Here is a 58,370-nt window from a genome sequence, read left to right on the forward strand (position 1 = left end):
CAGGCACGGGGGCTGACACCATCTGAGCTTCCTCAGCCTGGTGCTGAGGGTAAATACAGCATGTGGCCTGAGAAGAGGCTTCCTCTTGTTAACTTGGAAGTTAACTGAACCAGAAACTGTCATCGGTGAGTCTTCACCATGAGGGAGGTATATCCGTGTGTGGATAGTGGCAGGAGGTGAAGCTGGCCCTGGTGTGGCTCTGCATGTGTTCTATGACTCTAGGCTGTCACACCACTGCTATTGCAGAGCTCGGTCCTTCTGCCCCTAACAGCAGGGAGCCCTGAGGAAAGACTCCCTTCTCCTTGCTGGAGATAGAGGTTTGTTTCTTGATGAAGGGTCTCGATGTATTTCTTCTCCCCATCTTCCCGTGGCAAGGGTTTCTGTGTTTCCCCCTTTCAACCCGCTGGCACTCGCACTGACAGAGGTTTCTTCACCATTAAGGAAGGAGGAACAGCATTATTTTCTCAGCACAGCTCCATCCTGGTTGAATTTATGTTTCTGACCTTTTACCCAAAGGCTCTTTACACTTGACTGAAACATAAGGTAAAAGGAAATGTAACTGAAAGAGCCCATTGTGCGTGCAAGTATAAAGGCTTTTGTGTGCAGGAGGCAGCACGCGGAGTTGCCAAGGAGCACCTTGGGTTGTGCTGTTAGTCCTGAGACCCATGGAGGAAGATCCTGGATGGATGGAAACCCAGTGTCTGGTGCAAGCACGGGTTAAATCAGCATTCCTCAACCAGGACCCTCATCACTGACAACTTTCTGCCAAGCTTATTCCAGAAGAGATGCTGCCTGTGGGCTTTTTCTCTGTACTCCTGTGACCAGGAAAGCCACTGCTCAGGGCTGGGACTCCAGTTCTCTATGGAGCCATAAAAGCAGAGACATTAATAAAAACTCAGTGCTTCTTCAGCAGGATTATTATAAGTGGTTTTCCTGAGTGTTGGTTGGAGTAAGGATCACAGAGGGCAGGGATCCATAATCCTAGTTATCTGAAGCCATATAATCTTCCTGAAGCTCTTTAATGGTGCCCAACTCCTTAATGACAGAGCAGCCACATGGGCTGCTGCAGCCAGGCCTACCTGCAAGCCAGCTTTGGAGAGCAAGAGCAGGGGGATATCCATGCAGCTCCCCCTTGGGCATGGAGCCTGCTCTGCTCCAGTTCTGCTCCCTGAGGGAAGCTTACCTGCACAAATACCTCTCCTTTTTGATTCCAAAGGCTCAGCAGCAACACTCTGAACACAGAGTGATGTTTGCATTGCCTTCAATGGACTGCACTCATGGCTGATTATGAGGGAAACGTCTGTTAGAGTCCGCAGCTGAGGAGCAGCTGAGGAAACTGGGGGGCTTAGTCTGGAGAAGAGAAGGCTCAGGGGGAACCTTATTGCTCTCTACAACTGCTTGAAAGGAGGCTGTAGTGAGGTGAGCTCAGTCTCTTCTCCCAAGTAACAAGAAGTCGGACAAGCGGAAACAGCCTCAAGCTGCACCAGGGGAGGTTTAGATTGGATATTAGGAACCATTTCTTCACAGAGAGGGTGCTCAGGCATTGAAACAGGCTGCCCGGGGCGGTGGTGGAGTCACCGTCCTTGCAAGGGTTCACACCCCGCGTAGATGAGGGCCCCAGCGATATCGGTTAGTGGTGCCCTTGGCAGTGCTGGGGAACGGTTGGACTGGATGAGCTTAAAGGTCTTCTCCAGCCCGGCTGATTCCATTATTCCAACCCTATGGATGGGGTCCCCATCAGAGCTGTGGGAGGGTCTGCTCCGTCCATCGCCCTGCCGGGTGTCGGCACCACCCTCGGGCCCTTCGGGAGCCGCGGGCGCCGGGCCCGTGCTCGCCGTCGGTGCGGGAGGATGCCCGGGAGGCGGGCGCGCTGCCTTAAGGGGGTGTCGGCGAGGGAAGTCCCGCCCCGCCGGCTCCCGGTGCGCGGCCGGGGCCGTGCCGCAGCCCGCCCGGCGCTCGGCAGCGGGGCGCTGACAGCTGCTGCCCCGGGCGCTGCGGGCCCCGGTGCGCGGCTCGCTGCCCCTTGGCCCCGCCGCCCCATGGACCGGCGCCGCCGGGGCGCGGGCCGGAGCGTGCGGCCGCAGTGAGCCCGGCGAAGCGCGGCGGGCGGCCGAGCCGCGGGCACCATGGACAGTATCCTGGAGCCCTTCCCCGCCGAGCGGCTCTTCCCCGCCGCCGGCACCGGCTTCCTCGACCTCAGCGACTTCAGCGAGGCGGACTTCCTCAGCAATGTGGTAAGGGCCCGCCGGCAGCCCGGCACCCTCCTGTCCTCCCCGTCCTCCGCAGCGGGGACGGGACACGCCGGGGCTGCGTGCGCCGGGGTCCCGTCCCTGAGCGCGGGGTGCGCGGGGTGCCCGCACCCAGCCGGTATCCCCGGGCGTCCGGCCGCGGAACCGCGGGGTTTTCCTCTTACAACGCGCTCTGCTTGGGCTTGATGGTCTTAAAGGTCTTTTCCGATCTCGTTGGTTCTGTGATTCTATGAGTGACGGCTGGGGGCGAAGCGAGCGGTCCCGAGCGGGGAGGGAACAACCTGCCCGGCTCTGCTCGGAGGCACTGCCGGTGCCGTCGGGAGAGCTCCGGGCTCAGCGCCTCCGCTCCCGTCTGCTTCTAACTTTCCCTCAGAGCGGCGTCTGGAAATGAAGCATCCCCTGCTTGGCGCTGGGGCTGGGCTGATTTACTTTGGAGAGGAGGGTGAGGGGGGAGAGTGACTTCGGAGGAAAATGTGTTGCCAGTCCCGAGGAACCAAAGGGGCATTGTTCACCTCTCGGGAAGCTGCCCAGCCTCTCCGAGGAGTCAGGCGAGTCCCCAGACCAGCAGCTCTCCCCCCCCCGAGAGGCTTTTTGCTGCCCTGCCTGATCTCCCTGTGGGAGGCTGTGCTGCGAATCCTGCAAACCCTCTCCCACAGGACCCAGCCCGGAGGCAGAAGGGGGAACCCGGGCAGCCTCTGAGTAGCCGTAGCCGTGGGACAGTGCCTGCCTTGAACATCGGTTTTAGCCATGGCTTGTTACTCCCCTGTCACAACCCTTCAGCGATCCCACTGTAGTGCTAGGAGTGACTCTGGCCACACAGAAGCAGGAGACAGGGAGAGGAGGGCTGAAGCCATCAAACATCTGATGAACCCATTTCTGCTTTGCTACCCAACAGATATCTAAAGCCTTTTATGCTGCTTCCCTTGTGGAGGAGACAGTGGAGATGCAGAATTTGCATCAAGGTTCAGTGCACCACACTTGGGGTGTGGAGACACAGCGGGTCTGGGAAAGAGATTCTGCAGCCCCATCTCCCAGAAACCTTGCCAGCTCCTTACTTCCAAGATCCCTCCATGCCTCAAGGACTGACTCCGGTTGGGCTGTACGGGCAGAGTCCCTCTGTGTCCTGCCAGGCTTCCAAGGGCATGTCAGCCTGGACTGGGCACTTGAGGCCTTGTCTGCCTATATCTGAGAGACCTGTTGGTAGACTTATGCTTTCCCTACTTCCATATACAGCCAGCTTGGATGAAGCTGTGCTGATACAAAATGCTTTATGCCAGGACCATTTATTCCCTTAGCAAAGTGAAAATCATACATATGGGCACCAACCCTTTTACCTGGGTGCAAGGTGGGCTGCACTCAGAAGCCAGGGAACCCCTAACCGACTACAGGTGGTATCTCTTTATAGCTTCAACACAACTTCTGCCTGCGAGCAGACCCTGTGAAAAGGAGCTTTTGTGTAAGAGTGCCATCTGGTGCCACCTGCCAGGATAGTGTGTTTGAAGCGTGAGGTGGCTCTGTCCTGCCTCATTTAACTGGCCTTTCGCTGCTTCTGGAAGTAGCCTGCCCTTGACTTCATGTTAACTGGGTTGAGTGACTCAGGCACCGTTGTGCTTAGTTTATAAGTACAAAGGATTATTAATTCTTTGTGTGGGTTTTCTCCCAACTGCCAGCCCCACAAACTGCTGCTGGAGTGTGAAAGCCAAGCTGATGCTTTCTCTTCTTGTAGATGATAAAAGGGAAAGGATTCTGTAGCTGCTTCTCGCCTACCAAATCTGTTGGTGATCCAGGAGCCAGAACATAATACATCACCCTCTTTGTTCTCCCTCTGCATGACAACATGGGGGGAAGGAATACACTTACATTTTCTTACTAAACCCAGATCTCCTGGGATCTTGAGATGTGTTGAGAAGTTCTTTTTGCATGGAACTGTGCAAGGCATCACCGTGCACAATAGCTCACAAAGTTGCCAGTGCCTTTGCTTCAAAGATGGGCAAACTTTTCCAGATATTGTTCAAGCATTTTCTTCTTGGAGCAGGCCAGGAATTTTGGTCATAAAATGCCAGTATGAGACTTAGTCTGAGGGTAATCTGTTCAGAAAGGAAGCGGAAAGAAAAGATGGATGGACCTTCGCTGCAGAGGCTGTGCTCCTTTGGGACAAGATTCAATGTCTCTAAACTACTCTCCTTTCCTGAACATTAGCACTTCTAATGAGTCATCTTGGTCTTTAAAAAATGGTTCTTTGTATTGTTCATCTAAATTGTGGCGAATGAAGGCAGGTCTGTAGATGTGTCCTCAAAAAGGTCTGTGTGCTTGACACTGAAACAAATACTCTGAGTAAGTGTGGGGCTCCCATTCAGAGGGAAGGAGGAGGAATGGTTTGACAGAAACCTCATGGAATTCAGCAAGGACAAATACTGACTCCTACCCCTGGGCTGGTTGCACTGAGCCAGTGCATCTGCCCCAGCAGCAAAGGCAGCAGCTTGCAGCAGCAGGGTGGTGGTAGCCAGGCAGCAGGAAGGGATTATCCCTCTTTTCCTGACAACTGTAAAACTGAAATACAAATCTGTGTTCAGCTCTGGACAGAAAGATGTTGGTAAATCTGAGTGCATGGAGGGGTGAGCACTGAGATAGATAGGGCTGAGAGCTTCTCTTCTGAGGGAGGCTGGCTCAGCTGGAGGAGAGGCAGCTCAGGAGGAGCAGGAGCTGCCTGCACTGGTGAGGAAGTTACTGAAGAGATGGAGCCAGGCTCTTTCCATAAGTGCATGGCAGGAGGATGAGTGGTCATGAATTGGAACGGGGAAGGTTTAGACTGGGTGTAAGGAAACTATTTCTCACTGTAAGGAGAATTAGGAGTGGATGAGGCTGCCCACAGACACAGTCCTGGAGGTTTCCAAGACGTATCTGGACAAAGCTCTGAGGCTCTGGTTTTAGGGTTGGCCTTGCTCTGAGCAGGAGGTTGGATTCTTTTACCTCACTTACCTCTGCTAACAGGACTTACATACAGTGATTGCTAACAGCACCCTCAGTCTGCTTTTGCTCAGGAGGCCACACACTGCTCTTGAATTTAGGCAACTTTGCTCTCTTTTTCTGCCAGAAGGACCCACCATAACTGAAGCTGACCCTCCATGCAGTGCCTGCTTATCCATTTCACCTGCTGTCTCCTGCCCAGTCCAGCATTTCTGTTCCTGTGAGCACCCATCTCTTCACTTATGGTCTATTACAGCTGCACTCAGAGCTCTTACTTTCTCTCTCAGCTCTTATCAGTGATGTGAAACTCTTCAAAAGCCTTATCTTTGAGTCATGTTCACCTCTGTGCTTTACTGGTGTCAGAATGAAGCCAGAATAAACCAACCAAACAGGAGCTGTGTTTCTTTTTAACCCAGTACCCCAGTGAGTTTGTTTCTTCACTATATTTCTGTATTTCATAGTAAGAAAAACATCTTCAAAGATTACTTTGGGTGTTCATACAAACACAGCTCTGTTTTGACTCTATGGTTTTCAAAGCATTTTCTTTACCTCCTTCTAAAAGAGAGACATCAAGACAAGAAAATAGCCTACATGCTAGTTGAGGTCTTCACTGTTAGAAGTTGCAAAATGGCAATTTAGGCTGTCTCAGTAGTGCTAACCCAGCTTCCCTGGGGAATGCACAGTGATGTGCTCCCTCACTGTGTGATCCTGTATGCCTGGGCAATGTGACAAGCAGCATCTTCTGGAGCTCATGAGGGGACCGCAGAATGGGAAACTACTTGTCTCTATGGGCTGCTGCTGGAGTGCAAACTGGGTTTAGTGTCTACTGTGTTCTTCCCCTTAATTTGTCCTGGCCAAAAGAAAGGAGGAGACTAGCAGGACTGTGTGTGGTGAGCAGTGCTGGAACAACTCATAAGGAGAGCTTCCCCTGAAGATAGAGAAGCTATTCATTATGGATGACCATCACTCTTGAAAGAAGCCTGTAACACTTCTACTCCTCTTATGCCTACAACGGGACATAAATAGCACTTAAGTGGTGTTTATGTCTTGGACTAACCTTTGGTCTGAGTGAGTTTCATGCTGTGTAAGCTCCTTCTCACCATCTCCACACACAGGGAGGATGAAGAGCTCAGGCAGATGTGGTCATCCACTTCTTATCTCTTCAGCTGCTAGACAGGGGACTTCTCCCATAATGGGAGTCTGAATCCCTGGGACTGACGGTAATCCCCCATGGGGACACATGCAGCATTTTGGGCCTCTGTTCCCATGCCTGGTAAACTTGGTCAGTGACACATCCCTGCTGTCAGCCAGGTACTGGGTAAAGCAAGACCTTTTTCTTTACATTTTACTTGGAGCTTGCCGGTCAGAGTTTCCCATGGGATCTGGAGCACAGACACAGAGAGACCTGGTGCAGCCAAAAATATGAATCCGAAAATAATAGTTCCCAGATTTCCTATTTCATAAGTCTATTGGATCCACCTCACGGTTCCTCCATTTCATATCCATGCTGTTCCTTACTGTCTCAAAGTAGTACTTACACCTGCAGAAATGCTAACAGCCGGATGCAGCCAGAGCTGAACACGCAAGTTCCCTGAACCTACAGCATCATCACTGCAGGGTTATCACCAGAAAGCATGTTTCCACTGTGGTAATGAAGACAGAGAGAGACTTGAACTTCCTTCGGAAAACTCTGGGATAGTACTTCCCCACAGAGGCTGGGGATCATTTGTATGTCCTCCCGTAGCTGCCAAGAAACCGATCAACATTTGGGATACTCTTCCTAAATCAAAACCTTCATCTGTGGGACAGCTGCCTGCATGTGCTGGGGATCCATTGGCCTAAATGCTCATCTTGGCAGACATGGGAGAACCCTTTAACTGCACTGGGAGGCCAGAGCTAGGAGAGAGGTTGCAACTCAGGGCAGGAGGGCAGGAATGCATGTGTCCAAAGCAGGGTTAAACAGTGGAAAGACAGCCATCATCTTGGTGGGGAGAAGCAGGAAAGACTTTGGGGAAGTGCTTGCAGAGTAAATAAAGGGAGGGCTTGGCAGTAGGTGGAAGCACGTCTGTCCGCTCCTGCTGAAGGAGGATGTCACCAGCACCAGATGGGAGATGCTGGAGTCGTGTACAGTATCTGCCAGGTGATCCCCACGCAGTCTGTCATAAGGCAGCCATCCAATGCCATCACTACTTTCTGAGGAGAGGAAACCTGAGGTCTCATTTGTACAGATGAGACTGTAGAAAGCCTCTGAGACTGGCCCATTGAATCTCCTCTTGGTACCAGTATGTTTGCCCAAGCATAGTGTCTGGTGGTTTCTGAATCCCATGACATGTGCTGGGTTCATCAACGCAGTATCTGCTGCCACCAGGAGCCCTTCTAGTGCTGCACTGCTCCCATCCCGTGCTTTGCTGGTCCCATCCATTACTGTGTGATCCCATCCGGCACTGTGCTGGTCCCATCTGGTGCTGTGGTGGTCACGTTGAAGCCTGGAACAGAGCTGTCTGTGCTAGAGAGGGATATTTGGAAAGAAGAGCATTTTCTGCAGCAGTCCCTTAAAGGGAAATTTGGAAATAGGGATTTCATAGCCATGGGTGCAGTCCCGCTGTTCAGAACGTAGCCAGGCTGACACTTCTGCAGCGTACTCCTGTTCTTCCTCTGAGAAAGGTCTACTCCTGTGCTTGCTCCTTCCTGCCTTGTCTCAGCATTTCCCTGTAGGTTTTAAGGCTGTAGCATTTAGATAGCATTTAGTCCATTACTTCTTTACAATTTAAAGAATTCTTAGTGTTAAAGGAAGCGAATGAAAACGCTCAGCTCTCTGGAGCTGTCTTTATGATGGCCACAAGGCACGTCCTCTTCTCATAGCCACAGGTAGGACTGTGCTGGGTTTGAATATTTGATTCTCAAGACTGACGTGTACCTGACTGACTGAGTGCATTTCAAGGAAGGGATGAGTCACCGCACTGAAGCCTGTGTGCTGTGCTTCTGTTGTGGACAGTCCACTGCAGGAAACCAGATGGTTTGCAAAAGCGTGTCCTCGCTGCAGAGTTGCAGGGGAAGGGGTTGGGCACCAAGGATGAAGCAGGTCATTACAGCTCAGCTAAGAAATGGCCAAAACTGTCTCTTAGCCTGACCTGGTTTGGAGATTTCCCAGGTAAATCCCAGGTCTGTGCTGCAAGGTGATGCCATGCTTCACAGGCAGCCTTGCGGCCAGCATTGTTCTTCCTCAGGAGAGGTGGCTCTTGTTGGAGGCAAGGGCATTAGTCCTCACTTCCAGCCAGTCAGGGGTTACTACATCCCACCAACCCCAGCTTTCTGCTGGGGACCCTATTTATCCTCCTTCACACATCTGCACTGCTGGGACTTCGTGTCTCCACATGAGATGAGAAGTGAGAGCAAGGGTGGAACCAAAGCTGTGTTTCTCAGCCATCCCCATGCTGGCACTATGGCTGTCCTGCTGTAGCAGCTGACTTCTGTGCATACAGCTTTAATGTCACTTGGTGTCCCCTGGCTAAGGACCCTGTTTTCAGGCTAGCAATAGGACAGGGTGGGTACTTGTATGGAGCCCTTTTCTTACTCTTTCCTATCTCTGGATCTCGGCTTGTGTTGTGAGTTGTTGGGTGTTTTCCTGGGTTGGTGCCTGCGCGCTTTGCCTCGTCCCTCAGATCAGAAATAGCTGATGGGTTGTGAAGAGCCAAGGTCATGGCTGGGGTGGCAGGGGACTGCAGGTAGCATTCTGCAAGGCAGGCTGTGTCTTGCAACCCAGTTGCTCCCTGCACACCTTCCAGGCAGTGTTTACATCCAACTTATTCCCAGCTATGATTCTGTGATTCTTTCTTGCTTCTGCTTTCCTGTAGGGTCACAGCATTTAAGGTTTTCCTTTCCCATAGTCTCCTGAGCTGACCTGAATGCTCCAGCCTTCCCCTCTCACCCACCCCTTTCTAACTTCTTCACCCGCGTTCTCTTTCTTTGCATCTCTCCTTTTACTCATATTTTCTTACATCCCTCCATGGGTTTCCTGCCTTTGAAATCATGTGGAGCTGCTCTACTCTGGTCAATGTCCAAGTGACACTTGACACTGACCTTGACCCATGTCGTGAAGGCTGGAACCACAGATACCCACACGCTCTTTCACTCCTTTCTTTCTCTTCCTATTTTATCTTCTCACTTTCTAGGATTACAGCAATTCCTCGTTCAGGATGGAAGCAATGTGCATGGCTCCTCTCCCTCAAACTAGTACGTAATTTAAACCAGTGCTGGGGTAATTAGTACCATCTTTAGGGCTCAAAGGTGATGCCTTATGTGAGGTCATTCATTATGATCACTGTCCAGCCCGTTCCAGAGGAAACTCGCCCCTGACTACCTCAGCAAAGTTGCTTTTGGCTTCTTCACACTGTGACTTTGTCTTGATTAGGAAAAAATGTTCATTTAGGGCAGCCTGGCTGACCTCAAGAGCAAAGCTCAAAACTCAGATTTTTCCTTGAATAGATGCAACGTAACATGTTCAGCTTCAGCGATCTGTGTCGGGAGTTCCCCTCCAGCAGGAATGTCAGGGCTCCCTTAGGAAGAACCTGGCAGCCAAGGCTGGAGGAGAAATACAGCTTGGGCCTGACACCAAGCACGTTACACAAGAGGGAGCTGGATGCAGCATTGGTTTTGGACACTCAGAGTGGATTGTCAGCATCCCTCCTGCAGGTGAGCTTCTGCAGACTGATGCCCAAAGAAATTCCCCTGTGCTGGGGGGGCACTGGCTTCTCCTCCCTATGCCATGGTACATCCAGGTGGGTGCTCAAGAATAACCCATCTCCGCTGGCCAAGGGTCTACCTTGCAAACCTGCTCCTCAGTGCAGTATTTGCAGCCCTCCCTCTCATGGGAGGAGAGCTTTTCCATCCAGAAGGGAAAAGGGAGACCGGGATGAAGAAGAGGACGCAGGTCCAGAGCACTGATAGTTAATTGTTACATGTCAGAGCAGCTTGATGTTAAGTGGGTCCGGTAAACTCATGGCAATTGAAGGAAGAAGCTGGGCAGGTGCTTCTGGCTGGACTCAGTGCTGCTGCAGGGGAGGGACTGCAAGCCAGGCAGTCCAGGCAGGAGGAAACCAGCTCTGACATTTGTAAAGGCTGTTGATGGAAGGTTTCTTTCAAAGGCTTTTCAGTCTCTCGATCCGAGAGCTCTTTGCCCAGGGAGTGCTGGAAATCTGGCTCTTCTTTCCAAGCAAATGTGGCAGACTCTGAGAGCTGATGAGGTGCTGTTGAGCCACAGATATTGAATTGCCAACTGAATGATGTGGGGTTTGTTTTTGTTGTGTGTTTTTTTTCCTCTCCTTATGGACAGTGGTGCAGGGAGGATGTTGGGAATGGGAGAACTGTATTTTGGTCCCAGCTCTGCCTGTTCTTTCATGTGTGATCTTCAGGGTGTCACTTGCAGTGACACAGTTTTGCTGCTATAAAATAGTGCACACCCTTATTGTTACTGACATGGGGCTCTGCCATCAATGGGTGAAGCAGATTAATGAAGAGTTAGACTGAAGTGGGGTTTTACTATTAGGTATCTGCTGGGAAAGGTCCATATTGAAGTCTGACTGTCTTTGTGGATGTACATGATATTTGGAACCTTTTCGAATATCAACATCTGAAAAACCACCACCAAGTTTGGTGGGTCCATCCTCCACCGATGTCCCAGCTATCCTTCACCCCTCTCCTGTTCTTTATCCCTAGGGACTGCATGTGTCTGATTCTGACCTCAGATACTTCAGGCTAATCCTGAAGTAATCTTCCTGTGTCAGTCTGAATGGTTAGCAGCAGGGTTTAAAGTACTTGGTCCACACTGTTGTTGGTCTGACTTCTTTGGGCCTTCCTGAAAACCAAACAATTTGTGCTTTATAAATCCAGTGACTGGGCTGTGCTCATACCTCATCCTCCACTGCGCAATCACATCCTGGCCCGGTCACAAACCCCAGCTTCTCCCTGAGAGCACCCCATTACATTTCTGCCCCAAACTGCTCCATGGTCAGGGCTGTACCAAGTTCTGAGGCTCCCAAACTGTGTCTCACCTGGTTTGTACCTGAGACAGATGTCGTAACCTGAAAGCACCAGCATGCCATGGCTTTATCAGTCCCCTAGCAGGGTATTTAAGTTCTGTGTCAGTCCCTCCTGCTGCTCAGTGCACGGTTTTGCACTTCCCCCTTCTCTTTGCAGGTGCTTTTTCCCCAGACTAAGTCTACCTGACCCGTTGTAAAGTCAGTATCACCATCCTCCACTGGGAAGAGTGATGCAAATGTTGCTTTTCCATTCTCTGAAGCTTCTGCTGCTCTTCAGGATTTGTCAGATACAGTTGGCAGCAGCCCAGCAGCTGGATTAGCATCAAATAATGAGTAAAAGGCCTGCAGCCCTTTCTGGCACCCGGCAGAGCACATACACCTTTCATTCTTCTCTTGCATGTCTTTGAGCCCAGTTTTTATCATGTTGAGGGAGAGCTGAGCACCAGATGCTCTGGTCAAGGCTGAGGACAGTACAGAGGGTGCTGCACTCCTTTCTTTGTCATTAATTAGTACCAGGGTGGTAGCTGGAGGCTGCCAGCTGCGAGAGCAAAACTGTTTTCTGCCTCCCTTTGTAACTGCAGCCAGTGGCAGCTGTAAGCAGCTGCGGCGAGCGGCAGCAGAGCAGGAGCAATGCTCATTCCTTAATTTCCCTGAGTGCTTCAGGCTCCAAGGGAGCAGCTTTGGCAACCTCCTCTTTTGCAGCCGGGGGCTGAAGTTCCAGGTGGGATCAAGGCACACATTCCTGTGTCAACCCCAGCAGCTATGGAGTGCCGTGAGGTTGCCCAGCAGCCTTCGTACCTGTGAGTGAGTGTTAGAGACCTGTGCCCTATCCACTGGTCTCGGATGCCTTTGTGATATTCAATGAAATTGGATTATGTAGAGTTGCCAGAGGATTTATTTATTTATATTCTGGGATAGGAAAGAGGGAAGGAGGCCAGGAGGGATGAAGATTAGGGAAAGAAAGAGGGAATAGAAGGCAAAGACAAGAGAGAGGTAGCTATGCAGTTAGCATTCCTGCGCCATCTGGACCTGTTGGCATGGCCCCAGCTGGACGGGCTCACAGGTTTATCCACAGCATGATGTAATCTCCATCGTCCAGCGTTTTTCTCCTTGCTCTGGATGATTTCGTATCTGGTGCATGTCTGGAGCGGGCATTTTGATTTCCTGTTGCTATTTGTGGACTTTTCCTGGCGGATCCTCAAGAGCAGCTCGGGCAGTTTGCATTCCTCAAGCTGCAGAAGCAATGCCACCCTGCCGGCACAAATCCTGCTGTCCAGGGAGGGGGAACTGGCTGTGGTTTGCATGGTGCTGTGCTTGGAGAGAGTGGGACACCTCTACCTGGCGTTGCTGCTGCAGCTCAGCTCAGCAGTCAACTTCAGCACCAACACAGAGTTGTAGGTCCCACTTCCCTGCCCTGGTTGTTCTTGCAGCAGAACAGGAGGAAGGGGAATTTTACTTGGCCCAAGACCTATTCCTCCTTTTGGTAGATGTCAGTAAAAGGCAACTGATGATCTCAGCCCTTCTCCTTTGCTAACGCCAGCACTGGAGAGTGTGAGGACTCTCGGCTACCCTGTGAAGCAGGTGGGAAGGGGAGCTGGGGAGGTCATGGTCTGACACTACCATTGCCAAGGCCTGTGATCTTCTTGCCTCCATCACTCAGTGCTGTTTCCAGAAGGCAGTGCAGGGAAGGATTCAGGCTTGTGTTCCCTCCATCGTCTGTGGGAGACAGCCATGCCTCACCAAGACCAACCATCTCTTTTTCTCTTGGGTCCTTCCCAGCACATGAAATGAAGAGGGTTTGCACATCCACCTCCATAAAAGCACGCTGTTTGAATATATTTAAGTTACAAGATCCACGCAGTAGCAAAGTTGTCTTCTTCACTACATAAATTCAATGTGTGGAGTGGCAAACAGTAGAGCCATAGGTCCCCTTCTGCGTTTAGAAACAGAGCAGCTCTCACCCTCCCACTGTCTGGAAAGGTCTGAGATGTCCAGAGGATGAGGATGGCATTTCTCTGCAGTGTACCACTGCTGCAAGCAAACCTCAAACCCAGTGATCCGAGGGGCCTGCTTCAGAGTACACAGAGTTCTCTGACTCAAGAGATGTGGGTAGCTGTGAAATGAGCCATTAGGCAACAGTACTCCCTCCCTCATAATGCCTCATCCTGCCCGCATGCCTTGCTTCTCTTTGTATCTTTCAGGGGCTTGGGAATGGAGAAGTTGCGTGCAGTGACTCCCTGGGAGAATCCTCCTGCCTGGTGCAGCAGTTGTCCTGGTTGCATCCGCAAGGAGCAGGGCCCTGCTTTCATAGCACCTCAGGGATGGCCTGTCCACCAGGGATGGACTCACTGGAACCACACAGCTGAGCTTTTCCACCCAGCTCGGCTCTGCTGAGCGAGAGTAGCTGAGGAAAATGATGGCCTCTTTATAAACCAACTGGCAAAACTCTTGCATCTCTCCTGGGAGCAGGCCAGGGATTCTGAGTCACCGCTCAAGTGGGTTGCGGCCAAGGTAGTCTTACCCAAGACATTAAGTGAGAGAGGAGAGATCCACCCAGGAGCGCCCGCAGAAAGAGAAACAGCCATGACCATAATTAATAATAATATAATGATGAAAAGATTCAGAAATGCATTGCCCACTCCAAAAATAAAGTTTGAGGGCAATTCAAATGCTATAAAGAAAGAAGAAGAGAGGAAAGAGTTGAGAAAGACCGCCAAAGCCTGCATGTCAGCTGCAATGCGAGGAGTCCCATCCAGCTGGCCTGGGTTCAAAGAGCTCCTATTGTCCAACAGCATTTCCAAGACACCATTCAAAACTTTCAGAAAATGAACCCAAGATGCAGGGTGAGATTTATCACACAATAAAGGCAAGCCAGATGTGTGCACCCTTTCAGAGAGAGGAGACAGGAGAAAGGCGACGGAGGAGAGAAGCAGGGGAGAACCAGGCAGCAGAAGTATGGGGGAAGAGGGTAGCATGAGAAGGTCTGGTGCTGTGAACATCCAGGCAGGAGCAGGGGCTGGGTGTATCGGTTCTGAGACACACCGTAACCACTTGTGAAGGTTTTATGTGCACAAGAACTCCGTACTTCAGAAAACTCACTTGGTGCCGGGATTAAGGGACAGAAAGGAAAGATCTCGCGGATGCTTTTCCTCTTCTGTTGTACATAAACCTAGGATGGATACTAAGAGGTTATTGTTGCTTCTGATCCTGGGTTATACCTGCATAGTAAGGCCATGTAAGAAAGGACACCCAGAAGCCAAAACGCTACAGATTTTATCTTGATTTTCTAAGCTCACACCCTTCATTACTGTTTTGCAGCACTGGCCATCATGGCAGGGCTGTAGCTTTTGCCACAGGAATCACTCACTTCCACCTATGATTTGATTAGGTTAAAATCTGACAATTACAGAGAAAGATAATTTAATCTTTGAATCTGCTGTTAATGTGGAGTTCCATGACTACAGCCTGCCATCATTCAGTAAGGCCTCAAGCTCTCCCTGCCTGCAATGAGACCGTTGTGGTTTCTGTTGCCTGCAGAATAACCCAGGAGGGGGGCCATGCCTTGCCACACTCCTCAGATTAAAAAGTGACTTGGTTTCGTTCTCAGGAAGGTGTCTCATAGTACGGACTTGTTCATCTAAGAGCAAAAAGCCTGAGAAAACACTTTGGAAGTTTAAGCTCAAGAGTCCCTCTTGGCAGTGACTCATGTTTGGTGACTGTAGTTAGCTTCTACAACAGGGTTTATTTTAGAAAGGGGTGGATTTTTCTGAAGCCTTTAAACTGAGATATTTCTTTCTGTGAAGCTCAGTTGCAGCTGACGAAATTGAAGCAGGAGGCATGAATGTAGGTCCTGTACTCAGCTGTGTAAGGAGCCATGTTTGATTACGTCAGTGGTTCCTCCAGGCCCCAAAACCCATGAAGCCATCCACTGCCTCCTTGGGCTGCTCCAGGGATGCCCAGAGAATGGATTTCCAAATCCATTGGTTTCTGCAGACACTCATCCAGTGATGGGGTGCAGATGCCTGCTTGATCTCAGACACAGGAGCTTTCAAGGTTTCCTGTCTTCAAAGAAACATGGGATCTCTTCTTCCCAGAAGCTTCTGACCTTACTTGAGCTTACAGTCCCAGGCCTCCTCATATTTATACTTATTTTTACCAGCTACAGGGTACTTGGCTGCTGGGCCTTGTCATGTAGACATTCAGCTTGGAGAGGGGACAGCTGGAGAGTCAGGCATTTGGAAAGGGTTTTCACAGGCTGCCTTTCTCCTTCAGCCTTGGTTTTCATCCCGTGGTTGAAGTGACTGCATTACCTCTGACCAAGCAGACCTGCATGCACCTTCATCTTTGGAAACACATGACGTTGATTCCTTGTTCACCAACATCACACCTTCATTCCCCCCCCCAGGATGTCAGGATTAACAACAGGATGGTGTTAATCCAGGCTGCCCCAGTAGTGACGAATGGTCTGAGAGGTGTTACTGCCCTTTGCGGGCTAGGAAGGATTTCCCCATTCTCTAGAGACTCTGGTTTCTGCAGCTCCACCACTGAGGTGAAAATGATACCCTCAGCATTGGAGCTGAAGTTTAATTTCCTATCTGCTGCTCAGGGCACAGATTTTCCACTGTGATATTGGCAGCAGGTCAGAAATCTGCATTCCAGGCTGAATTGCTTTGAAAACATTCCTGGTGCGGGTCCGCATTCAGTCTGCTCATTGCAAAACCCAGCTCTTACCCTGTCTGGCCACTGAAAAGAGTCCCAGCTCTTGCTCTTTCAGGATTTTGGGTGAAAATCCCTCACATCTTTGAGTGGCAAATCAGCTGGTCCAGACTTAGTTGTTCTGTAATTGCCCTTTACAAAGTCCCAGGGAATGAGAGCCACCAGTAATGTTTGGTATTAGCTGCATGCCTCAGCTCTGGGACTTAAACAGAGCACAGCTATCTTCCTCTTCCAAGGCCTGATTTTCTTTATGGGTCTCCAGGGACCTGCCAGAGGACAAAATGTGAATTATCTCTGATTTTGCTCTCTGAACACTAAAATGAAACAGTTTCAATGAGACAAATGAAACTGATTGAAAAGATAATACCTCCTCCTCTGGTTACCTCCCAAAGCAGATTTCCTCTGTCTCCCAGGGCACCTTTCGCATTGCTTAGATTGCCTTTCTTGCAAGACACAGAAAAAGGCCTAGAATCGTAGAACGGTTCGGGTTGGAAAGGACCTTAAGATCATTCAGTTCCAACCCCCCTGCCATGGGCAGGGACACCTCACATGAAACCATATCGCCCAAGGCTCTCTCCAACCTGGCCTTGAACACTACCAGGGATGGAGCATTTACTGCTTCTTTGGGCAGCCTGTGCCAGTGCCTCAGGATCCTCACAGTAAAGAACTTCTTCCTTATATCTAACTTGAACTTCTCCCGTTTAAATCCATCACCCCTTGTCCTGTCACTACAGTCCCTGATGAAGAGTCCCTCTCCAGCATCCCTATAGGCCCCCTTCAGATACTGGAAGGCTGCTCTGAGGTCTATGGAGGTGACAAGTTGTGTAAGAGCAAAGATCTGCCAGCTCTGGTGGCTCCAACCCCATATTGGGCAGGGCCAGAAGCTTCCAAGAAAGATGGAAGAAATGGTAGAGTGGTGTTTATCCCGGTTTATACTGGATATTGAATCAACTTCTCCCTCCCACTGGCTGGTGACTGGTTTGAGTTGCACCTCTCTAATTTATTTTCAGTTGTATTGAACGTTCCTGCTGTATTTCATGTCTTTTGGTGATACTGTGACCTGGCTCCCCTGCAGCACAGCAGTACAGTTCACAGAGTCACACAGAGTAAGCCAGTATTTTCTTTCATTTGCCCTGCTTGCTGCCTTTCATCGCACTGTGTGTCCCTCTCCATCAAGCAGAACTTTCCCCTCAGCTGTCCAGGCAGACATACCACACACAATTCAATCCATGTAGGCTTTCTCAGGGTAGATTTGCCTCTAGATTTGCAGGGCTGGGCTGGAGTTGCATCCCTAGGTTGTGCAGGAGTCCTGCACACCAACAGGCATGGCTATGGAAACCCAGCCGTTCTGTGGCTCTGTGGGGATTGAGAAGGGATGGATGTGTTTGGGCTCTGCAAAGGGCACGCCTGGGTGGAGGTGGATCAGGGTAACAGCAGAATGGGCCTTCTTGAAGATGGTGGTTTACATTTTCACACCTAAGGAGGTAAAGTTCACATGAACCTCCTCCTCTTGATGCTACAGCAGCTGAGACTCCTGTCCCCCATCACGGTGTGGAGTCCGGGTGTCACCAGGAGCCTACTGAGGCTGCCAAGTCAACACAAAGAGGTAAAGCACCAATTGACCTGGGGCAGTGACCTGGGGCAGTGATGATGATACAACTTCTCTCAGAGCTGCTGCTTGTGTGAAGTCTCTGCCCAAAGGCTGTAAGTGACCTCAGCTTGGGAAGGAGCAAAGAGGAAGAGGCCCCTGCCAGCTTGGTCAGGGGTACCTGCATTCCCACAGGGAACACTTTCCACAAGATGTGTGTTCAAACGCAGCCCGGTTGCCACCACAATGGCTCAGAAATAAAGGCAGCTTTGTTGTGCAGCACCCAGGTGTCTTCTTCAGTTCTCTGAGCTCAAGAAAGTCCTTGAAGGACAGACTTTTTATTGACCTTTCATGGACTCCTAGAAATAACCCCCAAATCTGCCAAATGATACCTAATGAGCAGCCAATCTGCATGCTTCACCCTGAGAGGGCTGTGTCCACTTCTGCTTATGGTTTAAGTCCTGGTCTAATACTCTTTTTATCAGAGTCAGCTGCAAGGCAAGCTGTAAGCCAAAAGAAATGTGGGACATTCATTGCATATGTAGCATACACGCAGCAAAAAACTTGCTGGAAAGCAGAGGCATTCCTCTTTATCCTCCAGGGTGCTGCTGCTGGGAGGAGAGGTGCTCCTGTCTCTGCAGATTCAGCAAGTCTTGTGCAGCAGGCAAAATGTACTGTAGATGCTTTCCACCCTGGGCTAGCAGAGCCTTGCTTGCCCTAGGGGTGGCTGACATGTTCCTCCTCCTCCCTAGCATGGGCATACCTGCTCTGCACTCTGGCATCTGCAGGCAGCTTGAGGGCACACAGAGAGCCGCACCACTATGGCCACACTGACACATTGAATCACCTTGGCTTGGGTTCTGCCCCGCTCCACAGTCTTCCTCCTCGCAGGGTGCTTCCAGCCTGTCCCACATCACTGCCCATGGTGGATGCTAGTCCCATTTATGCTGAGCACATCGATCCCAGTGGCTACACCAGTGTCCAGACTCCTCTGCCACTGCAGCAGCAAGTGCTGTTGGTGCCTCCTTCTGAGCCACTGGGAAACCCATCCACAGGCTGTCAGATTTCAGCTTTCCATGGACCTTTTTATCTCCTGTTTTCCTTCATGGGCAAACCCATGTAAGTCAAAGACCCACTCCTGAGTGCCTCCTGAGGTTCCTCCCCAGTGAACAGCCAGCTCACAAACAGAGCCACAGAAGTTTGACATGGTCCTCATGGGGTGTGTGCTGTTAACAGCATCACTCATTCTGTCAGCTGATAGGGCAATGGAGCTGGTGAAGGGTCTGGGGCACAAGACCGGTACGGAACGGCTGAAGGACCTGGGGGGGAGGGTCAGTCTCGAGAAGAGAAGGCTCAGGGGAGACCTTATCGCTCTCCACAACTGCCTGAGAGGAGGCTGTAGTGAGGTGGGGTCAGTCTCTTCTCCCAAGTAACAAGTGATGGGACAAGAGGAAACAGCCTTAGGTTGTGCCAGGGGAGGTTTAGACTGGATATTAGGAACCATTTCTTCACAGGGAGCATGGTCAAGCATTGGAACAGGCTGCCCAGGGCAGTGGTGGAGGCACCATCCCTGCAAGTGTTCACACCCCGTGTAGATGAGGCCCTCAGTGCCATGGGTTAGTGGTGCCCTTGGCAGTACTGGGGAACGGTGGGACTGGATGAGCTTAAAGGTCTTTTCCTTGATTGTATGATTCTATTCGATGATCCTCATTATTCCACACACACACGCTGCAGCTGTACGGGAGGAGGGGGGAGAACCTCACAAAACCTTTACGCCTGCCAGAGATCACTGCAAACCGTGGGAGCAGCGTGCACCCGAAGCGGCATCTTCCCAGCGAGGCAATGTCCTCTGAGGCACTCGTTAAGACATCGCAGGGTGAGAAAGACCCACGGAGGGGCAGAGGCGAGGCGTCCCCTCCGGCGCCAAGCTCCCCGCCGAGCAGTGCGGCCGCCGGGCACCGCGGGGAGCCGGGGCCCTGAGGAGCGGGGCCGGTGCCTGAGGGGCCGCGGCCGCTCCGTCCTAACCCTGCACTCCTCCCGCCCGCCTCGCGCGGCCCCGCTGGCAGCCGCCTCCCATTGGCCGCCGCTCGGCGGTGTCGGCCAATGGGCGGCCGCGGCTGCCGGCCGTTGGAAGCGTGCCGCGGCGGCCGTTGAGCGCCTCACGGGGCTGGGGCTGGGGCTGGGGGGGGCAATGGCTGAGGGCAGCTCAGCGGCCCCGCAGTGCTGCTGGCCCCCTTCAGGGCGCCGTGCCCTCAGTCGCCTTCCCCCGGTTGTGTGTCGTCCCTCCTTAGGTCCTGTGGCGCCTGGGGCTGGAAATTGTAAATCCAGGTCCCTGGCGCGGGTGCGCGGTGGAAGGAGGTTTCCACAGCGAGCTGTGCCTCAGCCTTGCTGGGGCTTCGCAAAGCACCGAGGACATGGCGGCCTCTGCCACCGAGGGCTTGTGGCACCTTTGGTCTGAGGAGAGAGAAGTAATGGCACAGCAGGCCTGTGGGGAGCAGGCCACCATGGCCATAACCTCTCCTGCTTCTCGTTCTGCGTTGTTCTACAGACAGCAGTAATCCTGGGCCTGGTTCCAGATCAGGTTCAGTCAAATCCTCCATCACTTGGAGGCTGGGTGTCAGGGGAGCTGACAAATAAAGACGTGACGGGGGCATTGGTGACAATCTCTGAGAAGGACTGGGGGGTGCTGTTGGTCAGGATGCTGCCCCGCTGCTGGAGGGAAATAGTGGGGTTAGCATGGTTTGGGTGCTTCAGCCATGCCATGCAGAAAGCAATGGGGTACCTGGTCAGTGGCGAGCTATCCAGGGAGTAGAATGGCAGCACGGAGCTGTGGTGTTGTGAGGGGAGAGACCAAGAGCAATACGAGTCAGGACAGAGGGGTTTGGGAGAGCCAGGAGCTGGCTGGCTGATCCCTTGTGCCCCTCGGGGGGCACATGCACTGACTAGACTGTGAGAAGCGTGCGCAGCATCTGTCCATCCTGCCTGGATCTTGTTAACGCTGTCAAGATCTTCCCTTTCATAAGGTCTAGAATCCACTGTATTTTAAAGAGAGCAGGAGGACTGTCTGGAGTGTACGGGCTCTTCTTTCCTGGAATGTAAAGGAAACCTCGGCTGTGCAGCTGGAGTGCAGGGGGCTTCATTCCTTAGTGAAAGCAGAGAAGGGAAATGCAGATGTCACAGCTGGGACAGGAGATTTATCTTGGCAAGCAAAGAGGAAAAATACTTTCAAAAAGAAAAGAGAAAACTCAAAAGAATCCCCTCCCCATCTGCACCGCGTGCCAGCACGAGCACAACCTCCAACCTGCAAAGGCCCTTCGTCTCCTGGGCCTGGGCTGCAGCCCAGCTGGATTAGCCCCTCGCCGCGTTCTCTTTGGAGCGAGACCATTGTGGTGGGAGCAGGGAGGCTGTGAGAACCAGGCTGATCCTGACGGGAGATCATCTCCAAACAGCTCAGCTGGAGGTGGGAAGGGGAAAGTCACAGTCCAAGGATGGAAGCGTGAAAGAGAAAAGGAGGGATAGACACAGCCAGGGTGACCACAGAGAAGTGAATCCAGGGAGAGGAAAACGTTCCCTCCTCAGCCATGTGTGGTGCCACTGGGCTACAAAAGTGACACCTTAAGGCCTTCCATGCACAGTGGGGCAGGGGAAAAGGCTTAATGTCTCTTGGGACCCCCAGAGGTATAATGCCAGCTCTGGATAGGGGGGAGATGGAGAGCTTGCATTGGAATATCTGGATGCTTTACATTAGCTCCCAGGATAACTGTTGTACAACAGGAAAGGGTGTTCAAATGAGGAGTGCACGCACGCACATACAGTGTGCTATTTAGACAACCCTAAGCATGAGGTCAGGATGAAAACATGTGGTGGAAATATGTTTGGAAGAGTCAGTGCTTGTGTCGGTCAACCAGGAGTGGGAGGGAGCAAGAGCCAGCAGCTGACAGATTTGCACTCTTTCCCCATGGCTGAGGTGGCCTCAGCCCCAGCAGATTCTCCTGTGGCACCACAGCAACTTAGGGCTCTCTGATGAACCTGGGGATGTGGTGGTCATTGCCTGCCCCCATACCTCTCATGCTGGCTCATTCCATTTGGGTGCTGCCTCCCCATCCTCCCAGAACTGATGTGGGGGGCCGGGCAGCCAGAAGTGGGGCTTGGATCAGGATATCCAGCACATCCTCGCCATTGCGTTTCTGTCCCTTGGCTGCCCCCTTCCTGACCGCTCACTGGTAATACAGCTTTGGAAACACGTGCTATTTCTTGGCTTTGGAGCATAGTTAGAAAGAGAAGGAAGGAGGGTGTGAAAGGGAGGGGGAGATAGCAAGAGCAAATAATGCAAAATGAGACTGTGCTGTGAGCTTCCCATCCCATCTGGAAGCTGTTTTCCCCCAGTACACTTCACACCCACTCCCTCTGGGACAGGATGGTAAAGATCATGTTTCCCAGTTGACTGGTCTCCCTTGCTTAAGCCAGGTCCATGTGTGAAAGCTACTTGAGATATCTTAAAGGAGAATCTCAGTAGAGTTGTAGAGTCCTTCATTGTCACGATTGGAAATTCTTGGCCAGCTCTCTGAGGAGCTGGAGCTGACTGATCTTCTTCTGGCTGGAAGGTGCTTTTGAGAGGCTGTGAGAGGATCACCCTGCTCTGATCATAAATCTTTGTCCATCCCACCTTCATTCATATCTGAATCCTGTGGATTCTTTGTTGGACCAACAAGTGCCACAGCACTGGCAAAAGTCTTCCCAAAGCCCAGCACGGTCTTTTCTGGTAGCACATGAAGGCCTTTAGCTGTGGGGGAGAAGGGAGGGCTAGTGGCTGCCCAGCAGTTCCTTTGGCATGTGAGCTTCCAGCCAGGAGAAAGCTATAGTCCATTTGGTCAGGTGATAAACCTGCTCCTCTTTGTTGCTCAGGAACTTAGAGCACTGACCCTTCCATGATGTGCCACGATCCACACGGGCCTGTGACACCGTACCCTGGGATGTGCAGCTCCCTGGAGCCTTCTCTCTCGCATGCATTAAGGAAGCACAGCTGAAGCCTTCTCTGAGTGTTGCCAGATAGGAGCAGCTCCCCCAACGAGAGTGGGACAGAGTTTGCATATTCTGGGTTAGCAGGCTTGATCTAAACTATTTAGCAGCCGTCTTGATGTCATCTATCCAAAATAAGCTCTGGGCTGCTCCCCACTATGCCCATCACAGTTGGATCTGGACAAGAGAACACATCTTCCTGCTACCATGCGGTTGCATGCATGCACGGCTGTCTTTACTGATCTGAAATCTAAAGTTAATACCTGTTGTCATCAGGAGAGAACAGAGCCAACCCAAGAGACACAGTAGTCTTCATGGGACATGGTGGCTAGCTTCCTGCTTGGCCTGTAGTTTCCATTGTGGATATAGACAGCTACAAAGCCATGTCATGATCTTTGTTTGCTTTATCCTTTCATCGCCTTGCCTCTGCCTCCTGACCTCCAGCTCTGTGACAGCTCTAGGTGCTCTTCCTCTTTGAGTGTGCCTGATGTCTGATGCCCCCTTTGACAGTAACTATAGTTATTCCCAATCCTATAGGCTAGCTTCCTTCTTCCCATCCTCTGTGTCTGGAAATGTTGGAACAGTGTATGTATGATTGGTGAAAGCTGAAGGGCAGCTGCTTCGATGAGAAGGCTTTGCCAGTATTTAGGTGCACTGGAGGATAGGACCCAGGAGCCTAGACTGGGCTACATGCCCCAAAATGTCTGGATTCCCAGGAAATCTTTGCTTATCACCCATGTTTTTCCCAGACTGTGCTGTAGGTCTCCATCTCCTGGGGAAGAACATCTCTGGGAAAACAGTGTTGCCTTCATCCTCACTTCCAGGCAGTGAGGTCCTCCAGGAAGGCTGCTGTGTGGTGGCTTAAAGAAGAATCAAAAATATGCCATTACTCCTGCCAATGCCAATGCTCATGTTAAGGCTCCAATACTCAGCCCCTTGCACTCATTACTAAGCTCTAAGCCCATAGCTGCTGCTGGAGAGATTTTTTAATGTCTCAGAGTAAAACCAGTGACACATCCCTGCCTCTTACCTCCATCCTACAATGGGAAGACAGTTGACTGATCAAGAGGTCCTTGTTCTAAGCATGGGTGGGATACTGCTAAAATATGTGGAACTACTGCGTAAGTGCACCTTCTTGACTCTCTTCACTCCCACTCTGCCTTTGTTAATACACAGCTGTCAAAGAAATGGGAAGCATGTGGCAGTCGCAGCTCTCCCTGCAGCTGTCCATCCAGCTCTGCTCCTCTTCCAGGGTTCCAAGGTGGTTGTAGTTTTGATTAAAACAGTACATCTGATTTGAGTGCCTCTTGTTGGATCCTGGCTCTGCTGTGCTCTCGTGGTGTGCTGGCAGCCAAATCTCTGAATCCCTTCACTTCTGTGGTTGCGTTCTCGCCCTTACCGTAAGGCTGTCATATTTACATCCTGTGTTTGCTTGTGTTGTTTAGAGAAAGCAAGACAAAGAACAGCTGCTACACTAGCGGGCACTCTCGGGGAGTTAATGCTCCAAACTCTTTACTCCTCCTTGCTGAAGGATAGGACAAACCCTGGTTTTCCAGTGCTTTTAAAGATAAATATCTAACCCAGTTCCATCTGCTGACTCAGCTCCCTCTGAAAAACAGTTGTGCTCAGCACAGATGGGAGGTGTTTTCTGTCGCTTGATTCAAGGGCAGAAATGCTTCTAGGCAACTTGGAAATGGCTGGGTAGGTTTTACCAAGCTATCCTGCCAACTCTGCTTCCGGCATGGGAACAAGTGGAGAAAACTTCAGCCCAGACATCCCAGGGAGGGCCTCAACACTGGGATTTAGCATGAGTGTGCCTTCTCCACCTTACCTACACATGTAGTGTCTGCCCTCCCAGCGCTGGCTCACTCCTGGCAATGGGAGGACAGGACAAGTGGGAAGGAAGCAAAGGGAGGGAAACCTTGTGTCAGGGACTCCCCCCACTTCCAGCATGCTCTGTGGGCATCTGAGTTTTTACGTTGAGTGGCTGAGGGGTGAAGTTGGAGGGTGAAGGGCACTGTTTCCCTCCTCTGCTTGGTGGGAAGTGTGGGTCTGTTCAGCTGCTTCACTCCCCAGCCTCACCCCAACACTCTGACAGCCAGCGTAATGTTGACAGAGTGGTACTGTGCTCAGGTAAAACAAATAGGAGCAGGAACCTGCAAGCTCCAGCATCCGGGGTCCTTTGGCCAACTCCTCCCTCAGTTCTAGTGCTGCGCACACCTCATGCTCCTTCCTGAGCTCATCTCTCACACTGGAATTCATTGGCATTTGTATCTCCAGCCTAGGGCCTGTGTGCTCTCTACCCCTCTCTCTCATCCATACCCTGTTGCTCTTGGTATTTCAGTATGCTGCTTTCAATGCCTTTCTGCCCCACCCAGATGCTTTTCCAGGCAGGGGGACCCAGTCTGAGTCTGCCGAGCTCTCTCCAGTTCATTTAAGTTACACAGTTCCGTCTGTGTAATATAGTCACTTGAATGTATCTGTCTTTTCTTTCCTCTCCCTGAGCCAGAAGCCTCAATCTGCCAACAAATGGGATAATTTTTCAGCTGGTGTTTGGCAGCCACCATTTTTCTCCCTGCCCAACCAATGCTTTGTTGTAGCAAATGGAAAAGTTAGTGATTTGACTTCTGAATAGGAGGATATGCCTCAAAGGAAGCAGGTTCCCTGCAGCATCAGGAGCCCAGCTCTGCAGCAGCACTGGCCAGATTTACTGACTGTTACTGGAATGATTAGTGGGATGATTGTTTGTTGTTAACAGCCCATCTGTAGTGTTTAAACTTCATCGGGGAGCTGAATTTCAGAGGCATTATCTGGCTGGAGGACAGCCTCATATGGTCCACAGAGGGGCTGTGAAATCCCAGAGGAAATGAAATACAACAGGGGGTCTTCCTGTTATGTCGATCCAACTGATTTTTTTTTTGCCTCTGATAGAAATCAGCAGCTGGGTTAATGTTCTCTGGGGCATCGGAGTGCCTATTGCTGCTGGCAGAGAGCATGAGAAAGTGTCACCAAGGACAGGTGCTGAAGATGGTGATTTTCTGCCACACTTGCATTTTGTCATCACAGGGATTTCTTGCCTTGCGCTCTATCCTGCTTGTTGTCACAGTGAAGTGATGCTAGGAAGCCAAAGATAGGTACCACAGAGGAAGGGGGAGATGTGAGAATACAGAAGAGTTGCATGAGTGTTTGTGGCATAGATAAACAGGCAGAGAAGACGTCCAGCACCACAGCCCTTTCTATCTTAATTCAAGGTGGTTTTATCAAACTGATGCAGGCAAGGGATAGGAACTGCTTTTTCTCATCCAAAAAGGGCTGTGGCTGAGGTTTGCCTCCCAGTACAGAGGAAGGCTCTCAGATCCCTCTTGGAGTTGACACAAATGCTTTCTCTTTGTCTTCCCCCAGCATTTCTCAGAGAACCTGGATCACTTCGACAACATGGAGGATTTCTCCAACGACCTCTTCAGCAGTTTCTTTGATGACCCAGTACTGGCTGAGAAGAACCCACTGCTGGATATGGACCTGGATCCACCCACTCCAGGCATCCAGGCAGAGCACAGCTACTCCCTCAGTGGAGACTCTGCTCCCCAGAGCCCCCTCGTGCCTGTCAAGACTGAAGATAATGCTAATGGTGAGCATGAGACATGCACACTGCACAGCTTTGGGCACATCTCTTAGCAGAGGCTCCAGCTGCTTCCATGTATAAGGCCAAACTGGCAGTTCCTTGGGCTTGATCCACTGTTGTCAAATACAGCCCACATTTTTTCCTTCAGTTTGTGCTCTCACAGCCACATTGCTCCTTTGCTGGGCAATGATAATTGGCTGTGGTTTGGTGTTCTGCCAGCTTCTGGCAAGCACTAGACAATGTCTCTTAAGGACCCTGCAAACCTGGGTGTGGATGCCCTAGATCCAGGTCTGTTTTGGCATGAAGCAGCAGGGGTTTGGATTGAATATAGGAAGCATGAGTTTCTGGCTGCAACCAGTGCTGGTACATATGGAAAGCTAAGTGGCTTCTTCACCAGCAGATCTTCTAGCAGGAGACAAAGAGGAACAGTCATTTCAAAGCCTATTTTTAAAACAATGTTTCAGGATAATTTATGATGGTTGGATATTTTTAGAGCTGTCCTTGCAGAGAGTCCTGTAATTTGTGGGACTGTGTGGGTGTCCCAACAGCTGATGGGCACCAGGCTGCCTGAAAAAGCAGTGGCACAGGCTCAGTATACACAGAAGAAAGCCATTCCTTTGACTGAGAGTGAGACCTGGGACAGAGGTTTCCCTCTCATGGCCGGGAATGATCCCAGCTCTCTGGTACAAAAGACAAGGCAGAAGGAGAGGAGCCGATCCACTACCTTTGGTCCCTGCAAAGGCGCAGCCATCAGTTAGGGTCCACTCAGGGAGGTGCTGGGAGAGAGGCTTGTGGCAGGCCAAGCAAGCTCTGCCTTGTATCAAAAAGCTTTCCATTTGCATTCCTTTTTCCTTAGGTTTAGTCCCAATATGATCTTGGAGGGCACTCAGCCCAAAGAGGCAGCCGGGCGACTAACAGAAAACAAACCAGCATGAACAAATAAACACATCCTTATTTTGCCCCTGCATCTGAATAGGAGAAGATGAGGCTTGGTAATGGGAGAAGCAAAAAGCATGAGTTTGTAGAAGGCAGTGAAATTAAGTTTGCCCACATGAAGCTACCTCTGGGACTCTCTCTGAGACACTTGTCAACACTTCTGCTCCTCTCCTCTGTGTCTGGACATGCCCCAGCTTCAGCTGCAGTGTCTCCAAAGCAAGACCATGACTCTCTTGAATGGAGTGTGACACTGGTCCTTGGACAGAGGCCATCACAGGGTGTACAGTGCATATCCCAGGAGAGCTTGAGATGGACGTGGCACTTGGTCTCAGAGAGTGCAGATCAGCTCTATACAGGGAGTAAGGCCTAGTATTAATGTGGCAGGTATAGAGGTATCTATGCCCCTATCCCAGTCCTGCAGTGGGATAATTCAACCCATCTTTCCAGGGCTGTCTTGACTCATAATTGGATGTGAGTCATATTCTAGTGTAGCCCTGAGTCAGGTCCAGTATTTGCAACACTGTGCAGTCCTTTTGGCACAGCTCCATCCAGTCTCACTCCTTTTAGACATTCATTTCAAATTAATTACCCAGAAATGGCTTTTCTTTGACATTAAGCAAGCTCTGCTTGGTCTGCAGAGCTCCTCAGGAATGCTTGGGCTCTGTCTAGGCTTGGAGCTGGCTGAGACTTGCTATTTATCAGCTTTCTCCCAGCTTTTCTGCAGAACTCCAAAACACTTCCAAATCCTGCCCCTTCCCACATGGTTCCCACTAACACAGGTCAGCTAGGGCAAGCCATTGGGTGCATCGTGACCCTGCTTATCAGTGGAGTCTGCTCTCCAGATGGTTTGCACATGCAGACTGGCTGCTTTGGTTCTCAGCACCAGCCCTAAGTTCTGCAGGGTGGGATTTGATGCCAGGAGCAGGAGGAGCAAAGACTGTGGGTGCTGGACCAGCCTCAGGCTGCTGCTTGCACCCCTACACAGGTCCTGCTCTGTGCCTCACCTGCTCAACCCAGGGCATCTATGGATGTCTCTCAGCCGTTACTTCTTCCCATTATGCACAGAGTATCTGGAGCAGGGGATGAGCTTCCTGGCATGCCTCACCCACCAACATAGAGTGAAACCTTCAGTGGTTCCAGACTGGCCATACCTCTGAAACATCTTCTCACGCAGTAGAACATAGATGTGTCCACACAAAAATCCTTCTCAGTCCCTCATTGACCCTCTGATGCATTTCTGATTCTGTAACCCAATCACTCCCCAGATAAATCTCCAAGGGTGGGAAAGAGAGCAGGGTCAGAATGTAGACAGGAAATGGGAGGACAGTCCGTATGTATTTGGGTGTCTGCTCCTTTGACTGTCTGGACTGACAGCACTGGGGACTGCTCTCTTGCCGAGTCAAGTCTGCACAGGGAGAGCACTTGGTGGTCTGCTCTCCCTTGTCTAGCAACTTGCTTCAGCAGCAGCCCTCCCAGGCAGAGGATGCCCCAAGCGTCTGAGAAAAAGGGAAATACAGAGCTTTACAACAGAAAGGGAGGATGAGGAAGATGAAGAATAAAATCAAAGTAAGACAACTTCAGATTAGCCAGAAGGCAAAACATTCCTGTGGTGGGCATAGTGAAACTGTAGAAGAGATTTAATGGACGAAGCTGTGTATTCTTCACCACCTTTCAGAAGGGTAAGATCAAGTCAGACGACCATCTGTCAGGATGACAGGTTTAGTTGAACTTGCCTAGACCAGTGGGATAAATGGGAAGGCAATGTCCATCTCTGTGACAGGCTGTGACCAGGCAGAAGATGCCAGTCCACATTTTGTGGCTGCAAACACCTGTGGTTGTGTTAACACCTCACCTCCTTCTATCAGAAAAGGCTTGTCTGCATACCAGGGTTAACTGCTCTCCAGCACACAGAGCAGCCACAGGAGCGCATGTCTGTGCTTGAAGGTGTCCAGTCACACAGAATGAGCCTCTGCTAGAGACACCTATCTAGGCAGCAAAATAAGAAGTGCTTGACCAAATAAATAGTCCACTGGCAAGGGTAGCACTGTGTTAACTGATACAATTCTTGTCCAAGCTTTAACACTAGTTTTCAAGTAATAGCCAGAGGCGGAACTCTGTCATGTCCTCTCTTGATGGCAACAGAGACTGAATTGGGGAAAGATGATAAGCTTCCTTTAAGTTTAGTTCAGATGGCAGCTCCCACAGGAACAGCTACTTGCTTGTGTTCCTTTGTGCAGGCTTTTCTGGAGCTGAGAAGGACCTTTTTCACCCTCTTGCCAGGACATCTTCTGAAGTGAGACCTGCACTGCAGAGCTGCTTTGAGCAGCAGGCAGCTGGGCAGCATCCCTGAGTGCTGAATGCAGAGTGTAGTGCAGAGGAGTCAGGGATTAAGCCTGACTGTGGTCTCATGTTCAGCCAACTAGGGCACTGGTGACACACTTAGTCTGTCCTTTGTCAAGCTAAATGAGTTTCATGCTTGTCAGATAAAAAGGCGAAGAGGAGGGATGAGGATTAGGGAGGAGGATGCAGGCTCCAGGCCAGTAGAGGAGTAACTTTTTGGCGGGCTGAAGTCTTTGAAGAGCAGTGAAGGGACCAAAACTTCAGAGCAGAGGCCAGGCAGCTCTCCTGCCTAGCAGGTTTTTGCTCCCATCTGAGCTACAGCTTATCTACCACTGCCTGAATCCCAGCTCCTGGGATCTCTGGTTCCAGTGACAAGCCAGGCTCACACCACAGATGCACACAGGACAGAGCAGGCAGGGGGTGAGCAGAGTGTGCTAACACAGCTCCATTCACGTCTCTTCAGATACTTCCTTTCCCTCACTGCTGCTTCTGTCCCTGCCAGCAATGGCAGCAGGGCACACCTATAGGCAGCAGGGCCCCTGCGCAGCACAGGATGGAGGAGGTAAGACTAAGCAGAGCAGTCATGGGAGCAGCCTCACAAGCAGATACTACATTGGACTTCCACAGAAATGGACCTTCCTCCTCTCCCATCATGCAGGAAAGCTCTGGTACCTGGCACTACATCGGCAGGAGACCAAAGCAGCACTATCAGCCTTTCACTGCCATTGTGCTTGCCCTCTCACCAGCTCTCCAGCACAGAGATGGTGCTATTGTTTGTAACCTGGCAGGTCTGTGATGCTGGCCATGCTGCCTAAGGAGCAACAGCCCTGCATCCTCCTCTTACTGAGCTCTAAATAGAAATAAGCTGCAGAGGACGAGACAGACATCACTGGGGGAAGAAACCCCACAGCTCTCCTCCAGTGCTTGGGCTGCACAGTCAGAGCAGAGCCACAACCCTTCTAGCTGTGTCCTGTCTGCTCCCTGCACGCTGGGGGTTCATTCCCTTTTGTACTCTGTGTTGTGGGCCTGCACATGCTTGTGTGGTGACAGTGCTAAACTTGGAAAGGCAGCCTCACCAGACGGGGGGAAGCTGTCTGCATGGCTTTTTATTTCTCTTGTTCCTGCTGGAGTTTGACTCTCATGTTGTGCATGTTTCAGAGCTGGAGAATGGAGTGTGGTCGCTGGGGCCCAAGCTCTGCTCCATCATGGTGAAACAGGAACAGAACCTGGCTCTAGACCTGCCTGAGTCCCAGCTAGCTGCCAGCTCCATACCAGTGCTGAACCTCAACCCTCTGCAGAGACTGCCAGTCCCCGAGGAGGTGAGCCCATCTAAAATCCATTGGGAAGCTGGGCTCTCACACAGCAGCACCCCTGATGGTGCAGGCCCTGCCATGTGTCCTGCTAGGGGATTTAGCTGCTGACAGAAAGGAGAAGGTGATGCAAAGCCCAAATACTGCATTATTTGTCATTCTCCTCTTGAAATGGCAGTCAGAGGAGCAGCACTACTGATGCTAGGTGGAACTGTTCTTGATTCCTGCAGTTAAGCTACAAGACAGCTTATGCTTCCAGAGCAAACAGTGGAAGGAAGGTTTCCTCCAGCACAGAATGCTTTACAATCTTGGTTAAATGCAAGCATATTCCCTTGGCACAAAAGCCAAAGGCTTTTCAGCTTGCATGTGCTGGAGGCCTCCAATCTGCCAGTATTTCTGTAGCCACTCTTGCCTTATTTTAATCTTTCACAGCATCAATTAAATGTGATGCCACTGACCCCACGATTCTTCAGTATAACCCCTGCTCTGGTACTGCCTTTTTCATGGCTTTGGGCTTATCATACGGCCTCTCACTTTATCAGTTTTTCACTGGAAGTGGAGGTCCCACTCCAGATCCTGCTTTGCTTTTTCCTATGAAGCAGCAGGAACCATGATTTCTAAGAAAAAGGGACCAAGTCTTTTGGTAATATCTAAGTTCCTAGTCTGTTGGGAGGAGGCTCACTTATGCCACTGGTCATGGGTCTAGGCTGAGGGCTCATGTCTTCAGTCCAACCATGTTGGATGGGAAAGTCTGACTCATCTCACACAGACCTTGGCTATCTTATAGCAGCTCAGTAGATAACAGTAGAGCATCTCTGGGGTTCACTTCCTTTTTTCACTCATGCTGAGCATCTTCCCATTTAAACAACCATCCAAAACAAATGGGTACTTCCAGCCAAAACTGTGCACAAACTTCCTCTGTTATTTACACAGCTTGAACTTGCTGTGCCCTCGGAGCTCTGCTCTGTGTGCTCAGCAGCCATCCTATGGTTCTCTCAGCTGTATTTACAGTGTGGAGGAGTTTACAGTGTGTCTGTTTAGTGTAAAAGCTCCCCCAGACACTGGTGGGCTGGGGGCTGGTGAGCTGAGGGGCAGCACAGCCCAGATGGGAATAAATCTACTCTCTAACTCTGTCCCCTGCGATTGGAACCAGCTGCCCAGCAGCCCTGGTGAAAATCATGTAAGCAGGACAGGGGTGGTTCTGTTGCTGTTTCTGTACAGCCTCTATCCTCCCATTTCTAATGAAGGCAGATCAAAGAGGGTAATGTATAGGTTGCTTTAAATTCCACTGTCTGGATCTAGCAGATTGCCAAGGATAAAAGTCATCTCCCTTTTGGAGGTACTCAGAGCACTGCTTGGCAGTGTATCCATCTGCCACTGCCTCTTCCTCTGCAAACATGTGTTTGCAGTCTGTGTGCCCAGCAACACAGGCCATGGGGACTTCTGTTTGGACTCTTGGTTACTATTACATGTGGTGAGAGGCTGCTTTGGGGCAGAGCTGTGAGATGGGGTGCAAGAGAGAGCAGGGGAGCAGCGGCTTGGGACCCCTCTGGGCAGGAGACGTGGCAGCACCCAGGAGCTTCTTTCTGCTTCTCTTCCACAGACTCCCATAGAAATGACTCCAGCACCTGTGATCAAAGCTGAACCCAAAGAAGTGAACCAGTTTTTAAATGTACCTACAGGTAAGAAGATAGAATTTGCTGGTCAACTTACATCCCTCTATACTACTCAGATATAGATCATTCCTATACAGTGAGAAAAGATAACAGCTGAGAGCAAAGCCATGCAAGGTAGCACTGGGACACAGCCGAGTAGAGGAGGGAGTGCTGCACTGTTCCAACTCAGATCAGTGTCTGGACCAGCAGTCACGCACACAATTATTCATACAGGGACTCCCAGGCAAACCAGGCTACTTTAGAGTTGGAAATAGGCAAGAGAGCCTTTAAAAGCCTCAGAGAGACTGCAGTGTTATCCAAAAACAACCATCTGAAAGTCAGGAAATTCAGGATCCAGTTTAATTTGAAAGAAACCCAACCATCTGAAAATCTGCCGATGCACAAATGAAAGCACTATAGGAACTCCCACTGCTGCAGAGAGACATTCCTTAGGCATATTCCCACCTCCACGAAGGCCCCAGGGCTCTCCAGTACAAAGTGGGGACAGTTTTCAAGTGCTTGGAAACCAACCGAGTGACCTGAGCCCCTTTGGATCAAGCATGCTGGCAAGTGTGTGAGCCCTGCAGTGTTTTTGGAAGAGCTCTTCTCTTACAGAGCTTCCTGTGCTTGTGAGCAAAATATCACAGGCTTTGTATTCCCTTTTGGTTGACACTGGAGTACCTTGTTGCTTTGTAAATATCTTCAGTGTGTTGGCAAAGCCCCTGCCAGCTCTCCGACTCTTGCAGTTCCAGTTTAGCACATCTGAGGTCAGCCTCACCCTGGTCTTGGGCAGCGCTCAGTCCAGCCTTGCTCTCAGACCCACCTTGTGAGAGACTCATCACCCTCTTTTCAGTCCTCTGTTATGGCAATGCCTTTTCCTGTTGCTACTCAGGTCCCTATGCCTGTACCAACAGGCTGACATGAGTGATCTTTTATTTCCCAGTAGATGACCTGGTGCAGATGCCTCCAACTCCTCCCAGCAGCCATGGTAGTGACAGCGATGGATCTCAGAGCCCTCGGTCCCTGCCTCCCTCCAGCCCAGCCCGTCCTGCTGCTCGCTCTTCTACTGCCATCTCCTCCTCACCTCTCCTCACAGCACCACACGTAAGGAGGCAGGAGGATGTAACTGGGACACAGGGCTACTACTCAGAGGGGGCTGGAGGCTTTCCAAGGCTCATGATGGGGATCCTGCTCTTCTTCAGGTCTCTGACCTGAAATGCTCTGGCAAGGCAATGCCTTAGCACAGGGAGTGGGGACAGGATGGTGCTCACAGGAGTGAGGAGAGCTGCAGTAAGTCTTGCACAGTGACTACCAGCAGCTACCCTGCTTTAGCAAGTGCTATCACCTTGTACTTCGGGATGCAGCCTATGCAATGCAGGACTTTCTGAGGAGGTTAGAGAAGGGAATAACTAAGAATTCCCATAACCAGGCTGTGTTTTAAACATCACCCATAAATTCTTTGGCAGGGTCCTGCAGTGCCAGTGTGTAGCCAGCCTTACCATGAAGGAGCAGATGTCCTCCCAAGTAAAAGAGGAAAGCAACTGCTGAGCTGTATCCCAGGATCAGGTTGAGAGTAGGAAAGAGCACTGCCCTGCACCTATTTGTACTGAGCCCTTAGCTGCTCTGCAAGACTTTAAGGAAGGTCACTGGGATAGAGCTCCTTCCTGATGCTGATGGCTGCTTTCTGTGTGTTTCAGAAGTTACAAGGGACCTCTGGCCCACTTCTCTTGACTGAAGAGGAGAAACGCACCTTGATTGCTGAGGGCTACCCCATTCCTACCAAGCTGCCCCTCACCAAAGCAGAGGAGAAAGCACTGAAGAGGGTCAGGAGGAAAATCAAGAACAAGGTGACTGCAAAATACATAATCATGCTGTTCTCATGATTCCAGAGCATGCTCAGCTGCAGTGCCACTCAGAAAAGTTGGGATCCAGCCTTTGGTACTCTGGAACAAGCCTCCCAACCCACAGAAACGGTGCCATGGGGCATTTCTGCATGCATGCTAGGCATGCAGCTGCGTCTGGGAAGTGTGGCCTTTGGTGGGACCACCAAGCTAAGGTCAGACAAATCAGCCTGGTCAGACCTTGCTGTGGGGGCTGGAAAACAAGAGCCATTGCATGGTGCAGGACAAGTGATGCACAAAGCTCATTAGGCAAAAGCTGTGAGACTTCAGACTGTGATTAGAAAGCATCCCCTGGGACAAATAATGAGACCCTGAATTAGTCACCCAGTGACTCAGAAGTGGTCTGGGGCAGAATCTGACCAGATGACCACAGCACGTACCCATGTGAGTCAGAGGTGTTCAAAGGAACCCTAAAGATACTCTCAGCAGCAGGGGGGACAGGCATGCTGCAAGAAATGGTTGTGGCCTGTAGGCTACATACCTACAGCATCAATCCCTCCCAGTTTTGGCCTGTAGACCAGTAGGAACAGCAGACTGGAAGGAGACTTCCCCATTTACCTTTAGGGTGCTGTGTGTGCAGGGAACAGACAAGATGAAGCCCCAAAGCAATGTCTAGAGGCTTCTGATACTGACTCCTCTCTGATGGTTGCCCCCCTCACAGATCTCTGCTCAGGAGAGTCGCAGGAAGAAGAAAGAGTATGTGGAGTGTCTAGAGAAAAAGTAAGTTTCTTCTTCTCAGCCCTGTCCATGCACAGCCCCCCTTTCTACTGCTTTTGTCTCTGAGTTGCTCAAAGAGCACGATTCCTTGCAAGGCTGGCTGCATAGAAGTTTGCTTTGGGATCTTGCCCCTACTCCCCTCCCTCCTAGAAATCCTATTGCAGGGTAACGATTGCTCTAGAAACCTTGTGTTTCCAACTGCTTAGTTTGGCTGGTCCCCTGCAGAACACAGGCCATTTTGGCTGCCAGCAAGGTGGGATTTTGGGTAAGAGTCACATTTCACCACTAGAAATTGCTTCTATTTTGTCTGTCCCATACGCAGCAGGCCCTCTGAGGGCACTGACCACAGATTTTCCCCCTCTCTTTCCATAAGGGTGGATACACAAGCATTTGATAGCAAGAAAAACCTTGCACTACAGTTATTCCCCACATTCCCTCCCCTGCATGAGCTCTGCTTTTCTCCTTGGAACCCTGAGGTCTTGCATATATGGTAGGCATAAGCCTAAGGTGACATTACATGACACTGATAGGGTGGAAAATAAGTCTTAAGGACCTAATCCTCTGATGCCTTTAGTACAAGCAGCCCCTGATGGGCATTCCCAGACAAAAAAGTCAATCCAGGTGCAAATTCCTATTTCTGTGCAAATACCATCTTCTTCCCTGTTATTAACACGATGTGAGATCAGCAAAATGGAAGAAAACCAACCCCCAAACCTAACTTCAATGAGCTCTTCTCACTGATGCTATTTATGTGCTCTAAGCGTGCAGAAACACTGAATAAAACCAGGTGCCTCAAAGCACCTTCAAGTTCTCCTGTCCTTCCATAAGCAGCACCTTTGTGTGCATGTCCAGGCATCAGAGCACATCACCCACAGCAGATCCTTCAGCTGGGGCTGGGTTGTTGGCTGACCTCGCTCCAGTGGCAGGTCCAGAGCATCCGAGCTGGGGCCTCTTCCCCAGCCGTGGCTGCAGTGCCTGTGTGTGCTCAGCGGTTTGTTCCGCTGGTTCATTGCTGTGACAGATGGCTTTCAAACAATGCCAGGTTTAAATGTGAACCAAAAGCAGCATTGTGGATTCTTTTTAAATGGAACAAGTCTTTGGTCAATTTGGCTTTCTGGCAGAGCTGGTTTGTCAAAACCTCCGCTTGAGCCCTTCAACATTCAGTTTGACACCTTCGCTGCAAGCCCAATTTTTACACGGAACGCCTGGTTCAGAGACCGTGCTGGAAACCTCCCGCAGGACCAGGCTGTGTCCCTGGCCTGCCTTCCTGCCGGCCTGGAGACACTCCCCTTCTCTCATCCCAACCACTTTCCCTTCGAAGCCGTGGGATGGATCCTGCAGGTTCTCTGCTGCCCTCGTGTGCCTGCAGTGCGAGCTGGCCCAGCATCTGCCCGGTTTTCACACACAAGGCGCACAGCCAGGGCAGATTCTCAGAGTGGGGCAGGTTTGAGTTTGTCCCCCTGTTCCTTTTCCATGCTCCTTAGGGGGGTTTTCAAGTGATGGAAAAGCCTGTATAATAACTGAGTCTGCCCTGACTTGACCTGCCTGTAACCAGGTGCTACTGGCATTCCGACCCTGGGGAAAGCCTGAGCTGGGAACTGTCTCACGTTAACTGTCCACCTGCAATATCATCCCTGGTCCATCCAGGCTGGCTGCAACCAGATGGGCCAGGAACATCTGGCTCCAGGACCATATCTGCAGGTGATGGATGAGGCCACGGAGCTTCCACACACCAGGAGAGACAAGGATACACTTCCTTTCTCTGTCTGGCCTTTGTAACTAAGTTGCTGTGGGTTTTATTCCCACAGGGTTGAGACATACACCACAGAAAACAATGAACTCTGGAAAAAAGTGGAGACCTTGGAAAACGCAAACAGGTAAGAAGGGCCAGAGCTGCCCATGGTAGGGCAGGGGGCAGGAAGGGAAGCAGGGGGTGAGCAGAGAAAGGCAGCTCCCCAGCTCCTGGCAGCACAAGCGCTGCTCAGTGAGGCGCTGGGTTTGAGCCCATGACAGCAGCTGGGTTTGGTTAGAGAGCCTGGAATGTTTGTGTTGGGAAAGCCAGGCTGCTCCACAGCAAGGGGAGGGAGGGAAGGAGCATTTCTCATATCCCTTCCTTCTTCTCCCTGCAGCCCTTCGGGCTCATGCTGCCCTTCTCCCCTTGCCCTCCAGCCCTCTGGCCATCTCCAGGGCAGCTGCATTCCCTGTGTGAGGGAAGCCCCTCACACCAGCTTCTCGGACCCATTGTTTCTGCTCTTGGGCTCTTAGGAGGAACATAAGGCCCTGGACACAATGTGGCTGTGTCATTTCTCTTGAGAAAGAGCTGAACAGACTTGGTGAATATAGGGGAAGCCCATTCCCTGAATAAAGGTAGAGATCCCAGCTGCCATCAAATCCAGGGCAACCCCTTTGTGCATGTGGTACCCTGGCCTTTGCCCTGCCTCTTCCCTTGCAAAACAAGCCCAGAATCTCTCTCCCATCTGCTGCTGCTGTTCACCTGAAAGGAGAAAGCTTCCTTGGAAGCAAATAATAAAGATTCCCACCCTTGCCCTGGGAATGGGCAGCAGGAACTGAGCCCAGCTCTGCTCCCTCTTACTGGGGGCAGCACATGTGAGCAAGGGCAGTCAGCTGCAGGGCTGGTGAGGTGGGCACTCATTTTTATAGCCCCATTTCTATCACCCCAGCTGAAACTGAAGGGGAGAACTGCAGCTAGAGAGCCAGTCCCAACCCCCTCCCCCCAGCAGCCACTGCAGCTCATGGAGCCAGGAAATTATTAGGGGTTATTTTGTTAGAATACACATTGTGTTCTTTCTGATTGGGTTTGGTTTTTGAGCGCTGCCAGTGGGACACTGTGCTTCTCTCCACATTTCAAAGAGCAGAAGAGGATTTGGAAAGAGAGAAAGCTGGGATTCTCCTGCAATCTCCTGGCTCCAAGACCTGGCATTTTATAAAACTCAAACGTATTTGTGTTAAACAGTCAGTGCTCTCAAGGGGAAGCATGCAGTAGTTTGCATGTGAGTAACTTGCAGCCCTGGGGAACTGTGTGCTCTGTAGTCTCCCTCACCCCATATTTCTCCACCAGCTCAGTGAAGGGTTTGGTAGCTTTTAGTAACACACCTACTACTGGTTTGTGTTTATGTGTGCCAGTGCCCAGGTCCAGTTAAATGGGGCAGAGAGACCTTGGTACATGTTCCAGCCAGGGCAGCCAGAGAATGAATCTGAGCTCAAGATCTGGCTTTGCCCACATCCCTGTGCAGGGTTTGCCAAAACTGAAGAAGCTGGAGGGGATTTAAACTGTTTTCTATTTCTCTCTCCACCACTGGGGCACAGGTTGAGCTCCAAAGTGTGTGTCTGAGTGAAAAGGGAGCAAGTGGGTCTGTACTCTAGGTCTGACCTGACCACAGAGTTCAGTCTCCATTCCAGAGCCTGGTTTTCATGGTAACCTGCCTCTCCATTGCTCTGGGATGTGACTCCCTGGGCTTTGAGGCACCCAGGAGTCCTAAACGGGTCATTCATAATGGTGGGTAGTTGCAGTGAATGTTGTGGTAGATCTACTAGTGAGGAGATGGAGTGGGTTACCTTAATGTAACGGCATCTTGGGGCACTCCACCTGCAGTTCCTGCACACTTTATATCTCAAACTCACCCAGTTTTGTTTCCTGCTTCCCAAGCCTGTTTGGTTGGAGAACTTGAGCAAGACATAGCAAGGGTGACACACTTGTTCTCACAGGAAGGGAAAATCAGGGTAATATATGAAGGGAGTACTGGTATTCTTGTATCCTTATCAAGTTGTGGTTTGGGTTGTTTCCTGTCACAGGACTCTGCTCCAGCAGTTACAGAAGCTGCAGGCTCTAGTAGCTGGGAAAGTCTCCAGACCCTACAAAATGGCTTCCACACAGACTGGGACCTGCCTAATGGTATAAGCTTCATTTCCATCCTCCTTATGGGCCATGCTTCCCCAGCCAGCTCTGTTGATTGCCTGTCTCTGCCCTCTTCCCCCCTGCTCAGCTCTGTTGCCAGTTACATCTGTCTCCTTTTGTGTCACAGTCACCAGAACTGGGCCCTGTATAAGTACATGGGTAGTGTCAGCTGTTAATGCAACATCATTAGAATAATTCCTGCATTTTCACTGCCTTCTTCCCTGGGCAAACCACCACTTTGTTTGCTTTGCATTAGCTATTGGCCATTCAGCAAAAATCTTCAATGAGTTTCCATCATAATGGGGAGAGTTTTCTTTTGCTCAGTTGGTGATGCTTAATGTTTAAACCAGCAGGACAGGCCAACAGTTCAAGTATTCTTCCCAGTGGCTATTACCTTGTGTTTATCAGCAAGAAATAGCATCTGTTCTTGCTATGTCTGTACATCAGGCTTTGTTAAGTCCAGCTGGAATTCCCTTTGTTTGCCCTTTTTGACTAACCAAAATGATTTGGGGTTGTCTGATGGTTTTGGTAATCCTGTTTGCCTCTCCTTTCTCATAATGAAGCAATATTGGCTTCACTGTGGAGTTTTGGGCCATTCCAGTGTGTGTGTGGTCATAGATAAGTGTCAATTGCTTATTCTTCATCTAATTTTTTTGCTAGGGTGAAAGTTTCTGATCCATGGTAACAATATAACCTTCAACCCTGTGATGTCTGCAGCATTGTCATAGTAGCTGTTTGTGACAACTTTGTCAGAGTTAGTTATCTACATCTAGAAATCACTTCAGTACTGTTAACAGGCATGAAATGCAAGCAGATGGTGAGGTGCTTGCCCCACTTTCTCAGCACTCCAGTGTCCTGAGGGGTTGTTTTTCACTCTTGGTTCAGTTCCTTGGTTCGAGAGCCCCTGCTCTGTAATTTCCAGCACTTTCTCCTTCCAAAATCTGCTCAAACCTTTGCTACTCTTTGCTGCCCCCGTGTCAGACCAGATTTTAATGCCTGACTGTCTTTTCTGTTGGCTGCTCTGTGGCTTCATTCCCAAGTTGTTTCCACGTTTTCGGGTGTGACCCAGCTGAGCCCAATGACTCATTGCTCCTTAATGCAGCAGCTCGTAAGAGCACCCCTGGCTCCTGAAATCCTTCATTGCTACTACCTGGAATGAGCAAGTCCAGAAGAGGAGCCCTCCAGACATCCCCTGCGCTGCAGGCTGATAAAATACCTAATTTAGCTTCCCAGCAATGTCTTATCTCTCCTTGCTGCTCCCTTCATTCCACAGCATCCCAGCCCACACACCAACTCTCTCAGGCTTCCTGGCTCTAAAGCATTCAAAGAATTTGTAATTTGCTTTTCTGTCTTTGGCCAGTTCCTCTCATAGGCCCCCCAGTTCCCATTTCCAAATACAGCACTCCTTATCACAACAGATACGTAGAATCATCATGCCTTGTAGCATGGGAGTGGAGCAGAGCACCCTTCTTTTTTAGCCCTGTGTCATTCCTGCTGGATATTTGTCCTTAAAGGCATCCAGTGATGAACAGAACTCAGCTTCCTCAAGCAAACCATTCCAGTCCCTTGTTATCTTTCCCAGATAAAGCTTTCTTGCTATCTCATCTAAGTCTTCCTTGCATCAGCTTAAGCCTATTACAACTTCTGCCCACGGTAAGCAAGACGAGTTTACTCTCCCTTTGTGCAGCTGTATTTTACATATTTGATAACTATGGTTTTTGAGCAACTCTCTTCAGTCTGCTCTGCTAAATCACCACTCTTCAGTCTTCCCTCGTAGGCTGAATCACTGCTTGTTCCTAGACTTCTCTTCCAGACTTTTTCCAGTTGCCCCACATCTTTTTGGAAGCACAGGGCCGAAAGCTGGACACAGTGGTCCACCTGAAGTCTGGTACAGAGCCAGCCAGAAAGCCTGTTCATACTGCATGGGCTGAGATTCGCCCTTTGCAAAGTGACACTGACTTGTTCCCACCATGTGCTTCATTTTAACTCCCAGGTCCTCTTCCACCTGGCCACAAAGCCATTGATGTGCTTCCTCTGTCAATCAGGCCTGCCACCTTCAGGATCTCAGCAGGTCTTGACATTTGTCTGTACAGATCTGCTGCTGTTCTCTTGGACCACTTCTCCCCATGGTCAAGATCATTCTGAATTTGAATCCTGACCAAAAGCCAGTCTGCTTGCAGGCTCTCCCATCTGTAGATCTGACACAGTCCATCATTCAAGCCAAGCTTAAAACTGTTGAATCTTGCCAGAGCCATAACAGAGCTCTCTGCTCCTCCATCTGCTGCTTCCCCTCAGTTTGACAGTGAACCATGTGAGAACTCTGCTTTCAGGATGTCTTTTTTTGATTTTGGCCTCCACCTTTCCAAGTGTTTTTGCAGTGGTTTCCCTCATTTTAAGAGGGCAAAACAGTGAGACGGTCAAAAGCTGTGATGGTCAAAGTCAAACCAAGAGTTATGAAGTGTTGTAGAGTTTGAACTGGAACCGAATCAGAGCATCAAAGTTAACCTGAAACAAAACAGAGTAAAACCAATGCTGGTTTTCAAAGTCCCAGCTGAAAGCCATGTTAAAGCAAGCTGTTAAGTACTGCTCTTTCCCAGCCCATAGAGCCTATATTGACGTAGAAGAGAAGAACAGGCTTCACAGGGCTGGCTCCCCTTTCTGGGAGCTGTGTGTTTGGCTGTGATAGCTCCAAGCAACATCTATTCAAAGTTTAATTTTCCTTCTCTTTTTTTAGTGGAATAAGAGTTCTAAATGCCTTGTGTGCCTGATATGATGTGCTTAGACATTTAATTCCCTTACTTTAAATCCAGCCATGAAGAATGAACAATTAAAATCCCTCTTCACATAGCACAGTATCTCCATGCTGTTATTTGATCTTCCACATGTCCTGGAATCCACTGGTGGTCAAAATTACCTTGATGTACCAGCTTCTGTGTGTTCCTTAGGCATGGCTATTCCTAAATGGGTGGCTGTTCTGAAAAGCAGTCAAAGCAATTGCTAGCTGTCCCCACAGGTGTCCCCACAGGTCAAATTTAGCTGGTTTATACATAGATGCATTGCCTCTTTGAAATGCTCAGTCTGAGCACTGAGCTAGCAGCAGCTGTACACCACCCATGGCACGTGGGTGTTCAGGTAACAAGCATTTGGCTCTGTATTGTTTCCCATGTGTCCCCTCTTGTTCTATACTGGTAGTTCCCTAAACTCTATAGAGTTTTATGATCAGGACTGGCATCTCAGTGTGAAGCCTTGCTGTCATAGCAGAACCTTCCAGAGGGGAATTTCGAGGGAGCTTTCATCTGCCTCTCTCCTTTCATCACTGTCCCGTAGCTCTGACTGTTCTGCCTGACAGCAGAAGGTACACATGGTCAAGCATCCATACCCTTTCCTTGGACTATCATTGCTATCAGGTATTAGGTGGCTGCAGTTCTGCTGTCATTTCTGTGGACAGTGGCTTCACCTTGCTGTGTGCTGTGGTACCTCACAGATTCCTCCCAGTAAGCTTCTCTTCTTACAGCTCCTACTGAGACAATTACCAGGTTCCCTTTGGTCAGGGCATAGTTCATCCCTTCTGTTGAGTCTCCCTCTTTCTCACCTAGTTCCCCAGCTATGCCTTCCACCATCTCTCAACAACTGGACAGGCAAGTTCTCATCATCGAACCAGAAATACTTCAAATAAAGCAACACGAGGAAGCTTCTGACTTCCCTTCTAAGATTTGCAGCAGGGATAGGCAGAGCAAGCCCTTTCCTCCTGTGAAGGACCACAGGAACCCACATGCTCTCACACAGCCTTACATCTGTGTGCTTGGGGGAAGTGTTTCTCCAGGGCTAGCAGCACTAACTCTGTGCTGATCTCCTCCCTAGGTGCTGGCACTCTGCTTCGTTCTGATCCTGGGATCCCTGATGCCCTGTCTCCCCGAGTTCTCTTCAACATCACAGACAGTGAAAGCAACACCAGCACCAGACCTTTACACAACTAGTAAGAGTGAGTCTAACGTGATTCCTCCATTTCACCCTGACAAACCATTTCCAGCTCTTCTCTCAACATTCCCAGTTCAGGGATAGCATCCTCCTCTCAGTGCCTACCCCATATGCTGGGGCTCTGGACTGTCAGTGTACAAACTCTGATAACAGCTCCATATTTGGACCTGTTGTAATTCCCTACTAACCATTGTCCCAAAACCATGACAAGTGTCAGAGGAAAGAACATGAGGAAAGAGTCCTGGGGCAGATTGTCATTTGAAGAGGCTGTGTGCAATGGGGGACATTTGCCTCCTGAAGCTGGAGGGAGGATGGGTATCCTGCAGAGCACATATGCAAGGCCATAGCTGGGTGAGGGTGTGCTGAAACCACCACTGTGACTCACACCCATAGCAAGAGAACTTGTCCTCATTGCTAACCAACACTCTCCTCTTTTCCAGTTCAGTCACGGAGCCTCCTCTTCTATGATGAGGGTGCTGGCTCCTTAGAAGAGAGCTATAGCTCCTTCCTAACGGTGGACCATCCTGAGGGGTGGGAGCCTGAAAAGGGGCAGTCTGAGGAGGGAAGACCTCATCTGGCCAGGACACATGAGGCAGCCAAATATCTGAGCAAATCCCACCTGGAGAATCCTGACCAGAACATAACTGACCCAACTCTCACCCACCTCAAAGAGCAACTCCACGAGAGGTAAGCAAGTGTTGGGGGGGGACCCTCCAAGCCCCAAAACACAGCATGGTGTCTGGGAGTGAGCAGTAGCTTATGTATGTCCCTTCTGCTGCAAGGAAGGACAGCTGAGCTGCCTGGGTAGTACATTAGCTAAAGAATCATGGCTGGATGAGGCCAGTGCTGGCAGGGAGAGTAAAACCAAGTTTATTTGCTAGAGCAAAAGTCTGGGACTACATCAAGCACTGTCATAGAGCCAAGAAGGACTGGGTGATTCAGGTAGTTCCAGGCTTGCTGGTCATTCAGCTCCCTGGGGAAGGGCTTCCTCCTGGACAGAGCAAACCAGCTGGGCACACAGAGGTGAACTTGCACAGGAGGTTGTAATAAACCTTGTCTGATGCCTTGTCTTTTCTTTTCCTCAGGGAGACAAGCACCAGTGAGACAGCTGAATACTTGTAGCAGCTGCTGGACCTCAAGGCCTCATCTGTCTGACTGCAGGATTCCCTCCTCACTAAGCAACTGAGGGGATCTGGCAGGAGAGGACACTGCATTCAGACACTCCTAAACCGGCCTTGGGTTCAGCTCCTCCTCTTTCCCGTGCCCCCTCTTAGTACTGATCTCTCTGAGGGGAGTCACAAGACTGCCAGAACCAGCAATAAACGGCTGGTGAAGCCCTGGGACACCCTCTTCTCCTGGCCTTATCTCCTGATTAGATGAGCACTACCCTATGGATGTGGGCTCACCTTGGAGTGGAGGGAGATCAGAGGAAGCCCTCAAACTGTTCAGCTCACACCCCAGAGCCTCCAGACCAAGGGGGCTGTCCCCAGGTACGTACCCCTTGGCTACATCAGATGCACCTGAAGGAGAGAGAATGCTGGATTGACTGTCCTGCCTGGGGGGCTTAGGAGTGGGTGATGCTGGTGCTGAAGAGATGGCTCTGGAGAGTTTGAGCTCATTCCTTCCCCTCCATCTGTTAGTATACTTCTGCTTCTGTTGAGAGAAAACCTAGATCTTCCTTTACTCTAGTTTTCTCTTGATGGACACGCCAACGTAACTTCCACACCAACTATCTGCAAAGATCTGCACACAAACGGAGTGGGGGAGACAGATCCCAGATAGATAAACCACCATACGAATCAGCAGCTTCTGGACAACCAGAGCTCTGAAATAGAGAACAATTTCCCCCCACAGCCCACTTCTTCCCATGCTCAGCACCCTTGCTTTGGCAAAGGTGGTGTTTCCCTTTCTGTTTCCACCTTGGGCCCTACAGTGCAGTGCTAACCAGGTCAGTGGCCTTTCCACTTTCCATTCTGCAGGCCTCAAGCTTTGAGACTAGGTGAGAGACCTTAACCCCATCCCACTTCTCCATCCCCAGTTCTGCTTCATGCCAAATGGGGTCTTTCTAGGAACTTCCAAGGAGAGCTCTGAAGACCATTGGAGGGCTGTTGGATAACCATCGTTCCCCTCACATCCTCCATGTGCACAGCAGTGTTGTGAAAGCCACTGAGGACCTACTGGTATCTCTGGTGACAGGTACATCTGTCAGGAAAGAGGTGGCCCATCAGAATTGGCCAGGGTTACCAAAGACTGTTTTAGACCTAAGTGCTGGCACCAAAGTTAGCAAACTTCCCATTCCACCCTTCAGGCCAGACCTGCCAAATTCGGCGCTGAAATGACCTCACCTCAAGCCTATGCCATCCTCTTTAGCATCCAGACACCCACTTCTGACCCTTTTTCCTTCCCAGCAAAAGCCCTGCTGAAAGGCTCCAGTGTCTCCTCACTCTGTTCCCTCAGCTGCCATTTGATGGAAGGACAATGTGGGACATGACTGTGGGAGATCTGGGATGTGGCTGCTTGCCCCGCGTTTGCACCTGTGCACTCTGGCAGGTCTCACAGCAGGCTCCTCTTTGGCTTCTTCCGGACTCACTCTGCACTGCCCCAGCCTCTCCTTGCCCCCCAGGCTGTGAGTGGAGAGGGCTCCCTGGAGAAGGATGGGATGGTTCTTGCTCAAGGACTGGGAGAAGCAAGGGAGGAGCCCTCACATCCCTCTTTTCTCCCTTTTAAAACCGATTTTGCCCCCTGAAGCCATTCAGGACAAATTTGGACAAAGCTAACTGCAACCAATGCGTGGCCAGTGGGTTGAGGAAGAGGAAGGCCTTCAGCATAGCCCTGCTCTTTCTGAGGTTCCCACAGGACCTGCTGGTGTCCCATCCTTCATCCCAGCACAAAGAACCACTGCCGGGTCCAAGCACGCCCTCCTCCACCCTGCCATCTCCACTGAGCATGTCCCCCCGTGCCTCCCACTCCCACATTGTACAGAGACAAGAGCAGAACTCGTTTGTACATAATGAACCTTATTTTGTATTATTGCTGATCCCTTAAGATATTGTATTTTGGAGACTCTCAGATCCTATTTTCAGTATTGTATTTTATTAAGAATTAGTGCGGGCTTGGCATCTATGAACTTCTTCCTTGTTAGCAGCTCACTTTCTCCTTATACTCCAGCAGCTGCCTCTTCCCTCCTGGTTTTTGTTCTTTTTGTTCGGGTTTGGTCTTTTCTCAAGCCACCTTTTCCTCTCCTATCCCTGGCTCTGCATTTGCTTAGTGAAGCAAAATGAAAAAGAAAATAAAAAGATGCAGCATCAGCCCTGGGTTGATGGGTCCTTTCCTTGAGGCATGGTTGTGCCAGCAGCCCTCATGCAGAGCTCCTCACCTCCTGCTCCCCCCACTGTCCCACATGCAGGATTGGTTCAGTGCTGGGACCTCGTGCTTGGTGTCAGGGGTTAAAAGCAAACGTGGATGGGATGTTTCCAGCAGCACTGATTTCTTCTGCAGTGCTGAACAAGTCAGAACCGTTCTGCCTCAGTTTCTTCTCCCCCTCATAAATACCACTAACATTATCCTCTCGGGTGGAGGAAGATCATGGAAGAGAGTTTATGAAGTGCAATGAGCTCCTCTGATGAAGGGGCAACAAAGACATTGGTAGTAGCTCCATGGCTCTGGTCCCATCCTGTCTGAAAATATGCTTAAATCTTTCTGTTAATGGTAAAAGCAGAGCAGCTGAGCTCAGATTGGCAATGACTTGGGACCTCTGACAGTCCATTCACATCTGCAAACACCGGTGGGGTTTGTTCTGATTTTGCATGAAACATGAGGCAACAAAGGGCCTAGAAAGCAAATCATTTTCTAAAAAGCTCCCTATGGGTCTGTTAGAATTTGGCCATTGAGACAACTCCTTGCAATGGGGCCTCCACATCTGCAAGGCAGCCCAAGCAGGAGCCCCTCTCAGATGCTAAAACGTGGCTCCATCAGGGCTGGTGCAGCAGGACTCTGCTGCAGGAGGAGGTTGAGTCTTTCAAAGATTTCTTTCTGTGGATTGTGATCTCTTTGTGGACAGAGCAAAACACTGAGCTGTTGCCACCCTGCTGTGACAGGGCTGGCACTGTGGCTTGTGGAGAGGAGCTGGTGGAGAGGAGCTCCCTCTTCTCTGCAGAGGGGTTTGACATGGGGTCCATGCCTGGTTAGCCTGACCCAGGTTTTACAGATCCCTGCAGAGCTCTATTGCCCTACACACACCCATGGATGGATTCAAGAAAAGCCTGACCTTGCTCTGCAGTTTTGTCCTGCACCAGAACGAGTTTTAAGTCGAGGGTCTGAGGTTTTCCCTGTGGCACGTTGTCCAAATCAGCTTCCTATCCCTGCATCAGTGTGATGCTCCTTCCCCCATCCTGCGACCAGGCTTCTCTCTGCAACCACCAGATCCCATCTGAGAGAGAGGCTCCTGCTTTGCTGCCCCTGTGAACCATCATCCAGGCCCATTGTGGCCTGTACCTTGCATGCACCCTCCAAAACGACAAGGGAGACAAGTGTAGAAGGGGAGCTCTTAAAAGGACAAGTTCTCAGGCTTTGGCTCCTTTAACACTGACGCAGCCAGAGCAACCCTAACTCCCATCCATCAGGAGCAAATTACCCTTCCATCGACAAATCCTCCTAATCTACAGTCTACCAGATAGCTGAGCTGCTCAGAGCAGGCACATCAGGATCTTTTGATCCCTGCTATGCCTCCTGAACGGAACCAGCCAATCACACCAGTCTGGTTTATTAGATTAACAAGCAGGATGAGAGGGAACCTTCTTTACAAGTCACCTTCAGCCTCACTCAGTTACACTGGGTCTGCTCTAAATGCCTCCAGCCAAGTCCTACCACACCAAGCTGGGCTTTTGCCCATGTGGGGCCACATTTCCAACAAGCCTCTGCACTCTCGGTAAGTTCAAGCCCTGAACAAAAGAACAACAGAACACAGGCTTTGTTTTTCAGAAATTATTCCCAACTGTTCTCTGTTACCAGGCCAACTTGATAAGAGAAAAGAACAGAATTGGCTCCTGCAGCTCCCTGGGCCACTGGCAGTGCGTGGCGGGTATATTGAGTTGGTTACAGAAGGATGCCTGGATTAGGGCTCTCAGGAGAGCATCTCCTCTTGCTGTCACGTTTTGGGACTGTGCAGGGAGTCCTCATGTGAACCCACCATGGGATTGGCAGGCTTCAGTCATGCTGCATGGCAACAGCCTGGGCTTTTGGACACCTTCTGTGGAGAACAGGGTGTCTACACCTCCTGACACCCCTCAGGTACTGAGGGCTTGTTAATAGTGATGGAACTTAACCCAGCCTGCCTCAGCCTCAAATCCCTGTGGATTTTCTAACCTGGTGGCTGAAACAGTGCTTCCAGGTAAGCAGGGTTCAGGTTCCACTTCTTGTGCTCAGGGGAGGCACAAGCTGAGGGTCTTGGACTCCTCCCAGAGCTTTACTCACTAGAAATACTGCTCCCTAGAGAGCCTGTGTCCTGCCTGTGCCTGCAAAAGTGAGGACGGCGTCTATGATAGCATTGAGTATACTTGCACCATTCCGTGTGCCCATGCAGAAAGAAATCCCTTCCCAGGTCACAGGAGCAGCCTTCTCCTGCCTGTGCTCCAGGTAAGTGCGTGACCTGGTGCCAGAAGGATGGGACTGCCCAACCCCACCATCCAGCCACAGTGTCCCCAGCAGTGTCTGCCTGCACTTTGCAGGTCCTCAGGGAGCTCTGATGGCATCCTCCAAGGGAAGGATGCCCCCATTAGAGACAGACATGTGAAACATCCTGGGTGGGCACAGAGGGATGCAGAAGCCTGAGCAAACCTTTCCCTCCCATCATTCAGGCTCTGATATCTCTTCTCCTCCACACACAGAAGATCTGGATGCACAGCCTGTGTGAGAGCCCCACTCTGGGTAGAAAAGGATAAAATCCTCATCAGATTTTATCCTCTTCTCCCCAGAGAGGCTTTATGTAGCAAGGATCAGCCCCCATGGGAAGGCAGAAGGCACCCGCTGCCCTGCTGCTCTCTGCCTCAACCAGAGGTGCTGTGACCCTGCACTTTGCTGTGCCTGCCCTTGTGAGCTTTCCTGCAATAAGGGCCTCTGCTTCCCTCCCAGAAGCTCCTGTCCTATGGCACTGATGCAGCCCCAAGTGGCTCACCCCTCCTTCCCGCACCCTGCGCTCCCCCAACCTCCAACTCACATCCACCCCAGCCTGGCCATCCCCTTCCTCAGCCACTGACTCCAACCAAGGGGGACAAGACATAAGTGTGCCAAAATCCGAGGGCACGAGTTGACCTGCATCCCGCATCCTCCTTAGCTCCTCTGGGCAGCTCAGCCAGTGCCGATGAAGGTGGCTCTCATAGCACATGGCCATCAGGGCACCTTCAGGCTAGGGCAAGCCCCAGGGCGGGCAGAGAAGCATCAGTGGGTGCTGAGAAGCAGCGAGGTGCCACACATCCCTCTGCACCACCCGGTACCTGCTGCTTCTTCCTTCCCACAGCCAGCTCCCAGCATCTGCTGTGCCTGTGGGTAGCAGGAGGACACGCAGCAGGGCTGTGCATGGGTGCAAGGAGCACTGGCAGGCTCCCAGGCAGGTCTCCATCGCAGCGAGTGAGGATGAAGCTGCTTCCCCAGGGCCAGCTCTGCCCATGCTTCGGCTTCCAGGGGGAACAAAGCCCCTGTGGGGGCTGGAGGGGCTGAGTCATGCAGCGAGGAGGGTGCAGGGCTCCTGCAGTCACGACTGTGCGGAGGAGTGGGCCCGGGGGCTGCCTTGCCCGGGGATGCACAAATCAGGTGCAGGACAGGGAGATGTCACTGTGACATTTAGGGCCAGACAAGGGTTCTGTGAGCTCTGTCTGGGTACCTGGAGCCCTGTGGTTACCGGGGAAAGGAGCTCTGCTCCAGGCCCTGCTGCTTCCCTGGATGGGGACAGGAATGTGCCCTGCCACAGGGCTGCATGGAGGTGGCAAGATGGATGAGCTGCTGCTGACAATTCCCAGAGTGATAAAACCATCAGAGCAGGCTGAGAACACATTAAAGCTCCAGTTGTGCCAGCCCTTCATGGAAGACACTGGAATTAGGGGTGACAGCAACATGTTCTTGAGGTACTGCTTGAACTCAGTACCTTGCTGCGGGTAACCGATGCACAGGTGGCTCTTGCAGACCCACATCTCAAATTTTCCAGTGCCCAGCAGGTAAAGCCTCCACATGTAAATCTGGGGCAGAACAAATCCAAACCAAGCAGCCAAGCACATATGGGAACATTGGGGGGATCTCTGACCCCAGCAGCACTGGGACAGGCAAGGCTGAGGCAGTCCAGAGCTGGGACCGGGGCCACAAAGTCAGTCCAAACCCAAGTCAGACGACGATACCACACTCCTGATGGATGTAGGCAGAGGGCAGATGGGCCTTCCTACCTCAGGGTGCCAGGGTTGGAGGAATAATGCCTTGAATTAGTAAAAAGCAGGAACAATGTGGCTTCCCAAGTGGCAAGGACCTGAGTGAGCCGCGCTACAGCCATACCTCTCCTTGGGTACCACTGCCCAAAGCTGGGGACCCCATCCCTGGACAGATCTCACCCGTGCTGGACAGTGAGCCTGAGCAGCAGGCACTTGGCTCTGCTGGGGCTGCTGCTTTCCAGGCTGCCTGACCTTACCTGATGAGTGGTTGAGACCCAGCTCCCTGTGTACCCTTACAGGCAGCAGACGCCGTTGTCCCCGTCCTCTGCCTCCCTGGCCTGTGAAGGGTTAAGTGCCAGTTTCTGAGTGTCTCTAAGGTGACACCAGGCTGCCTCTGCAGCTCTCTGCATCCCCCCTCCCCACGCACACCCTCACGCTCACTTTCTGCTTTGTCTTTTGAGGGCTGCTGCAGGATCGGTGCACAGGCACCTTCCTCGCTGCCTACCTCTGCCTGCCTCTCCTGCTGCTGCTGCTGGGGACACCGAGGTATGTACCTGGCCCAAGAGGACCTGGCTGGAGGTACCCCAAGCTCTTCATCACTTGCTGGGAGCATCCCCATCCCTGGACGTGCTCTCTCCTAAGACCCCATCCTCAGTAAGTGCTGTGTTCCCCACTGCCCTCGCAGTGCCGGTACCTCCGAGGAGCAGCACCAACGTCTCCAGCTTTCCATCAGCTATTCCTGCGCTTTGCAGTGGCAGGGCAGCAGAGACACAGGAAGGCTGAGCTGCACGGGCTGAGCTGCCCGAACCGCTCTCAAGAGGCTGGTAACCACCCCTGCAAAAAGTTGGACGCTGCTTTTCCTCCGTGCTTGTGGAGCTAAGGATTGTCCCACGTCTCCGGGAGGCGAAGGTGCGGCATCGCGGTACCCTGTGGATAGAGACCGAGCTGCCGCGGAGGTAGTGGACAGACTCACTGCAGCATGGCTGAAGGGAGCTGGAGACACCTCACCCCGGGCAGGGACCATGGCGAGGAGGGCAGAGGGGCCACGGCGAGCCCCCGGGGAGCAGTGGATGCAGCAAGCACTGGGCAAGTGCAGTGCTCGGGCCTCAGCTCCCTGGACCCAGCCTGGGGGGAGATGAGCGGCGCGGTGGCGGCGGCAGGGGTGGAGGAGCAGGTCCTGCACTTGGCCATCAGGAAGCAGGTCTCCTACAGGTAGGAGTTCCCGAGTGCCGGGGCTGGGCTGGGGGCAGAGGAGTGCCCTGTCCCGGGGCATCTCCTTGCTATGGGGTCAGGGCTGGCTCTTCCTAGTGCCACCAGCAACCACCTCAGCACAGGGACAAGGGGATGGTTAGCCCCTTCCCTTCCCATCCATGCAACACCCTTTCCGCAGTGGCTGTCCCCTTGGCACCCTCACAGGCCCCTTATTTCTCCTTCTGTGCAATTTCCCTTTCCCAACCTGTGGCTGTGATGCTTCCCAGGCCTCTTTCCAGGTAGTCTGTGCCCAACAGCCTCCCTCAGACTCTGGCACGGGCCATGGGCTAGACATTTCCCTCTTAATCAGCTTATTGTCCAGTGCACTGGGTGACAAGGGACCTCTGATAACATTGATTCTCCTCTTCCCTGTCCAAGGGGACAAAGCAAACATCCCCTTGCTTGATTCCCAGGTCCAGAAACCTCAATCCCACCTGGGAGACTGAGCAGTGCTGCAAAGATGAAAGGGCTGAGATTGGGGCTCAGACTGGAAATGTGCCCTTTGGGGACACCTTTCAGCACAAGCAGTAACTGTGCTGGTTTTTGGTGTGACCCCACTACTGGGACTGGTCTGCTTACCCACCCCAGCAATGCCAGTGGAGGCAGAGAGTGGTTTTCATAGCTCCCAGGGAGCTTATAGAAGTCACTGCTGGTGATGCTCAGGTGAGCTCCTATTCCCTGCTCCATCCTGTGTGAAATCCTGCTTGGGTCAGCACCTCCAGGAGCTCAGCTCTGGTGGATAAGGTCTGGTCTCACCTTCCCCTTTCTTTCACTGTTTAAGCCCTTCTACCATTTAGCACCCCCAAACTGTGCGGAATGGCTCTCAGAAATCCTTCAACCCTGTGCCTGTCTATAGTAACAGCAGCACTTGCAGGACTGCCCCTGAGCTGCTGCAGGGTCTGAAACAAAGTGAAAGGCAGAAGGCAGAAGCCTCCTCCCTACCCTTCGGCTGAGCTGGCTTGGCCAAGGGACACCTCTGTGTCCTTCTGGGCTGTGCCACCACATCATGCTGTGCTCAGCAAGCAGCAGGCAGTTTACAAGCAGGTGGAAAAGTGATACTGAGGATGCTGGTGCCATTCCTGCTGCCATGATGGGCTCTCCTGCCACCAGTCTGGACTCAGGGACCCTTGTGCACAGAGCCCTGCTTGGGGCCAGATTTGGGGCAGGAGCTATCAGTCATCCCCTGCTTGTGCTCCTACCCATACAACACTTCTTTCCCTTTGCAACGGCTGTGGAGCGAACTGAGAGTAAATTGCTCTTTAATACTGTGGTAATGGGAAGTAATGGGAAACCGTATTAGTGCCTGCAGAGCAGGAGGGGCCCACGGCTGACTCATCTCCAGCACTTGTTATTCCTGCAGTGGGTGGCGAGCAGGAGCGGGGTGGCAGAGTCCTCCCTGAGGCAGCCCCGTGTCCCCGAGCCTTGCTGTGAGCTGGGGCAATCATCTGGTACCCAGGGCTGCTCTGTGAGGTGCTGGGAGCATCTCTGCTCCGATGTCACTGAGGATGAGGGATTACTGTGCCAAGAGCAGGGAGCCAGAGCAGGATTTTCTCCTCTTAGCTGTCTTCCTCCAGATGTGCGCAACACATTTTGCAGACGGATTAGCCAGCTGCAATTATCCAGCCTCCCCAGGGGAGGAAGGGACCATACTGCAACCTAATTTGATCAGCCTGAATTCGCTCCAGAATTGTCTTAGGATGCTGGGCTTTGTTTACATCCTGCTCGTCCCCTGACACCCTGTCTCTGCTGACACACTCCAGCCCATGCTGCTTGGCCAAAGCACATCCGTCCTCCTCCACCATCACCAGGGGTGTCTCTGCAAGACACTTTGGTCCGTCCAATGCAGACTTTGCAGGAGAGAGGGGTCCGGTGGGGTTGGAGGGGGTGCTGCAGCTACCTGCAGGCCAGCTATGAGGGTGGTCTTTGGGATGAGCTGCTTCCTCCACGCTATGTCTGGGGCAGCGGAGCAAAGAGAAGGGGAAATGGGAGAAGTGTCTAGGGTGGAAAACTGCTTGTGCCATCCTGTGACACCCACACCAGGTCAGGCTGTGATGGATGCATTGCCCAGAGCTGGGCTAACCTTTCATCCCTGCAGCATGAGAAGCCCTGGGGGTGCTGATATAAACCCCTTCACTATGGTGCCTGTCTCTGGAGGCACTTACCAACCCCTGGTACAGAGACTGGAGGACCTCTGTGAGCATGTCAATGCTCAATGTCAAGCGAAGGTTGGAGGCCCCATTCCTCCTGCTGCCAACCTGCCTGTTCCTGCTGTGACCCATTAGTCATCACAAGGGGCAGGCAGCATGAGCTGCTATATAAAGGCTTTGAAATGAGCAGAAATGATATTAAGCCCATGGAAATAAAGTGACTTCCATAAATAGCTGCTGCGGTGTAACGGAGGCGCCTTGGGAGGGTGGAAGAGAGCTCAGCACTCAGGTTATATTTAGGGCTTTGAGTAGCAGTTTCATGCCAAACTCATTAATGATGCTGGCTTGTGCACCAGATTTGCACGTTCTGGGACAGTTTTCCCAGCAGGGAGGTGCCTCTGCAGTGCCAGAAGGACCTCGTGCTCTGTGACCATAGTGAGCCCTGAGCAAGCGCCAGGGCTTTGTGCCTTGCTTCCTGGAGAGATGCTTCGGCCAAGTCTCAGGTCAGCTCCTGTGAGCCTCCAGTGTCTCCATCAAGAGTTAGTGGTGGGGCAGGAGCATCTCTAGCTCCTTAAGTGGAGCAGCTTCCATAGGGAGAGTGGTTGGAGGAACTTTGCTCCGTGATCTGGAGCCGGGGAGGGTTGGGGCAGGTGCTGCTGGATGCAGTTCAGGGCTCGCTCTCATCTTCAGCACGTTGTCAGTTGTTTTCAGGGTGATCTTGCAGCAGTGGCCTTTGTTCATTGTCGCTGCTCCCAGCAACCCAGCCCGCAGAGGTGTTTACCCAGAAAGGAAACCACAAGCACACAAAAGCTCAGGCTCCCCACACGCTACATTGGGTGAGAGATGTGCTGGGCTTTAGACCAGTCCCCTTCTGCTCTCAGCCACCTCCAAAGGGCTCCTCACCAGCACCTTGTGGTAATGGGTCCCTGTGGCCCTCTGTGCCCCCCCAGGCTGGCATCAGCCCCTGCAGGGCAAAGCAGAGCATCCCTTTGCCAGCTCTTATGCTCGGCAGGGTCCCCATCTGGCAGATGGGATGCAGCTAACGCATCTCACAGGCTGTTCTGTGCCAGGGAGCTAAATATAACCCAGAGAGCAGAGGGGGCTGCTTTGTAATGTAAATAGCAAAGGAAGCTTGGTCACAGGCACAGGCAGGGCAGAGGGGAGAGCTAGCAGGGCCTGCTGGGGTGCCTGTGGGGCTGCTTGTGGGTCTCTGGTGTCTTCTCTTCCTTCTGCCTTCAGATCTGGCTGTGCCCTGGGTTTTGTCAAGCCCTGGGGCAGAGGGTGAGCAGCCCCTTGGTCCAGGCTGGGGAAGAAGGGAAGGAGAAGCCTCTGTCAGCAGCAGGGAGAGAGAATGGGGCAGAGAGGGGGCTCTTTCCTCCGAGTGCTGCTTTAGAGCCCTTAATCGTGTTAGCGGGTCTGTGCAGAGCAGCATAATCAAATTGCCATTCATTCCGAGCAAGCCGAGCCTGCTCCGCTCTGACAGACACATCTGTCTCTGCATCCTGCTCTGGATCCAGGGAAAGGAGATGCCTGGCACCCGCTAGCACAGCTGGAGGGAAGCTCACAGTACTGGGAAGTCCTAATGAGCGAGTGACAAGCACGTATCTCAGCATCCTGTCTTGATCCTCTCTGGAGCCAGAGCCAAACTCTGCTTCCTTGGAACATCCCACTGTCAGGCACAGGCTGTGGTGGACACAGGGGTGGGATGGGTTTGGAGTCAGCATCATGCTTAGTGGACAGTCCTGGTGTGCATTCACTCCATGGCTCTCACCTTGGTTGCTCTTAGGTGTAAGGCAGTGCTGAACTGGGGATTGGGCTGTGTGTAAGGAGAGATGGAAACATCCCAAGAGGCAGTTCTGGAGGAGCTGGGAGGCTGTGGGTACAGCCCGGCTGTGCAGGGACATGCCAGGGCAGGGCAACACAGCCCAAAGCCTTCATCTTAAACCAGACACAGTTCCTGTTTTAAGCTGGTCCAAGATGTGCTGCCAAAGGGGAAGCCCCAGTTTTCCCCCCTGCTGATGTTTTTCCACATCAGGGGCCAGGCCAGCCCCCTGAGGCAGCAGAAGACACTGAGTTAGCCTCCCCTGGTTGTCCCACAGCAGTGGGGTGCAATGGGGGCTGTGGTGTGGGACTCCTCGAGAGCAGGCTGGCAGGGAGGTGGTGTTGGGGGCAATGCTCCTGCATGTTCCTGGGTGGAAGAGCTGGGACCCATGAACAGAACATGGCAAGAACAGTGGGCATCCCTTCCCTTGCCTGATCCCAGCTCGGCATGAATCCCACAGGCAGGTATCCTGCTGGGTTTGGGAGAAGCAGGCAGCTCAACCCTTTCCTTACCAGCGAACTGCATACACAAGCACAGTGAGATGGGGTGCCAGATCACAGCACAGTGACCCCCAATCCTGCTCCTTTGCTGCCTGCAGGGAAGCCAGCAGCAGCAGGGTCTGTCCCCTCTGGTTTCCTGTGGGATCTGGCTTCTCGTGGGATCCCTGTGGTTTTGCACCAAGCCCGAGGGACAGGACTGTGGAAGGATGCACGGACACAATATGCAGAGGGGCACAGCACTGAGAGGAGGGTAAAAGTCCTGGGTCAGGGGGTGCTACAGCCCCACCAAGCCCCTGTAAGAGGACTAGACCCAATGCCATAGGACAGAGCACCAGACATGAAAGGGAAACGTCTGCAGGCTGGGAGCAAAGATGCAAAGCAGTGGGGATGACGAACCCTTTCTGCAGTAACAAAACCTCTCCCCTCCCGAGCAGGAGTTTGGCATCCAGGACCTGCCTTCCCCTCCCTCTGCACTGTAATTAGAGCTGTGGTTGTGTTCGGTTTCAGAGCTCACCTGGTGAGATCAAGGTCTGCCGATTGTTTTCCTTCCTAAAGCGAGACCAAGCGCCCCTGTAGAAATGCCATCCATGAGGGCCGCAGGGGCTGGCTCTGCTCGCTTGCCTTTCTGCAGCCCCGCAGAAGCTGTGCACAGACCCCCTCCCTGATCTGAAGCTCTCCTGGAGCCAGAGCTGACAGAGCAGGGCCTGAATGCAAAGGGTTTCTGTGGGGATGGGCTGAGCCCGCAGGCTCATGCTGTGCCCTGCAAACCCTGACCACGGGACGGGTGATGAATGTCAGCCCATCTCTCCACTCCTTGGAGCCTGGCCTGGAGCCTCCAAGATGCTTGTGCTTGGTTTACCTGGGTGGTTTTCAACGAACGCCAATGTACAGCTGGAGGGTGTTTGGAGATGAGCAGCACAGGACACATGCTGCCAGGGGTTGTGAGTGCTGTGGTACCGTGCAGGGTGAGGATGCGTGTGGCACAAGGTGGGTGGCAAAAGGATGACCCCACTGCCACAGCCTGGTTTGCAATAGTGGTGCTGGGGCAGCTTGCATAGAAACATAGAATGGTTTGGGTTGAAGGGACCTTAAAGCTCACCCAGTTCCAACCCCTGCCACGGGCAGGGACACCTTCCACTAGAGCAGTTTGCTCCAAGCCCCATCCAACCTGGCCTTGAACACTGCCAGGGATGGGGCAGCCACAGCTTCCCTGGGCACCCTGTGCCAGCGCCTCAGCACCCTCACAGCTGTGGGAGAAGAAGCTCGAGTCCAGAGGCTCCTGCAGAGCCACCCGCAAGGGAGGTGTCTCCGGCAGAGCCCGGCGCGCCAGGGCATGCTCCTGCCTGCCCCGAGCGCACACGAGGCTCCGTCGGAGGCGGTGTCCCCGCGCCATGGGCTGCAGGGGAAGCCGGCCGCGATGACAGCAGCCCTCACACTTCCAGGAAGTGCAGCGGAGGAACCAGGTGGAGGGTGCAAACAAAGCCGGGCCCCGGGCGGGCGGCGGAGCACTGCCAGGGACCTGCCCTCGGGATGACTCCGGAAAGCAGCCGCCGCGGGAGGAAGAGCGAGAGTGAAGCCCGGGCCGGCTGAGCGCATCAGCCCGTGCTGCGGCAGATGTGGCGGCACCGCTCCTGGGACGTTCCCCAGAGCCCGCCGGGGGACGAGGATACGAGGTACCCGCCGAGCCGGGCCCTGCCGCCTGCCCCTTGCTCTCAGGGGGACGAGGCGCTGAGGCTGGCGCTGACAGCCCGTGTTTCGGGGGTTGGGGGAAAGGCTTCCCCGCGCTTCCCCACTGCCTCGCCACCAATCCCCTCCTCTCTACCCGTTCCAGCGCCCGGCTCGTGCAGCACAACGTCCCCAGTGGGGATGTCCCAGGGCTCTCTCAGTCCCGAGCCTGCAAGAGCATGGGGTCAGCCTGAGCTGTCAGGTTCCTCCTGCAGGCAAATCCCCGTCCCCACCAGTCCTGCTGGGGAGGGCTGGTGCTCCAGGAGGACCTGCCCTGAAGGGGGCTGCGCTGTGCTTCCAGCGGGGCTCGGTACTCCTGGGGAGCACGGGAAGGGGGCCATCACGCCCAGCCTGTTTTCCATGCACAAGAGGGCTGCCCATCGCTCCTGCCCGGCGGGGAGAGCGCTCCCGAGCTGACAGCAGCCCCGGCACCGCCGTGCGGAGCGGTCCCCGGCCCTCTGAGCCGCACGGCGCTTGGGAGACAGCGATGAGGGCGCACGCAGGCCGCTGGCCGGGCAGGGGGCCGCAGTGTCCGCCTCAGCTGCAAGGCCAGCGGAGGCT

At 52.0% G+C, this 58,370-nt stretch overlaps 1 protein-coding gene across 5 annotated transcripts; it reads left to right on the forward strand.

The window, feature by feature from the left end:
• The first annotated feature begins 2,010 nt into the window (after window positions 1-2,010).
• Window positions 2,011-45,220, forward strand: CREB3L1 (cAMP responsive element binding protein 3 like 1). 5 transcript variants are annotated; one of them, XM_057408786.1, is made up of 12 exons: window positions 2,011-2,234; window positions 25,980-26,205; window positions 30,634-30,794; window positions 32,389-32,467; window positions 33,384-33,544; window positions 34,138-34,287; window positions 35,003-35,061; window positions 36,867-36,935; window positions 38,872-38,971; window positions 42,836-42,950; window positions 43,393-43,639; window positions 44,038-45,220. In XM_057408786.1, the coding sequence occupies exons 1-12, from the start codon at window positions 2,127-2,129 to the stop codon at window positions 44,072-44,074; spliced, it is 1,512 nt and encodes a 503-aa protein (XP_057264769.1). In that variant the 5' UTR covers window positions 2,011-2,126; the 3' UTR covers window positions 44,075-45,220. The 5 variants fall into 5 exon arrangements, with proteins under 5 accessions (XP_057264769.1, XP_057264768.1, XP_057264767.1 ...); XM_057408785.1 differs by having other exon boundaries at window positions 2,014-2,234; window positions 33,387-33,544; window positions 42,836-42,956; XM_057408784.1 differs by having other exon boundaries at window positions 2,015-2,234; window positions 42,836-42,956.
• The last annotated feature ends 13,150 nt before the right edge of the window (window positions 45,221-58,370 follow it).

Source organism: Pezoporus wallicus, unplaced genomic scaffold, assembly GCF_028554395.1.
Source record: "Pezoporus wallicus isolate ANWC-B61680 ecotype Strahan unplaced genomic scaffold, APGP_CSIRO_Pwel_v1 contig_6382, whole genome shotgun sequence".
NCBI lineage: Eukaryota > Metazoa > Chordata > Aves > Psittaciformes > Psittacidae > Pezoporus > Pezoporus wallicus.

Excerpts from the sequence above, each read along its gene's own strand:
- CREB3L1 (XM_057408784.1), top strand. The coding sequence starts at position 2,127 with ATGGACAGTATCCTGGAGCCCTTCCCCGCCGAGCGGCTCTTCCCCGCC. Across the intron at positions 26,206-30,633 it reads GACTGAAGATAATGCTAATG|AGCTGGAGAATGGAGTGTGG; the intron begins GTGAGCATGAGA and ends TGCATGTTTCAG. Across the intron at positions 43,640-44,037 it reads AAAGAGCAACTCCACGAGAG|GGAGACAAGCACCAGTGAGA; the intron begins GTAAGCAAGTGT and ends TCTTTTCCTCAG.